The 72,089-nt window shown below is 44.2% G+C and overlaps 2 protein-coding genes across 4 annotated transcripts in view; both read right to left on the reverse strand.

Moving 5' to 3' along the window:
* Positions 1–553, reverse strand: part of MYO5B (myosin VB) — a 356,389-nt gene extending 355,836 nt beyond the window's left edge. For 2 of the 3 annotated variants that reach the window (XM_050944628.1, XM_050944626.1), the window contains exon 1: positions 463–553. In XM_050944628.1, coding sequence (XP_050800585.1) covers positions 463–489 — 27 coding nt within the window. In that variant the 5' untranslated portion in view covers positions 490–553. The remainder of the gene's footprint in view (positions 1–462) is intronic. The other variant, XM_050944629.1, reaches the window with a different exon arrangement.
* Positions 554–18,019: 17,466 nt separating this feature from the next.
* Positions 18,020–49,645, reverse strand: CFAP53 (cilia and flagella associated protein 53). The gene is made up of 8 exons (XM_050944736.1): positions 49,515–49,645; positions 47,833–48,062; positions 42,169–42,342; positions 31,533–31,836; positions 25,923–26,141; positions 22,274–22,490; positions 21,633–21,735; positions 18,020–18,813 (listed from the first exon to the last, which is right to left on the reverse strand). Exons 1-8 carry the CDS (start codon positions 49,578–49,580, stop codon positions 18,585–18,587), a joined length of 1,542 nt encoding a protein of 513 aa, XP_050800693.1. The 5' UTR covers positions 49,581–49,645; the 3' UTR covers positions 18,020–18,584.
* Between the last annotated feature and the right edge of the window lie 22,444 nt (positions 49,646–72,089).

The raw sequence follows: 72,089 nt of genomic DNA on the forward strand, positions 1-72,089 counted from the left end.
AGCCAAGGGGAAGGAGCTGCAGGGCTCCCCGCGCCTCAGGGAACAGGCAGCGAGCGGCAACCCGGGGAGGCCGAGAGGGCCCTGCGGGTGCCCAGCTCACCGCGGCGGGGAGAGGCCGCCAGGTGCGGGACTCCAGGTAAAATCCTGCCGCCGCCCTCCAGTGTCGCGGCAACAGAAGTTCGGATTGGCTCTAAGACACGCAGCGCAGCCCGAGCGGGCAGCCTCCCGGCCAGGTGCAGGGGGGAGCCCGGCTCGGGTGTCCAGAAAACTAACGCAGCCGGTAACAAGGCGGCAGCTCCCGAACCCCCGCTCCAGGGGGCTGCGGAGCGCGGCCCGCAGCGAGCCCGGGGCCTCCCCGAGGCGCGCACGGTGGCGGGCAGGGGTCCCCCGAGGGGAGGCGGTTATAGTCTCCGATTCCAAGGCCGCCGCCGCGGGTCAGCCCGGACTCCCCGCGCCGCTCACCTTGGTGTAGAGCTCGGAGACCGACATGTCCTGGCCGGGACCCCCGGAGGGGCGTGGGGCGCAGCCGGGGATAGAGGGCGCGGTAAGCCGGGGGGGGGGTCCAGCCCAGCCGCGAGGCTTCTAGCGCCGAGGGTCCCGGTTCACACGGCGCCGGGCGACATAGCTACGGGGCTGCAGGGAGCGTCCTCAAATCTCCGCCCCGGGGCTTCTCCCGCTGCGCAGCCGGACGCGACCTGCGACCTTCGCCCCCGCCGCCGCGGCTGAAGTTATTGATCAATCCGAGGAGGAGGCGGGTGGAAGCGGCAGGTCCAGTTCCGCCTCGCGCGCCGCTCCCAGCGCAGGTATGGGGCGGTGCGGGGGAGCCCGGAGCCTGCTGGCCCGGCTCGGCGAGCTGCGAAGAGGGGCGAGCCGCGCGCCCAGCCCGGCTCCACTTCTGCTCCCAGGTGCCGCGGGTGGGACTAGGACCAGCTGCCTCCACCGCTCCCGGGCGCGCTCTCTCCGCACAGGGCAGGCACCTAGGCGAGGGCCGCCACCTGCTGGCCAGATCACAGCCCCCTCCCTCCTCCCGAGGGGTTGGGGAGCCCTAGCCAGGCCTCCCCCGCCGGCCGGCAAAATGGAACAAGTCGGGGAAGTTGCTCGAAATAATGGGGGGGAGGTTCTGTTCTTTGCCACGTGAAAAGTTTTGCAGTATAACCCCGTTTGCCGTTTAACATGTCACGGTCACGTTTGGATCGCTGAGGTTCAGATGGAAGTGGAAGGATGGTCCCTGCCCCTAGGTGCTGGTGCTGGGGGTGCTGCTGCGCTCCCTGCCTTGAAGGGGTTCCCACCATATCCCGGGTTTACAGTTTGGTTCAATGGTTCTCAGCACACCCACTGTACACATTGTTACAGCATCCCCTGGCCCTGCCTCTAGCAGAGACTGTTCCTCCCCAAATCTGCCCGCTGCTAAGCCTGTCCTGTGAAGTCCTACCTGCCCAGACTGTGTTTTGGGAAATTGTTTTTGTTTGTTTCGGGGGTGGATGGTCCAGTAAATGTTATTGGGAAGGGTTTGGGGGAGGGTTGTTTGGTTTTGATTTTTTTTTTTTGGTTGAGGGTTTTGGGGTTTGTTTTGGGTTGTTTTTTTTGTTTTGTTTTTGTTTTGCTTGTTTGACATCTCCCCCCTCCCCATCATGGAACACCATGGTAAATAGCTGGAAATGAACTGATTTTGTGCCTGGTCTAGCAAATCTTGCAAAAGCTGTGCTAAACAATCCCTGCCTAGAGTGGCTTTTACTACTGCTTCCTAAGCATAGTTCAGTAGACAAAAAAGTCTTAACCTGCTCTCTCTTAGAAGTTGTGTAAGCATACCAGGAATCACTCCACTCAAATGAGTGATGTTATATTAGCATAAAGCCATTGTGAGAGATGAATCAGCACCTGCTCTTTAGAAAGCACCAGATTGCATCAAATGGCAAGTTGTTTGTTTTATTTTAAAATCCTGTGTGGGAAGGATGATACCTGTTAGATGCCACCTAAATGATCTTTGTACCCCCACAGCCCACACAAATTATTCAGTTGACTGTTGCTGATGTGTCGGGTTTTTATACTGATAAACAAGGCAGCAATGTGGTAACTAGCCATCTATTTATATTACAGCCTTTATCATGGTAAATTTGTATCTAAAATGAGCAGGGTTCTGTTCCTCTGCTGGGTCTAATAAGGTACATTTGAGAGCTCTGGTATCATTAGCCAGAATGCTCTCGCTCTCTCATTTTCTTCTTCCATCTCATTTTGAATTTTGTTTATTTTCCCCTGATAACCAACCATTCTAAAAGCAGTATAGGCCCACTGAAAACTGCCTCTTGGCTGCTTGATTCTATACTGAGCCAGTACTTTAAGGAAAACTACTTTCCTATCACTCTTCCCTAAAATTACTAAAAAGCAACAGAGTCCTGTGGCACCTTATAGACTAACCAACCTTTTGAGGTATGTTAGTCTACAAGGTGCCACAGGATTCTGTCACTTTTTACAGATCCAGACTAACACAGCTATCCCTCTGATACTTAAAATTGCTAGTAAGTGATAAGCCTTTGCCTTTAAATCTCCTTATCTGAAGATACGCTCTCACAGTTCTCAGTCTTAAGTCTCATGCTCTCTGCACCAGACTGCACAGGATGGTTGAACTCCCCTAACTCTGCCTCACAGGCTTAAAAATCTTCTGTGTTAGTGGTAGGGTGACCAGACAGGAAATGTGAAAAATCGGGACAGGGGATAATAGGAGCGTATATAAGAAAAAGACTGAATAATCGGGATTGTCCCTATAAAATCAGGACATCTGGTCACTCTAGTTTTGTTTTTTTGTTTTGCTTTTTTTTTTGTTTTGGTTTGGTTTTTAGGGAATTGCTGTCAAGTTTAATGGGTAATAACTTTGGATTTTAATTACAGACTAATTTCACTGAAAGTTCGCTGGCACAGGCATGACGCATCATTCAGCTCTGTAAACCCTTCATGGTACGGGAGATACTGTAACAAAATAACTGATTTGACAGAGTGGCAACAGAGGCAAGTCTTTAACGATACCTGAGGTGGGAAAATATCCTCTGAGATTCTGATGGGGATTCCTGAAAATCATCATCATATAAAGAATTCTACCAATCTCAAAGGATCAGACACATCACCCACCAAGTTAATGATACTTCAGTTCTTCCCCAAATACCTGCTGACAGCCAATTCTTGTTAACGAAACTACGATTTACTAAAAGAAGAAAAGACAGTATTGGCTCAAAGGTCATTAGACATAGAAACATGAACAGAGACCTTAGGTCAGTTTCACCACAGAGCTGGTGCGTTAGAATTGAAAAGAGTCCTTTTCAGAATCATTTCATCACATTCTAGTCCAATGTCCAAATGTTCAATGTCAGGGCAGTGCAGAGGGGACTGGAGATCTCAGTCTTACGACTCAAATGCCCCCTGAATAAAGCTTAAGAAGATCGGGGATAAAAGGATCAGGTCTCGAGTTTATACACACATTTTTGCAGCCTCTCGACAGCAGGCAGCCCTTGGGTGAACAATAGGTTTTGGAAGTAACCTTCTATTTCGCAAACACCACAGGTAATAAAACTATACGAATTAACATAAGGTCATTATCCATAAAGCCATTCTGTGGAGTTTTGCCCTCTCTCATACTGGGAGCATGAGACTGAGAACCCTGTGATGGCAATCTCTTTAAAGAAACATTGTAATTCCTCCAATATGGCACTGGAATAGTTCAGCAGGAACGGTGTGGCGCTTCGGCCCACTCTGGTGTTGCTGGGCAGTAGTGGTACTGCTCCAGGGTTGATCTCAAGAGGTTGAAGGATGGGCCTGTGTCTGACTCACAATGGGAGGTGAGACTAAAACTGGGCCTTCCTTGTTCTGGGAGGTGAATGTCAACAGCAATGCTGGGTGTCAGCCTTGCGCTGCCAAGTACAATATGTTTTATGGCCCCACACAGGAGTGACCTGAACTGATTCCATGTGTTTTCATCAGAAGAGCTGAAGTTTTGGTGACAGCACACAGATCTGGGCTCATGGGACAACTGATTCCAACTAATCCTCTTCAGAAACAAAACTAAGATCACTAGCTTGAGGATTATAATATTCAAGGTGCCACATTCATCCGTGGTATAAGCAAGTGCTACCAGTGGCTCCAATGGAGTTATGCCCACTTACTTTAAGATCGTGTGTCGCTCAAAGAGCTGCTAGGTGTGTCACCGTTTTGTCCTGCTGACAATCAGACTGCAGCAGTAGCATCCAGAGTTAAAGTTTACTTTCTCTATTAATCCTAAAGGTAATGGCAAGTACTGTAAAATAGGGGAGAGGCTCGCAATGGCAATGGAAAGATCTTCCAACTGCCTCACTAATAAGAGACCTGTGTAGCATTTCCTTATGGAGGGAGCATGGTCTAGTGGTTAAAGCAGCAGACTAGGAAGGAGAAGACGGGTTTCCAACCCAGCTCTGCTATTGACTCACTATGGGCAGGACCGGCACTAGGGGTTTGAGCACCCTAGGCGCATGGCAATTTCGCCGCCCCGCATGCTGGTCCCGCGGCTCCGGTGGAGCTGCCGCAGTCATGCCTGCAGGAGGTCCACCAGAGCTGCGCGAGCAGCCGACTGTCCACAGGCACCACTGCGGCAGCTTCACTGGAGCCGCCTGCCGCCCCCTCCGGCAAAACGTCGCCCACCAATTATTCTGGCGCCCTAGGCGATTGCCTAAATGGTAGCGCCGGCCCTGACTATGGGACCTTAATAAAAATGATACCTAGCTCTTTTCTAGCACTTCTCATCAGTAGACCTCAAAGCACTTTACAAAAGAAGTCGGTATCATTATTATCGTTTTACAATATAGGGGAAACTGAGGGACAGATAGGGGAATTGATTGCCTTAGGTCATCCAACAAGTCAGTGGCAGTCCCAAGAAGAGAACGCACCTCTCCCAAGTCCCAGTCCTGTGTTCTATCGATGAGGTTACAGACAAGTGACTTAGACTTTCTGTGCCTCAGTTTTCCCACCTGTAAAATACAGACACCTTTGTAAGGTGCTTTGAGCTTCTTGGGTGACAGGCACTAGTTAAATGAAACTATTAGAATGTACTATTATTTCCTCAGGAAAGTAGTATAGACTACTGGGTGAACAACAATACTGTGAGTCAAGAGTTTGCGGTGCTGCTACCAGCTCGTTCACTGACTTGCTGGGTGACGTGGGGCAAGCCACTGAACTTTTCCTTACTTTAATCCCCTCCACTGTAGAATGGGAATAATAAAATGCACCTTGCAGGAGTGTTTAAGGCTTAATTAATGGGTGGAAAATGCTTTGAGATCCTGGGAAGGAAGATGCTATGGAAGTGTAAGGTATTATTAATTTTCATTGCCAAGACTTTACATATGGGGGCAAAGAATGTGCTTATTAGGACTCGTGCTCTGCCACAGTTGTTTACTCCTTCACTAACTGCAGGGAATTTTCTTTAAACCACTGTAGATGATGCGGTTTGCTGCATTGCCTCAGTGTATTGCCTTAATTTAATATATTGACAGTGTCTCACCACAGCAAACATTTGAGTTTACTGTCTTCTCCCTTAACTCTTCATCCCTTGAGGCAATGTCAATTCCTTTCTTTTCCTTAGCAGCAACACCTCATCCTGTTCTTGAATCCCGCCCTTTGCACAATTGCTGCATTGGAGTAGTATGCATTGAGCCTTCGCAGCATATCCTGATGTTTCAGCAAGGCTGGCAGCTGGGAAAAGTTGTGAGCACAGTAAGGCTGCTGTGAATAAAGTAATGCAGGAGCTTCCCATCTCAAACACATTTTATCTGGAGCTTTTGTATGCCCTCTTCTGGGTTGCCTCAGTGTCTGCAGCTCTCTTTATTTGGACCCACGCTTTGAAAGGGATGTGTCAGTGGATGGCACTTTTTGTCCTTCAGCCTTTTCTATTATCCAGCAGGCACCAGCTGCAAGGAGAAGTGGCCCCATACGGAGGCGAAACATGTTTTGAGAATTATGAATTTACATTCCAAAGAAGGGATCACAACATCACACCTCTGGCCAGTCCCTCGCAGAGGTCCAGAGAGCCGGGGCCACTTCCAGCTTGAGGCCCTTAGCCATAATAAAAATAAGAAATGATGACACATGAAAACAAAATAAGGTACTGAAAAAAAAGGAGAGACATAATTTGAATATTTCTCTTATTTGCTCAAATTTGCAGCTCTAAGCTGAGTGTGTGTGTCACTGTTTGGTCTGATGGGGATGTGTATAAAAACAAGTTGCAAAACTAATCAAACACCAAAAAATTAACAAGTGTCTAAATCTGAGGGTCCCTTTGAGGTTGAGGCCCAGGCCAAATAGCCCTCCTGGCCCCCCCTCTGATAGGCCCTGCCTCTGGTTCACAAGGTAGGATTTTAAGACTGAAGGGAACAAATCCAACAATCTAGTGCTCCTGAGGGCAACAGCTAGGGTGACTAGACAGCAAATGTGAAAAATCAGGACTGGGGGTGGAAGGGTAATAGGAACCTATATAAGAAAAAGACCCAAAAATCAGTACTGTCCCTATAAAATCAGGACATCTGGTCACCCTAACTGGAATTGCACCAACTCCACTGTGGGAATTAAATGGGGCAGTATATTTCATTCATACCCTGTATTTTTTTTCTTCTTGTAATGCATTTTGCGATTCCCATGGAAATCCAGATTAATATCCATCATACTATTTGAAACTCTGCCTTAGGTGAATTTGAATAAATTGCAAGTGTACTACCAAATGCCCTCTCTAATGTGAACTCCATTTACTCTTGCTCCTCCATTAAATCAAATATGGAAAAGAAATATGAAATACAAGAATATTTAAGAACAAGAATTAAGATGGAGAGGGAGCAGAGAATGTCCCAGATGCAAAGCACAGCTAGTCACAGGAAATATAGATTAGTGCAATACATAATTTTAAATTGAGTTTATTATTCTTTAAAACTTTAAGTAAAAAAGAAGTCAGAAATTTGTCATAAAGTGCTGACTTACAGGAAATTGTCTTTTCCATCTGGTGTAGGAAAATAAAAATTTCTTTCCACTCTGGAATCAAACCTTTACACTTGTTTTGAGGATGTCTGATGTGAACGTCGAGCTTACCCCTTAAACAGCATCTTGAGAAACCATCTCTTGAACACTCGGGAAGGATAGGGGGTCAGATGTCCCATCTTTAAAAGGAGAGTCCCGAATTTAAGCCCTTCTGCAGGTGTCCCAATTTTTTGTTAAAAATGGGCAAATTGTCCTGTATTTTCTGTCTCCTCCCCCATCAGAACTGGCAGGTCCACCCGCCCACCAGCGGTGTGGGTGTGTGGGGGGAGGGGGTCCAGTGGCCAACGTTGGGGGTGGGTGTGCAAAACTGGTGGCAGGGCAAAGCATCAGCATGCAGGGCCAGCTGCTCCCCCTGCTGGTCCCTCGGCACAACCCCCACTGCATGCTGTCTCTCTCCCAGTAGGACCCTGCCCTGTCCTGTTTCCAGCCAGCACTGGCTGCGCGCTGTGAGGTGCGGCGGACAGTGAGTGCAGGCAGGCGTCAGGCAGCGGGTGGTTACATGTCGCCTTTGCTGCCCACCCGTCAGCCCTTTATGTGCTCCTCCTCTCGCTATCCTCCCCCTGCTTTGCCTCTTCAGCCCCGCTGTTCCTCCGTATCCTCCACTCACCCTTGGCAGAGTGCATCCCGCTCCCAGCGTTGTGCAGAGAACCAGCTCCTGGTCGGCTTAGCTCACCAACAGCCTGGATGGCAGGCCTTCCTTCCCCCACCACCTCTGGCTGGGTCGGTGCCCTGGGAAAACCCAAGACCCTACAGCCTGAGGCACTGGTGAGGAGGAGCTGAGCCCTGTGTGGTCCAAAGCTGTGCACAGCACTGGCACAAGACAGCTTCTCCATCCCTCAGCTAAGCTCTAGAGTGGCAGGGAGGAGAAGCAATTTCCAGCCTGTTCACGCCCCGACACTGCAGACTCCATAGCACCCTCTTCACACACTCCTCCCGGGTCCTGCTCCCAGGGAGCGTGGGGCTGCTTATCCCCTAGGCACCCTACCGTGCTGAGCCACCTCTCTCACCAGGTTCTCTGAAGCTCCTGCCCTGGGCCCTGGTGCACAGTGCATCCATAGGGCTTCACCCCTTCCTGCCCATGCTGTAGCCAGAGGACAGGAGGCAGCTGGGTTATGTCGGTGGCCAGCAGCAGCTTCGAGGTGTTAGCTGCCTTGCAACCAAGATGTTTTGTCTGTAGCATGCTGCTGTCATCTCTAACAAATATCTCTTGTTTAAGAAGGGCTGTGGCTGTCTATGTTATGTGCCCAGGGAATCCACCCCACTCTTTTAGCGTGTTACCATATAGCACAAGGTTTCTTTCCAAAGTTGTCATTAAAATCCTTTAAACTCTGGAAAAAAAAAAAAGTGCAGACAGGAAGGGTGGGGGGAGAGAAGAGGTGAGCTCTGCAAAGACATGGGCCAGGTCATCCCTTCCCCATCTCTTCTTCCCCTGTGGTGGAAGCAACTCCGGTCCCTTCCCTCCCCCAGAGTGTCAAAAGGCTACTGCTGGCCACATTGTAGTGTGAACCCTGGCAGAAATCTGGGGATGGATTGCCTCAGGAAGACATGGTACCAGGGAGCAGGAGAGGCGGGTCCATCCTGAGGCTGAGCCATGCATGGAGGGTGGAGAGCACCAGGCAGGGAGGGTCAAGTCAATTGGTCACCCCCGCCCACCCTGTGTGAGAGAGGTGTATTGGAGAGTGTGTGTGTATGTCACCTCTTTGCATGTGAACCCTAAAGCCTTAAAGATAAGAAGGTAAATAAAAAGAATCCAACTATGGATTATTTCTTTTTAATAGGGGATCAAATTTGTACTGCATAGGTCTGATTGATTGCTGTTGAACTTGCTGGAATACAAGTAATTTTACCAGGCGTCCCATATTCAGCATAGGGAAATATGGTCACCGTAGAGAAGGAAAAAGCTGAGCCATTTTGGGACCATGTGAGGTGATGAGCACCCTCAACTTCAAATGGAGCCAAGTTAGAGGGTGATCAGCGGCTCAGAACATCAGGCCTTTGGTTTGCTGGTGATAGATACGGGGCTCAGATCTTCCCCCTTAGCTCTGTGGAGTCTAAGGGGGGAGAGGGGGAGGTGTCATGCACACATCTATCTCCCCTGCCTATGCAAATGGAGGCTCAGCTGCCTGCCTGACAGCATCCCCTGTCCTTTAAGCACTGCAGGAGCCATATGGTGTGAGCTCCACCAGGGGTTGGGAATGGAAACCAGGCAGGCAAGGAGGAAAGTGGGCCAAGGGAGCAGCTAGAATAAATGTTTTTTCCCCTGCAGCTCCCACACAAGATAAGACAGCCCATTGCTATGTTATCTGTTCCACAGAGCCCTTTCCTAGGGGTACCAGAGACAGCCACGGGGGAGGGCATGCATGATGGGGCCCAACAGGGGGGATTCACTTCTGAATTTGCTTGCATTTCATTTTAGTGGCCCATCTCTCTTTTCCTTCAGACCAGAAGGTTCTATTCAGACCCAGAGTTACAGCAACTGGTCAACAAAACACAAACACTAGCAGGAGGCCCATGTAGCAAAGGAATAAAGCAAGCCTCGCTGTCCCAGAGTACATCCTCACTTTCCCCTTGGTCTTCCGTAATTCCACCCAGCCACCAATGCCTTCCATCAATCAAAACCAATACACGAAATTCAAATACAATTCAAACCAGATGGAAAACACACAGCTAGGTCTTCAGTGATCCGCCAGTGCTGTTGGGGAAAACAGAAAAAAAAAAAATTACCCAACCCAGCTGCACCCTGTTAATGTAGACGCCTGCTGTTTCTCATGCCGAAAATTCTGGTGTTCTGCAGGGAGGTCCACAACAGATGTCAATTGTTACTGACTTGTGTGTGGTCAACAGTGTTGAATGCCGCAGAGAGGTCCAGGACTAAGTTTCCTCTAAGCTGTGCAGTTGCGCAGCAGGATATCAAGGGCCACACAGGCAGGGAAAGGCGCCTCTCTCCCAGGCCCGGAGCTGCTCCAACCAGGGAGAGGTGCCTCTCCCCCGGCCCTGGGCTGCTGTGGCGAGAGAGGGCTGGGGGGAGTTCTCTCTTCCTGCTGCAGCCCTGGGGCACCCTGCACCTCAAACCTCTTATTCCCAGTCCCACCCCTGAGCCCAAATCCCAGCCAGAGCACTCGACCTCCCCACCCCAACCCTCTGCCCCAGCCCTGATCCCCTTCCCACACCCCAAACCCATCATCCTCAGTCCCACCCAGAGCCCTCACCCCCAGCCAAAATAATCCACACCCCTAAGCGACGTAAATTATACTGACCTAAGTACTGGTGTAAGACAGCACTATCTTGGCAGGAGAGCTTCTCCTACTGACAATGCTACTCCCTCTCATGGGAGGTGGAATAATTGAACTGACGAGAGAACTCTGTCCCATCAATTTACAGCATCTCCACCAGAAGTGCTACAGCAGCGCAGCTGCACTGGTACAGCTGCACCACTGCAGCACTTCTTGTGTAGCTGTAGCTATAGAGAGCTCATTAAGAGCATTATGGTCTTGTGATTCAGACACTGGTATGAGACTTAGGAAATCTGAGTTATGTTCCTGGCTCTGCCACAAACTTCCTGTGTGACCTTGGGAAAGTCATTTACCTTCTTTGTGCCTCACTTGCCCATCTGTAAAAAGGATAATAATATTTCCCTACTTCAGAAGAGTGTTGTGATAATCAATTCATTAACATATGTGAGGTGTCCAGCTATTCTGATGATGAAGGAATAGTAAAATGTATATTTAAATGCCTCAGTCCTTATGTACACACGCAACAGGTAAAGACTGCGCAAACAGTCTTCAAACACCTGCATCCTAAACAGTCGGACTTCTTCTTGACTATTGCCAAGTGTGTTCTAAGGACTGGCTATGCAGTAACATGGCTAGATTACAGGTACACTAATTGGTACCAATACTAAATGCTTAGTTTAAAAGAGTCTTCAGTTCAACAGTTTCATGAGGAGAATAATACATAGTTGACTAATGGGGGTGATGCGAGGATTAGTTAGGTTATGATGTCTTTAAGGGGCTTTGGAGTTGTAAATCACTATAAAAAGATTAAGTATTAGCCAATATCATGATGATTAGTATAATCCTAGACCCAGCACATCACTTATACTATAATTTTAACATATAATTGTTATTGTTGTTTAGAACATGAGGTGTGAGCAAACCTTGAACTGCATTCACTTGTCCGGTTCACTGCAGGAACTAGGAAGATCAAAGGAACTAGAAAGGGGTGGAAATCAATAGGACTAAGGAATTGAAATTCTTTAATCTTGACATGAAATGTCACTCACTGCATTGTTCAGCTGGACAGAATTTTTAAGGGGCATTTACATAGTGCTATTACAGCTGTCAGCCTCTACATTCGGATGTTCAGCTGACTGTGGTGGAACATGCCCATCCCAACTGGAATCACTTTAAGTATGCGATCCATGAGGGCACCAGACCCGCTGGTGCTGTTCACAAGACACATGCCTTCTCTCAGAAGATTTTCGTTACATTGCGCTCCTTCCAGTTACCAAGTGGGAATTCAAGTCTTCTGCAGCTGAATCCACTACAATCTGATCCTGGAGTCCTTGGGTAAATTCATGAGTTTTGCCTGCAAGATTAGGACCTAGTAGATCTCTGGGAGTTTTGACCATCACCTTAGACTTGTTTTAACTATATGAATCTTGCTTCTTCTTCTGAACCTATAATTTGCACCGAACCAGTGAACATGGGATTTCTATGTATCCAAGTACTTTGATGGCCCCCCATCACTGTAGTATCTCACAATCTTTAAAGTAGCTTTCTGCACAGCACCTCTGTGAGGTAGAAAAGTTCTATTATTCCCATTTGCCACAGTTGGGGAATTGAGATACAGAGTGACTTGCTCAGGGGCCCATGTGTAGTCTGCAGCAGAGAAGGGAATTGATCACCGTCTCCCAAATCCCAGGCTAACAGCCTAACCACTGAATTATCCTTCCTCTCTCGGTGGTTGCAGAATTCTCAAGTTTATGAACAATCCCTAACCCAGTTACACATGGGAAGCATATTCTTATTGTATGTGTCTACTGAAGTCAAAGCACTGACCAAAACGCAGCATCTACTCTACTTTGTAGTTAGTATTACGGGAGACTAAGCTTGGTGTAGTGTTCTCTCTTCTGTCTGTAGGTTCACACAGAGCTTTTGTGTGTGGAAACAGGGGAGGATAAAATTGAAGAGAGAAGTACCCAGTGCTATAAATTGCCTCAGCAGGACTAAAATTGCAAGGCCAGATTCTGCTCTCATTTATACTAGTATAAACCTGGAGTCACTCAACTAAGGTCAATGAAGTTACTTTAGATTCACACACCTAACTGAGATAAGAATCTATCCATAGAGTTTCCTTGAAAGATAGATAGACTGTTGGTTCAGTGCCCATTGTAATCTGAGAACACAAAACACATACAGAAGCAGTTTATTCTTAACACATCTAAGGCTAGATGATGTTTATACAATCAGCCCTGAGTACAGGGCAGCATGGAGCTGTGCTGCCTCAGAAACACCCTGAAAAACTGCAATGGAAAAGATGCAAACACTGAAAGGGAATAATTAAGTTCAAACTAAATATGGTATTCATTTAGCTTTGATGATAGTTTTATGAAAACGTTTCTGATCAGGGTTTGTTTGGTTTTTTTAAACAAACCTCCATTTTAGCTTTGAAAAGGTTATTTCTCTGTATTTGTATACACACACACATATAATTGTAATAGTGTGGCTGGAACAGTGACCCCTTGTGGTGACCTTCCAGACACCCGAACCCGGCCAAGGGTCTCCTGGGGGAGCGGGGGTCAGGGGGAAGAAGACTATATCTGGAGTCCACTGAGGCAGGCTCTGGTCCACCAGCTAGTCATCCCTTCAGTCTTATCTGTGTCTGATGGTGGGGATATGGGGGGAGCTCAACCCCAAAATGTACAGTAATAAAAAGCAAATGTAACTCAATATTGGGCCAGTCCCCCAGCTTCCAGTACACCCCTACCCTTTCCTTCCAGCTTGGCTCCCAAACCGCTGTTCCTCCCCAGTAGCTGCTCCGGCTAGCAGGACTATCTTTGCAAGTCTGCAAGCAAAGCTCCCTTCAGACAGAGCTCCGTCCTCCCTGCCCAGTCAGGCCTGAACTGAACCAGATTCTCTCCTTTTATTCCTCCTCCAGGCTTGGCACTGGCTGCAGGTAGAGCAAAGCGGGGCTCATAGGCTCTCCTTAACCCCTTCTCTGCTGATACGGGGCCTCTCTGCCCCATCACGCTAATATTATTTTTACTGATTGATTGTTATTTTCTCATCATTGTGAATAGTGACTGATATATTAATTAATAAGTGATCTAATTAATTCTTGGCAACTGGTTTATCTTGCTCTCATTGTCACTCATTTTATGACTTGATGTATGTTTCCTATGGTATGTCTACACTGTGGAGACTATATCAGCCTAATCCTGTACTGTAGATACAGCCTACATGGACGGAAGGCGTTTTTCAGTCAGTGTAGGACCACCTCCCTGAGCAAATGTAGCCATGTGGACGGAGGCATTCCTCCATCAACATAGTTGCGCCTACCAGGGCCCAGCTACAGCCATCAGCCACCCAAGAACAACCTCACTCAACCTGTTGGGTCTGGACTGGGATGGCTAGCCCAAGACGCTGTAACATTCACATTGCTTAGCATGCTCAGTACTGGGTTTACAATGGTGTCAATGGCACTGTGGCACTGGGCCCCTCGCACTCTGCCCCTGAGGCCCTGCCCACCTCTCACTCCTCTGCCCCCTACCCTCCATGTGAGTGGCAGGCGGGACCTCGGGGACAGAGAGAAGCGCGTGGTGAGCAGGGCCTCGGGGCAGGGCAATGGCCTGGGTGCCAGGGCCCACAAAATGTTAATCCAGCCCTGAGCATGCCAGTTTGAGCAGAACTAGCATGTGTCTCTCAGCCTGGGCTGAGAGGCATGCCCCCAGCTGCAGCCTAGACAGACCCTTAGAAGTCTGCTATTCGTGATAAGAATAAGCCAGTATGCAATGGTGATACATTCTATCAGCTCTTCTCTAGTGGTCCAGGGGGTTCTGCACAAGCTAAGCACTTATATTAAAAACAAGAGAGTGAAAGTTTCCAGCCCTTTTGGTTACAAAAAATTATAAATCTAACCCAACACTGCACAAACATCTCTCCCCAAATGAATGGAAGTCTGGACACAGCAGAACTGCTATGGCTTCTCTACATGGAGGAGTGGAAGGGTAGGCTGCAAACAGTAACTTAATATGGTCAAAGGGCTTAAGTGGCCACCATATAGATTCACAGGCCTTACCTTCACCAGTAAGGAATGCACAAGAGACCCAGCTGCTCCTACACCTCATTAACAATGATAGCAGTCATGGCTACAAAGCTATTCCAAACTGGCCTTCCTGGTTGCCAAATGTGGTTGGATGAATTCCTGGAGATTTTGCCACATGACAATCTTTAATTAAAGATTAATCTTTAATTCCTGGAGACTCCAGGACAATCCTGGAGGACTGGCAACCCTAGTGTGGTAGAATTCTCTCAGCCGTTGTCCTCAGGCTGTGTGTGATGGGAAGAAGGCAGCACTTCATTCTAAACCTGGTGCTACCTGCACCAGGCATCTCAATGAGGTTTTAGTGGTGAAGACTGTAATACCTAACTAGTTCACTGTGCCACTTGTTTTAGTAGAAACATCCAGAAACTCATGGACTGTGGATAGACTTAGAGCAGAGAACTACTACTTTCTTACCTGCCCCACAATCTCACCACTGGTTAGGAGCCCAACTTTTAATCCACCTCCTTCTGGCCAAATAGGTCTTCATTCTCTGGTTTCAGCCTCCATTTTGGGGGGCAGAGAAGGGTGTGTGTGTCCAAAGCGTATAAAGTGAATCTTTCCTGCCCAAGTTTTGCTCTTCACATTGATTTCATCCATCATCAGCTATGAGTTGCTCAAAGAGCTCATTGAGCTGAATGGGTCCATATTAGCCTACACTAGGAAATTGAATAGCTTGAGGCTTTTCTATTGGCTGATTACTCCCTCCCTTCCTGGACGTCTCCAGACCATTTGCAGGTTGGAGGATGGATTGTCCAACCTCCTGTTTTATGACTTGAGGCAATGTGCTTCTCTTTTTAGGATAAAGTACCCTGACTTTGGCCTCCCATTTTATCCATTCACGAACTGGATTGCTGCCTTATATATGGGGGCTGTAATAAAACATACCCCTGTATTCACATCCTACATACTATTGTAATAATCATTGTACAAAGCATGCCTTGTATCATTTGAAAACTCAATTTGCTGATTGGTACCATCCTGATAAAATATGTGTGGCAACATTGTATGTAAAGTTATAAGATTCCAGTGCATGGCAGTGTTAACATATATTCCAAACTGTCTCAAACCAAGGAATGTGTGCTCTGCTTAATTTGCATCAAGCAGGAAGGGAACCAAAGGAAGCTCAAACAGATGAAGAAAAAAGCGGCAGGGAACATCCTTCCCTAGAGACTTTTTGTCTCCTGGTACCCAGCTGGAAATGTTTTTCAAAATGGAGACTGAAATTATAAAATGGAAGGACAAACGCCTCAAGGCTCCCCACCTGTACATTGATTCACTGAGCCTGCAGGGACAAAGTAAGAAGCTGTTGGTCTAGAGAAGGAGTCCTGATCTAAGAAGTTCAGTCAGTAAGACTGCTGAGAGCATGTGGTGAGAAAACCTTGCTTTGAATTTAACATAGTTTAAGTTAGACACCAGTTGCATTTTATCTTTAGTTTTCTTGTAACCATTTCTGACTTTTATGCCTTATTACTTGTGCTCACTTAACATCTTTCTCTATGTAGTTAATAAACTTGTTTTATCTAATCCAGTGTGTATAAATTGAAGTGCTTGGAAAACTCCATTTAGGGTGGCAAGATGTGTGCATGTTATTTCTATTACAAAAATAACAGACTTTTATATAAATATGTATTTTCCAGGAGAGGGCTGGGACATATATTTCTGGGGAGGAAATCTAAGACTGGAAGTATGTTGGGGTCACCCTGCTGTATAACCCAGGCTGCAGTTATACAGAAACACTCAGGGTGTGGTTTGCATACTGGAAGGGTGTTTGTGAGTGGCCCATGTGGGAACTCCTTCAGGAAGGCATTGTAAGGCACCCAAGTTTGCAGTGCAAGGGTGGCACAGATGCTCATTAGTCTAGACTGTACCCAGGTATGTCCCTTCCTTTAAGCTAAATACAACAGAAAAACAAAGCATTGTGTGTCTCTCAGTTCATTATTAAAACATAATCAATCATGAAGTAAAACACTAGAGAAAATCCTTTTTTTTTTTTTTTTTTTTTTTTTTTAAGTCCCAGACAGAGGCGTGGATGACAAGGCATTAGCAAAAATATATAGATGTTGGTGCAGGATTTCCCCCTAGGAAAGGACATTTATCCCATGCTTACAACCCTACCAAATTCACAGCCCATTTTGGTCAATTTAACAGTCATAAGATTTTGAAAATCATAAATTTCATGATTTCAGCTATTTAAATCTGAAATTTTACACTGTGGTAAAGGTAGAGATCCCGATTCAAAAAGGAGGAGTTGTTGGTGGGGGTTATGGTACTACTCCCTTTACTTCTGCACTGCTACTGATGGTGGCGCTGCCTTCAGGGCTGGGAAGCCATAGAGCAGTGGCTGCTGGCTGGGATCCCAGCTCTGAAGGCACAGCTGCCACCAGCAGTAGCACAAGTGTAAGGATGGCATGGTATGGTATTACCACTCTTACTTCTGCACTGCTGCCTGCAAAGCTAGGTCCTCAGTCAGCAGCTGTCACTCTTCAGCCACCCCACTCTGAAGGGGAAGCAGGTGTTAATTGGGGAGGACTTGTGGATGGAAACCAAAGACGGAGAAGAGAAGCTTCCCATCAACCCACTGCCAAAACTCTTCTGCGGTGGATATAACCACGTATTGACATTTTTCCAGTTTTTTTGCTTTAAGAATCTTACCATCCTGTTAGTGGTATGTTATGGAGTGTGCCGCTGGCCCTTGCGCTGCCTGTAGATAGGTGTTCTCTGTCTCAGTTTCCCCTAATGTGCCATCAGTAAGTTCAGTGAGGCTTTACATAAGGAACAGAACCCTTTCTGAGAGGTCTAGTTTATGAATCAGTGTCCCAACGAGAATACAAGCACACCTGGTGTCTTAGCTGGGAGTCAGACAGTTTATCTATTCCCACCTGAGTCCACCTCTCCTTCTACCAGGGTTCTTTATCAGCAGAGTTTTCTTGACTCTGCACTCTTCCCTGGAGTCAGGCCTCTTGCTGCTACCTCAGTAGAATCCTTCCCTGGAGCCAGAGTTGGCCGAGATCTATCAATTGAATCCCTTCTCTAGGACAGCACATAGTTCTTGATGGGCTGTGCTTCTCACCACTGTCTGAGATGCTTTTGCAGGGAATAGGCCTTCTTGGAGGGCTGCCAGCTGTAACTCTGCCCTTAGAAATCTCCCCTCTCTAGAAGCACATCTAGAGTCTTTGCTTACATGAGCCTTCCTGATCAGCTGTCCTGGGAGTTCCCTGTCCCCAGGAGCACACCTTCTAGGTTCCCTACTCTTGTGGGCTCTCCTTATCAGCTCTCTTAGGAGCACATTTCCTCAAGAGCTCCCTGTCTCCAGAAACTCCCACCCCAGCACTGGTATCCCTTTATCAGCCTCATTAGCTGCCTGCCTGCCAGACAGACACCCATGTGTGTCTGGGTTGGCTCCTTCTCCCTTACAGGAGCCTGTCACAGGTAGGTTAGGCCCTGACTCCCCTTAAAGGGGTCAACCACCCTGCAACACAGCCTGATCCTCTGTCTCGTGTGCAAGCAAAATAAAGTATTTGTGAACATCTTGGGTATGCAAGAAATGCAGGACTGAACTCTAGACAGGTGGATAATAACACTTTTAGAACGAAATCACGATTTTAGTCATCTTATGCAGTAAATTTCTCCCAGCAATAATTTCACAGATCAGTTTTGGAGATCCTGAAGTTCCACAGATCTTTATTAGCCACTGGGGTCTATGAAGATTTACGTTTACTATCCCTTTGAAAGAGTCTCAGAAATAAAGTGGACACACACTACGTATTTTTCGAAGATACTAAAAATGTGCAGCAAGTGTTTTTTGTTTAAATACATAATTAAAATGACCCTTTAAAAGCTGAACTATTTGTATGGCCCAATTAAAGTTTCCTGAAATTCTTCTACAAATATGCCTTTCTGTAGATTTTTGAGAAACACTTACATACAGTTCATTTCAGAGATGCTATTCATACACCATGTTTTATTTAAAATGTAAAAATTTCTGAATCTAAATGGAGGAAAAGTTATTGTCTCAAAGAAAATCCAAAGGGGAAAAAATAGCCCTTTAAAAAGATGTCTAATTCTTATACATATATGGTCCTTAAAATGATTTGCATACAAATACAGGGATAATGGAACCAGATATATATATTAGTATGAAAAGTAAAAATTCATATATACTGTTTTAAATACAGTCTAAAGGGAGCTGAAGTTGTATACATGACAGTAAGTAAATGCTATACTTGCAGATTAGACATTAGTTTTCTTCTCAAGGGATGGATTTCTGCTAGTTTCATGTAGGGTCTTGATAGAATGTCTTTCATCTTTTCTTGGTACACTCTCTCTGCTGCTAGTCCTGATTCATATTCTCGCTGCTTCTCTTCTTCCTCAGCAATGTGGGCCTGCTGCTGATAGGTAATTTGAGCCTGCAGCTGCTCCCGATATGCCTTTGCCTCCTGCATTTGTCTGCAAATGACATGGCAAATGTCTCATTTAGGCTGTGTCTACACTGCCACTTTCAGCGCTAAACTTCAGTCATTCAGGGGTGTGAAAAAACACCCCTGAGTGACAAAAGTTTTAGCACTGAAAAGCACCAGTATAGACAGCGCTTTATTGCCAGGAGCTACACTCCTGGTGATACAGCTACCACTACTCATTTGGGTTGGTTATTTTTTTATCGCCGGGAGAGCTCTTCCCTATCGATAAAGCATGCAGTGGCAGTGCTGTGACATGGGTAGTGGAGACCTACTCTTAGAAGTTAAAGATAGAGAATTAACAGCTCAGATTTCTTGAGGTATCATTGAACAATCTTCTGTGAAATACTGCTTAAAACTCCTACTTGTTATCATTAACTACTTTCCTAATGAATAACCACCATATTTTAATAAACGGTAAACTCTTTGGGGGCATGTAGCGAGGCGGTGTGGCTCCCTTCCCCCTCAGGGAGGGTTGAGCCCCGTCAGTCATCCATGGGGGCAGGGCCGCTGAGCGGAAGTCCCGCCCCTCAAAGGGTCAGGCGGCGACCCGGAAGAATAAAAGCCGGGCCCCAGCCTTCAATTGCGGCTCAGCCACCGGCAGGAGCAGATGTGCCTGCTGCTGCTCGTGACTGGGAGGCTGCCCGAGCCAGAGGCCGAGACCAGGAGCCGCCAGAGTTGCCTCGCCCCTACTACGACGAGGAGCCGCCAGAGTTGCCTCGCCCCTACTACGACGAGGAGCCGCCAGAACTGCCTCGCCCCTACTATGGCCCCGAGGAGCCCCCACACCAGGCGTGGCCCGACTTCCCCGAAACCCTACCGGACCTGCCGCCCAGCCCGGATTGGGAGGAACCGATGGTCCTGGACGTCTCTGGAACAGAGGCCCCGGACCAGGTAGGAATAGAGGGGGAATTAGGAAGTAGCCCGGGGGCAGCTGACTCCAGTCAGGCTGCAGAGCTACCGTTGCCCATGTCAGTGTGTTGCGGTCAGGACCCCCACTGACCACCAGTAGCGGTGACAACCGCTACCAGGGCCCCGGACTGGAACGCAGAGGAGTGGGTGGGCCTGCGTTCCCCCTGCCACCCGTAACCGGGTGGCAGATTCTCCCTCTTCCCAGTTGGAGAGGCCTGTAGCTGTTTAAACTGTGTTTGGTGCCCTGCCCAAACCAAGGGCTGGGCCCCCTTTGACTTTGCCACTGCTCTGCCCTGCCCCGCCCCAAAGGGACAGAGCCACTTGTAACTGCGTGTTTGGTGCTCTACCCTGCTCCAAAGGGCCAGACCTACTTAGAACTGTGTTGGTGCCCCGCCCAAACCAAGGGCTGGGCCCCCTTTGACTTTGTCACTGCTCTGACCTGCCGAAAGGCCAGAGCAGACTGTAATCGCAGGGAAGACATCGAGGCCAGTGTGGCTACCCTCCCCCTCAGGGAGGGTCGAGCCCCGGCGGAACCCGTCTACAGGGCACAATATGTCTTTACTGTGTCTTATAAATCAGAGTACAATCTCAGTGCTTAACAAACAATGATCAGTGAACAAACAATCATTAATCAAATAACAAGTTGTATGCTTCCCCCCCCCCCCCCCCCAAAATCTCTAACTCTTTATCTGTCTGTTATTGTGGTAAGGAGATGACAGAGGATTATATAGAATATACTTAATTGTTAGGTCTAGGTTTTTATCTGGCTATGTTTCATGCCTGCAGCACCTTAATATCCAATTTTCCATCTCTTGTTTTTAAGATAACTCTATTATGTACTTCAACATAAGAAGGCAGGCCAGAGATTCCTGCCATGGCCTTATGCTAACATTACTCTGAGAAATGGCTTGGGAGAAGAAAGTGAGTTCTATCCCAAGACCTGCACTTAACCTTTGGTATCCTCTGGAGTGCTGTTTGAACAGCCCAACTACCTACCTCGGGTATTTTTAAAGCATCCATCACCATGGTACTTAAGTGTCAACAGTTTCCTCAAAACCAGTGCATTAATGAGGTGCTGTGTGAGCCACGTGGCAAGACTCTGCTTCCTGACACTGACAAAACAGTGATATGGCCAGCACCTCTTCCTCCACAGAGTGTGACTGCCACCAAAGCCTAGAGATGGTCTGAGAACTTTTCTGTTAACCGTAAAGCTGTTGCCAAAACACCATGGAATGAAACAGATATTGGCTCTGGAAGGGGCTACTCCATTATTTTCTTCAAATAAGCATCAGAGTGGGCAACAGTATGGAAAAGGAATCAAGTGGATAAAACATTATGGATAGTAAAATGAAACTGTAAAGGAAGGCCTGTGTACATGACATCTAGAACCACTGTATTTCAGAAAGTGCTAAGTACTAGTACTCTTTCCTCAGGCAAGCATAAGCTAGTGAGTATTTGTTCAGATGGTGTGGTCTTGTGTTTCAATGCCTGAATGCACTGTCAGTCGATATTCTTCAAGGGTGGACTGAATTTTGCAATAAGCCAGAACATTCCAACTCTTATGCTTAAGTAGTTGAATTAATCTCTCAAAACTCAACATATGGGTATGTACTTACTAAAAACAACCAGTAAGCTCAAGACAATTACACTTGGTGGAATACAACTGTGTATGAACAATCAGGTTTGGGTGGTTGTGTAATACCAATTTCAGTATAACATAGGTACTACTGAATAGTCAATAGCAAATTGGCTACACAGTATAGCATCTGCAGAGAAAATTTGTGCAGAATAAAGCCCATTGCTATTACACTGCTACTTCAGAATGAGAATTATTCAACTCTGAAGAGCTTAAGACTCAACTTTATTACAAAACTTACTGATATCAGAAGGAAAACATACCTTAAATATTTTTCTTTTTCTATAGAATTGAGTTCTTTAATGGCTTCAGCTAATAGTTTCTTGTCCTGGGCAAGTTCTTCCTGCTGCTTTGCATTTCTCTCCACTGCAAAAGAAAAAATAAATGCACTGCTAACCTTGGAAGAATGTAAACTTAAACCCAAATAGCTTATTCTAAATGGCAGGCTTGAGTCTTGCTGCTTCTGGAAAGGCACAAAAGCAATAGGAGAGATGTTGTTGGTATTTTTCCACCCACAACTGTCACTTAGAAGAGAAGATTTCACATATACAATTTCAGAATATTCTGAAATAAAGGCTTACTCCTACAGTCTTTATTTGATTAGTCTTTGTTTCACTCATGTCAATGGGATAACTAGCATGAGTAAAGGCTGTAGGATTGGGCCCTAATGCAATAGCACTATCTTATCTGTTGTAATAATATCTATGCAGTATGTGTCCCCAATTCTGTGTGCCCCCCTCTCGACCCCATACCAGGGTCCTCCATTTGTCCCCCACATGCACTTGGGGCCAAATTCTGCTTTCAGGGAAAGCTTGTGCCATCTCAATTGACTATGACAGAACTTGCATTCACTTTACCCTGGGCAGTACTTGACCCACAGACTAATTGTGCTGAAATTTCTTACACTTCTCCTCAATCTGCAGTCGTCTTGTATCCAGGACATCTTTCATTAGCCGTTTCCTAGCTTCCTTTTCCAATCTCATTTGCTCAGCCTTCTTGGTCCAAGACTTCTCCATCTCTTCCTCTAGAAGCCTGTCCATTTCTTTCTCTCGACGCATCTCCTCTTCCAATTGTTGAGCCAGATATTCCCGATACATCTGCTGCTCCTTGAACAGCTCTTGCTACAAAATGTAGACAGTATATAGACTTTCAAAAAGCTAGCTCAAAAAGGCATTTCAAAAGTAATTTTATTAATGGGAAGCAGTGTCTGGTGGTGGACTAGGAAAAAGACTGGGAGCATGTCTATGCTGCATCTGAGAGCAAGACTCCCAGCCTGGGTCCACAGACTTGCGCGAGTGCACTAAAAACAGCTGTGTAGATGTTGTGGCTCAGGCTGGAGCTTGGCTTCTCAAGCCACCCTACACTTCAGACCCCAAGCTCCCAGCCAAAGCGGCACCATCTACACAGCTGTTTTTAGCACACTAGCATGAGCTCTACTAGTAGATGTCAGCTGAGCAGGACTGGGAGGCTTGCTCCCAGATGCAGCACAGACATGCCCTTGGCTTCTTTTCCAAACTGCCACATCTCACTGTCACTTAATCACTTTGTGCTCCAGTTTTACACTGGTCATTCCATTGAGTTCAAAAGGATTTATACTGGATTTACACTGATATGAGAAGAGAATCACGCCCTATCACTGAAAAGTATTCTTACCAGAGAGTTGTGCACTTCATAGTATCTGTAGGATGAGCTCATTGTACACAGCAGGGGCTCTTTGCATCCCTCCACAGCCTGCATAAACTCTGTGTGTGCTACCCTCCCTCTATTTCAGGGACTCCCCCACCTCTCCATCATGCCAGGGGTTCTGTGTTCTCCACACTCCTTCCTTCCCCCATACCAACGTCCCTCATTCCTCTGACATGCGAAGGGCTCTGTTTGCTGCCCCTTTGCCTGGTGGCAGGGGCCCTGTGTCCCTCCCAGGTTTCCCTTTTCCCCATACCATTGCTTTCCCCCCAACATTGGCAGTGGCTGTGTGTATTCCCCTCTGAAGCTGATAGGTCTGCTGATCAGATGCAATGGGCTCTGTGTCTCTCCGGCAGGGTTTTGGTCCTTCAACAGGGCCTCTTGGGGAGGTGACAGAATTGTATGCTCACTCTGTCCAGTCACTCAAGTGGGGTGCTCAATAGCACTCTGAAGGGTATGGCTCAAAGTACACTGGCTCCTTAGCACAAGGAACAGGATACAGGGCCCTTCACCTCAGGGGACTTCTTTTAGACTCTGCTCTCTTCCAGGCCTCTCCCTGGGAGGTGGGAAGCTCAGCACTCTGCTCTCCACCCAGAGCTGCCCAGGAGGTAGTGAGCTTCCCCAGTGTCAAACCCCTTCTCCATTCCTGATAGGACTTGCAGATGTGGCAGGGCAGGCCACAGCAGCCAAGAGCAACTCCTTAACTCCTTCCTGCCTGGTGCAGGGTTTGTACACCCTGTCACAATCCTCTATCCCCCCCTGCCAGTTTTTCCATTTTTAATAGGATTCTGTCCCTTGACACTCACAACACTCCCTGACATTTTGGAATTGGTTGGATGTGGCATTCAAAAGTTATTGCATTACATACAAACAGAGAAATGCCATCAAGGTGAGTTCCTACATTCAAAAGCTTGGCCAATTACTGTAAAAATAAATTAAACCTGAATTTGAAACAAAACTCAGTTCAAATTCATGAAATATTTCCAGCATTATTGCATCTTACCAAGACTGAAAACCTTTCTTTAGCGTCGGAAGCATCATTAGGCTAAAATTTACATTTTTGATGAAATCAAGAAAAAAGTTTCATAAAGCATAATGTAATATTTTGAATTGATGAATCTAGATAGTAAATTTGAACACAGAAGAATAATTTGAGCCAGCATGATCCAACTTAGTTCATTTATAGCACTTTCTTCTGTAGATCTCAAAGCTCTTTACCTTTTTTTTTGTAATCATGATCCCCATTTTGCAGCAGGGGAAACTTAGGCATTGAGAAATGAAGTAACTTGCCCAAAGTAACACAGCAGCTTTGTGGCAAAGCCAGGAATAGAACCCAGACTAGTGACTTTTAGTACAACAACCTATCTTCTAAGGACTCTCTAGCCCTATTTTGAAAGTAAACTGCTGTGCTTTTAAATATGAAAAAACTCCTTAAAATCCTAGGGTAAATCACTTACAGAATACATAGACTCATTCATACAAATACATACATTTTCTAACTACATAGTTCAAAATTATTTTTTCTTTCAATTACGTGCCAGAATCTGAGTTTAGGACTCTGACTTTTTCTTGTAACAGCCATTAACTTTACCAGTCTTGTCTATGCTGAAAGCAAAAACCTCCCACTGTTAAGAACACCAGTTCAGCTCCACTACTGCTAGCAATGCTGGGTACCACCAGTGTTTTAAGCACCAGGTCATCTAACTTTGCTCTGAACAGGTCTGACTGACATGGTGCTTTAAATGCCAGTGGCAGACCTGTACCTTTTCTATACCAGGGTTCCCGCTGTTGCCTAACCCCAGTGGAACGGAACCAATGCTATGAATGCAGGAAATATTTGCAGCATTTCCCTAACATGCACTAGCTTATAAACACCTAAAGCAGAGTAAAGAGTGCACTTCCTTGCTCAACTTTAATGGTAACATGCAAAAGATTTTTTTTGTTTCCAGGCGGTCGTGAATCTACTTGTTTTTAATTTAAGAAATAGCAGGTTTCTTGAACTCAGATGTTTTCAGGAAACAGAGATGTTTATTATGAGCTCTAACACCTTAACTGAAGGGGACAGGTATTGAACTTTAACAGAAACATCCCTTCAATACTAGGAAAGGAAGCTGGAGATAAATAGCAGGATTCCCTTCCCTTTTTTCCTGCAGGCTATCTTTATAAATCATAAAAAAGCAAAAACCCAAAAGCACAATGCAAGACTGAACCTTAAGTGCTAGTGAATTTGTAGTAAAGACAGAGAAGTCTGAATTCAAGTCAGCTTGTGCCATTTAAAGCATTTCAATTGCAAACTTATATCTAGCTAATAATTAAAGATTTTAAACAATTTTGTTAGTATTTAAATACATTTCAGTTCAGTTTAAATAAGATTTATTTTTCTCTGCAGTTACAAATATCCAGTCAACAACATCCATGAAACTGCAGAAAGCTTAGCATTAGACTTTCTAATTTATATTCCCAGCCAGGTTGTGTAAAGCTCCAAAAGAGCCACTGACTTGAACACAGTAGAAGCAGCATGTGGGTCAGACCAGATTAGATTCCATGATCCTCTGGGATTCATCCTTTGCCCCAGACCTCTAATCTGGTCAAGTGCAAATCTAACTAATGCTATTCATTTTAAAATGTTTCCCTCTTTAACATGACAGCAGGCTCCTTTAGAAAAGTACAGCGCAGGCAAGAATCAATGAAATATGCAGTCAAAGACCTTAATAAAATATAAAAAGATTTCAAAAAAAAAATCAATTTATAAACAGAATAGAGCTTGATTCCAATCTCACACCTATGTAACGCCATTGAGGTCAATGGAATTAGTCCAAATCAGGAGATCAGACACAATTTGAAAAAGATCAAATGCCCTTTGCTCTTACTTTTCTTTGATTTTTTCCCTCTGTGTCTTCCTGGGATTCATGGGAAAATCGTTCTAGGATCTTCATGTCTAGAGCAAGTTCCTCTTGTTTTTCCTGATTAAGACGCTTCATCTTTGCCCGAGCTGAACTGATCAACATGTCCCTGTGTTCCTTCTGTTTCTGTAATTTCTCCATCTGAACCCGCTCATTTTCTAGTTTAAACAGCTTCATTTCCTCTTCCTGCAACAATAAAAGAAGAGTAGCTACCTTGCAAGATCACTGTATAACTTAAACTAATCCCATCCATCTTTTTTTTTTTAACTGGAACATATAAATGGGAAGATAAATATTGAAGATTTTGTTTGCTGATGCAAGGGGATTTCAGATTTACTATTGTCATCTAATATGGTTATTAAAGCATTAATATTTTAGCATATTATTCATTAGAATTCAAGATTTTCTAATTATCATGTATGTTTCATTGCCAAATGGGGGGATTGGTGCTCTCTAAATACTTATGATGGGTAATGATTCATACATTGTTGCAAATCAAGAGTAGCATCAATTCATTATTTGTATCTGAACACTTCAAAATTTTCAGACAAAAGAATCTGTGTGCAATAAATATTAACTATAGCCATTTTCTAATAATAGAGCCAATCTTTGCTTCCTGTTACTCTGAATTTTCACTGATGTATCTCCACTGCGCTACACGGTTGACTCATATTTAGCTTGTGGTCCACTATGACTCCCAGATCCCTTTCCAGATACTCCTTCCTACGCAGTCATTTCCCATTTTGTATGTGTGCAACTGATTGTTCCCTCCTTTTGCCTTTGTCCTTATTGAATTTCGTCCTATTTACTTTGAACCATTTCTCCAGTAAGTCAGGACCATTCTAAATGATAACCCTATCCCCCAAAGCACTTGCAACCCCTCACAGCTTGGTAGCATCTGCAAACTTTATAGATGTACTCTCTATGCCATTATCTAAATAACTGAAGATTGTGAACAAAACCGGATCCAGAACTGATCCCTGTGGGACCCCACTCATTATGCCCTACCAGCATGACTGTGAACCACTGATAACTATTCTGTGGGAACGGTTTTCCAACCAGTTTTGCACCAAGCTTATAATATCTCCATCTAGGTTGCATTTCCCTAGTTAGTTTATGAAGTCATGTGAACCAGTATCAACAGCTTTGCAGTAACTCCTCACTTAACGTTGTAGTTATGTTCCTGAAAAATGTGACTTTAAGCGAAACAATGTTAAGTGAATCCAATTTCCCCATAAGATTTAATGTATATGAGGGGGTTAGGTTCCAGGGAAACTTTTTCACGAGACAAAAGACTATACATATACAGCAAGCAGGAGTCTCTGGAAGCAGCTCCAATGCAGAGGGCAGAAGCAGCACATGGCAGTTGTGGGAGGGACAGCTGAAAGCCGGCAATTGCTAGCCTGCTAGGAGTCTGCAGCACAGGGAAACAGGGAACTTACGGGAGCGGGGAGCTAATAGAGGGGCTGCTGGTCCACCCTGGTTTCGAGCCCCCACCAACTAGCTGCAACGGGCTGCTCTTCTTGCAAGCAGTGGACAAAGCAGGTGGCTGCCCAACGACATTAGAAGGGAGCACTGCACAACTTTAAACGAGCATGTTCCCTAATTGATCAGCAACGTAACAACAAACCAACGTTAACCAGGATGACTTTAAGTGAGGAGTTACTGTACTAAAGTCAAGATATACCACATCTACTGCTTCCCCCCATCCACAAGGTTTGTTACTCTGTTAAACAACGCTATCAGGTTGGTTTGACACAATTTGTTTTTGACAAATCCATGCTGACTGTTACTTATCACGTTATTATCTTCTAGATGTTTGCAAATTGATTGCTTAATTATTTGCTCCATTATCTTTCCGGGTACAGAAGTTAAACTGACTGGTCTGTAATTCCCCGGGTTGTCCATATTTCCCTTTTTATAGATTGGCACTATATTTGCCCTTTTCCAGTGTTCTGGAATCTCTCCCATCTTCCATGACTTTTCAAAGATAATCGCTAATGGCTCAGATATCTCCTCGGTCAGCTCCTTGAGTATTCTAGGATGCACTTCATCAGGCCCTGGTGACTTGAAGACATCTAATTTGTCTAAGTAATTTTTAACTTTTTCTTTCCCTATTTTAGCCTCTTCTGATCCTACCTCATTTTCACTTGCGTTCACTATGTTAGATGTCCACTCACCACCAACCTTATTGATGAAAACCAAAACAAAGAAGTCATTAAGCACCTCTGCCACTTCCACATTTTCTTTTGTTATTCCCCCACCATCACCATTGAGTAACAGGACTACCTTATCCTTGGTCTTCCTCTTGCTTCTAATGCATTTGTAGAATGTTTTCTTGTTACCCTTTGTCTCTAGGTAGTTTGATCTTGTTTTGTGCCTTGGCCTTTCTAATTTTGTCCTTACATACTTGTGCTATTTGTTTATATTTATCCTGTGAAATTTGACCTACTTTCCACTTTCTGTAGGATTCCTTTTTGATTTTTAGATCATTGAAGATCTCTTGGTTAAGCCAGAGTGGTCTCTTGCCATACTTCCTATCTTTCCTACACAGTGGAAAAGCTCCCCTTTTTAAGAAAATAACTGGATACCATGCTGGGACATAAACTGTGCACTGAGCCTGCAATTCAGCTTCAAAGTTACTGTTGGCAATGTAAGCGCTCCAGGGCAGAGATGGAGTCTGTTAATCTGAACTGGGAAGAGTCCAGCACATTTTTGAGCACTGTAAAAATAATAAAAATATCAGAAATCACTGTATCTGAGTCACTCCACGTATGATGATGATGTTGAACAGTTAAAGAGAGAAGAATGATACAGAGTAATGGCAAGTTATTGGAGGAGGAGGCAGTTTATACAGGTTTTTGGCCAAATTCTATCTTCAGTGTAATTGCATGAGAATGAGGTCAAATTTGATCCACAGTGTTTATTCTACATATGTTTGTATAGTTGTGGTATTGAAACACTGTAAATATGTTAAAAAACTGACAGTCTTATAGCAAGTGAGGACTGAAGTGCAATGGAAGAGATGTACAGGGAAACTTGTGTAGTGCTTGCCCAACACCTGGTCAGACTAGCATGACCATTGCCACTTCCAGGAGCACTACATTTATCACTAAAATGGGGGAAAAGAAGGCAATGTGGGTAAATAATAAAGACTAATTCAAGAGTGACAAGTGGTTTCTGGCTACCTCAGTTTTTGGGTGCCTAACCTGAGACACCTTAAAGATGCCTTAGCATGTCTCAATCAGGCCCCTTTAAGATGTCTCAAGTTGGGCACCCAAAAACAATCACTATTCACTTTTGAAAATGGAGACGTACATGGGTAAATTCATGTTTACAATACATCTTCAGAGGAGGCTGAAGAAAAAGTTAACAGCATCATGTAACCACTCAGTGGAAAGAGTAGCTGAGCCCTCAGCTTCGGAGAGCAGTAAGTCAAATTCCAAAAAGATTTCACAGGGAACCACTGTCAGGCATCAGAAAAATCAAGAATTAATGAGAGATTCATAGCTTATGTATCGTAAAGCCAGAATGGACCATTGTGATCATCAATGAATGGAGATACAGGATGAAATCATTTGAAAAATAAACGACAACAATGGAATAAAGATCAAGCGTGAGATGGGATGAGGAGTGAATTAGGAAATACATCTCTAGTAACAATTGTAAAATTTGCCAACATATGATAGAGATGCTAATGCCAGAATTATTTACCCCATTCTCCAAGCTTCCTTAACACCAGCAAGCAAATTATCTGTTTAGGCCTTTATCCCAAACTCATCATTGTAGCATCTGAGTGCCTGAGTCCAAAACATAAATGTTTGTTACCGGTATGCAACATCAGCCAAAGCCATACCAATCATCCCACTGACTGATATTCCAGCTGCCAACACCAAATAAGTGTGCTAATGTACAACACTCTTTGTTTAGGGTACCCTCCTCAAAACAGATGCAGGTTGCAAACAGATTAGTTTGCCAGCTCCACTCTCTGACCTCCAAAGAGTAGAGTGATAGTCTAGTATTTGATACATAGCATGCACAACACTCGACTGCCAAACCAGGCCCATGAGATAGAACAGGGCTGTATAATAGTAATAATGCAGCTACTACCCAGGCTATTTAACCTCCCTGCTCTCAACCGACTTCTCCAGCTAGAAGCAGTCTGATATCTATGAATGGCAAAAAAATGAGCAGTAGCAGCTGTGACAAAGGACTGATCTGCATCCATGTTGGATAATGTCTGCAGTGCACTGCATCCACTGTACGATGGTGTGGCATCATGTGATGGCAGCACAAAACTCCCACAGTGTTCATCCTCTGGAGGATATGGACATTCCAGAAAGGCTGAAGCCTGTTTCTGCAAAACACACCTCTGCACCATGCATGTAAATCATATTAACTTAGCAATCATTTTCTAAGAGCTACAGCTAGCACAGGTTAGTGCTGTAAGATGGACAGGGTCCAAGACAGCAAAGATAGTATTATTTTTCTCCCTAAATAATCCATTTCCATTGCAATGGCTAGTAGAAATTGGCTATGCTGTGCCTATTTATCAATGCTGCCAAAGCATTTCTGAACATTAGACGAGTTTAATAGAAGGAGCAAAATTGTCTTCAAAGCAATAAAATGCTATGATATTATTGTGTAGAGAGAAAACAGCTTTCAAATAATTTGTGCTAGGCCCTAACATAAACATGTTGATAAAACAAGGTCACGCAGACATACTTTGCTGTCCATTGCCTGTGCTCAACCTAAATGAAACCTCAAAGTAGTAGTAGAGGCAGACACAACATTGAAAAAATGATGTTACCAACTTCCACCTCTTCTTTCACGGAAATGACTTTTAGAGCAGACTGCAAAGCCTATCTGTTTTAATATTTTTTTCCCCAAAGGAGTACGTTGAAAGACAGGTGCTTTTAGTTTTGGCGAGGTGTGCCCTGAAAGTTGCCCTGGAGCAAACAGAAATTTTCCTATGTGTGGTTTGAAATGGTGTATGGACTATTTACTGCTACATGGCAGAGATTTTCAAAGAGACCAAAGGGATTTGGATGCTTAATTCCCATTACTTTAAATGAAAGACAGCTTTAAGTACCCTTAAGTACCCCGTGATTTATAATAAGCATCTATTATTATCGAGTGCTCCGTATTATTTCTATTACAGAGTGCTTTAGGCCACACCAGGTTCACTGTGCTAGATGCTGTAGAAATATAGGCTATTTTCAAAGCAACCTGATGGAGCTGGATGCCCAATTTCCATTTTCTCTTTGAAAATCACCGCCAAATACTAGTAGACAGTCCCTTCCCCAAAGCTAGGCTCTGAGCATTTCAGTCATTGAAAACCACACATAAGAAGATTCTATTCACTCCAGGTCAATTTTCAACCACTCCCAGCCCAGTCAGACTAAAAACATTTATCCTTCAACCTGTTCCTTCAGAAAAATTTTATTAACACAGGTGAGCTTTGTAGCCTGCCGTGAAAAATCAGCAGCAGATCCAAGTCAGGTGCACACTAATTTAAATATCCATGGAAGTTAAAACTTTAATTATGACCCTGCATTGAAAACAATATCAAATTACCACTAATTGAGCCTCTTCTTCTTTCAGTCGCTTTGCCTCCTCTTTTTGAGCATCCAGTGCAGCTACCTGGGCATTAAGCACATTCAGCAATTCTTGATTCTGTTCGGATTTTTTCTGGAAGTCCTCTATCCCTCGTTTTTCCTTGGCTAATCGGTCCTCTTCCCAAAGCTCTGCAAATATCTGTTCCTCCCTCTTCTCTTGCTTCTTCAATTCTTCCTTAAGGGCCAGTTGGGCCAGTCGGTCTGAACACACCTCCCTCTGATGTCTCTGACTCCATTGTAAACGAACCTCTTCACACTGTTCTCTGAACATATATATAATGACAAAAAAAGTCGTAAGATAATAGGCAGCTAGTTTGGTGACTTTTGATGGAAACAGAGTCAGGGTCCAATGATCTGAGCACAGGACACAGAGCCAGAAGTTGCTGAATTCTAAAACTGATTCTAACACCAACTCTTGCTAAGGCCTGGGAAAGTCACTAAGCACCTCATCTTGCACCAGTGAAGTCAATAGGAATTTTTCCATTGACATTAATGGGAGCGGGAGCAAGTCTTTAAGCTACATGCCTCAGTTTACCCATCTGTAAAATAGAGACAATATATAATTATACACATTCCAACTTTCTGTCTTAGCATTTGCTAATAACTCTGAAGCTGAATCACATTCCGAAACTGATCACCAGTGCTGGAATCTCTGTTACACTGTTCAGTAAGAACATACCAGATTTTAGTAACATTTGATTAAATAAATTCAGACATTTTCCAGGATCATTTAAGAAAATGGCAGGAACAACCATGAATAGATGTTAGGCATCATTCAACAAACAAGCAACACACCTGTTTAATGATATAACATCAATAACACAATTTTAGCTTTCATTTATTCACTGCACCTGCATTAAAGAAAATGAATATTTTACCTTCAATTTAAGGTAAAAAAAATTGATATTTCAAGAGCACTTCTGCTTTAATTTTTATAAGTGAACTCCAATTAATATCAACATATGCTATCAGTATATATTTAGTGTGAACAATTTTCAAGCATTTTAATTCACTCTATAAACAGGTTGTGTAGTTTCATTGTTCAGCATCAACATAAAGTAAAAACAAAAAGAAAGGTAACAGATAATGGTGAATATTTATCAGCATGAAGAATTACCATCCTGAAGAGCATATATGCATTTATTAACTAAAAATATCCCACATTATTTAATGCTCATAGAAAACCATCTTCAACAGTTTATTGCAGTGCTCACTTAGGAATTCATTGTGATCATCAATATAGAATGATCATTTACTGTATTTTATGAACTACCGTGTGACAACTGGTAGTTTATTTGTATAATGTGCAATTTATTATTTTATACATGGACTATTTAGTCTGATAATTTTGTATAGCAAAAATTATTAAATATTCATCAAACTATCCTCTAGTATTGCAGTTATCAGGGTGGAATATATAAGTGTCATAACTGTAATAATGGAACAAATACCAAAGAAATCCCATTATTTAGGATTTTTTCTCACCTAAAAAGATACTTTCATGGCTGACAAACAAAATTTTAATTGTAACAGATTTGGATGTTGCTACTGAGGACCTGTCCATAATGAACATTGCCCCTTCTGGCTCTATTATCATCTGCTAAGCACTGACAGCGAGTCCGGTGCTGTATAAGATACAAAGAAAAACACTTCCTTTGCTCCAATGAAATTACAGTCTAAATAAACAGAACTGTACAAATCAGACACAAAATGCTCCAGGCGCCTCAGAAGATGGTTATGCCTTAGGTCCCATGCCTACAATGGGATTCAAATGCACAGCCCCTTACTCTCACACTAATTCTCATTAACTTCAGTAGAACTCTGCATGCACATCCCTCTCTAAGCTCAGGCAGTAGAAGCCTGTGCATTTAGCTCCAGAGGTCCCAGGGTCAATCCGTCCACTGATGACCTGGGTCTGTGTCAGCATTACAAGTAGGGGCTCGTCTGGGATAGCAACTGGGAAGTCTCGGAAGTTCAGGACATGCTTCCTCAGCTATGGGTAGTATGTAACTCATGCCTGCTTGGTGTGGCACTCTGTCCCCCTCTAGTAGCACCAAGCACAGCTAGAGATTGATGAGTCTGCTACAGCCTTAGCTAAAAGCCAACTGGCTTTTAGCTCATGCAGTACAGACTCATATACTGAGGACAGGGCTACACTAGAAGCATTACATTGGCACAGCTGCGCTGCTGGAGTGCGTCTGAGGAAGACACTCTATGCTGATGGAAGACTCTTCTCCTGCTGGCATAATTACTCCACCTCCGCGACAGACAGAAGCTATGTCTGCAGGAGAGCATCTCTTACTGACATAGCACCGGTGTTGACAGCGCTTAGGTCAGTTTTGCTTGGGTGGAGGGGGATCTTTTTCTTACATAAGTTAATTGATTTAAGCAGTAGTGTAGACCTACCCTAAGCTTCAGAGGTCCCAGGTTTGATCCTGCCCGCTGATGACTGGCGTCTGTCAGCATTACACCTGTCCATGGAGGACAGGAGTTCATATAATCGTAGGACTAGAAAGGACTGCGAGAAGTCATCTAGTCCAGTCCCCTGCACTAGTGGCAGAACTAAGTATTATCTAGACCATCCCATCCCTGTTTTTTCAATTTTCCCTCATAGGTCATGTTTTCTAGACCTTTAATCATTTGTGTTGGTTTTCTCTGGACTTTCTCCAATTTGTCCACATCTTCCTGAAATGTGGCACCCAGAACTGGCCACAATACTTCAGTTGAGACCTAATCAGGGCAGAGTAGAGCAGAAGAATTACTTCTCAGGTCTTGCTTACAATACTCCTGCTAATACATCCCAGAATGATTGCTTTTTTTTTTTTTTTTTTTTTTTTTTTTTGCAACATTACACAGTTGACTCATATTTAGCTTATAATCCACTAAGACCCCACAGATCCCTTTCCACAGTACTCCTTCCCTAGGCAGTCATTTCCCATTTTGTATGTGTGCAACTGATTGTTCCTTCTTAAGTGAAATACTTTGCATTTGTCCTTATTGAATTTCATCCTTTTTACTTCAAACCATTTCTCCAGTTTGTCCAGATCATTTTGAATTTTAATCCTATCCTTCAAAGCACTTGCAACCTCTCCCAGTCTAGTATAATTTGAAAACTTTGTAAATGTACTCTCTATGCCATTATCTAAATCATTGATGAAGATATTGAACAGAACTGGACCCAGAACTGATCACTGTGGGACCACACTCGCTGTGCCCTTCCCGCTTGACTGTGAACCACTGATAACTACTCTTTGGGAAGAGTTTTTCAACCAGTTATGCACCCACCATATAGTAGCTCCATCTAGGTTGTATTTCCCTAGTTTGTTTGTGAGACAGTAACAAAAGTCTTACTAAAGTCAAAATTTACCACATCTACCACTTCCCCCATCCACCAGGCTTGTTACCCTGTCAAAAAAAGCGATTACATTTGTTTGACACAATTTGTTCTTGACAAATCCATGCTGTTATTTACCACATTATCTTCTAGGTGGTTGCAAATTGATTGCTTAATTATTTGCTCCATTATTATAGCCCCACTGTACAGAGGTATGGCTCTTTAGCTCAACCTGCCGTAGCTCATGCCATTTAGCTCTGGAGGTCCTGGGTTCAATCCCTTGTGTGTCAGCCAAGATGACAGCTGTCACACAAGAAACTAATCATACATGCTTCTGAGGATCACTGCTTTACATTGTAGGGTTTTTCCTTAACTGAACTGGTTGGTGGCAACATTTTTAGTTAGCAGGGTTAGCACTGATGGCCTTGAAGGGAGACATGAGTTTTAAAGAGGGATCTATGTGAACAGAAGGTGGAACACCTGGTGCACAGATATAGGGACTGAAGGGAGACAGCATGGAAGAAGGCATGAAGGGGTGGGGGAAGAAGAATCTGGAAGGAGTGGTGGGGCATCTAAGCTAGTAGGGAGAACTGATAACCTCTCACCTAAGCCAACAAAATTGGGAAACTATATATGTATTCTGGGCATTCCAGAAGCTATAGATAACCATGGCCTTGATATCACATATGATAAATGAAAGGCATAGACATTTGAGGCCTTGCAGTAGCATGAATTCAGTTTAAAAGCTTGGACAAACAAAGCTTTTAGACATTGCAAGCCTGGCTGCCCACACTGATGTTGCTTTGTGTTGGCACTTCAAGTTAGCAACAGTGCTCAGCACCTTTCCAGCCTGTTGGATGCTTTGGTTAACATGCTTTAGAACAACATTTTAGTTCCAGTTGCCTTTTCTCACAACAGTCATTTTTTTTGCTTTTCATAGAGCTCAGCACGACTTGTAGGTCAGGTGAGAGGAGACTGAAAAAGATGCAAATTCTGTGATAATACAGAGATTCTGAGTGTTGCATAAAGAAGTACTTGCTGGTAGATCATTTTCTAGGATTTCACTTTTGATTGTGGGCTACATTTGAGTAGCTGGTATAATATCCAGTTTCATGCAATAGAATCACATCTCCTTTTCTAACAAAAATATTGGGTTTTAGACATTTAAATTGTGACTTAAAAAGGAACCTACAGAAGAACCAAAACTATATATTTTATATCCTCACTTTTTTTTATTTTTATAAAAGTCCACAGATGCCTTGGACTGTGTCGTGTTATTTCTAGCACTTTAATTGATGCCCTGCCTTAATACAGCTAACATGCCATTATATGCTACTACCACACCTAAAGAGCCAGCATGAGGGAGTGGTTAGGACATTGGACACCTTCTCAAATTTGTTTATTTCTTCCTTTGTAACAAAAGGATTGATAATACTTCCCCTTTTCATACGCTGTCCTGAGGATGAGTTCAGTTCTATAAAACGCTCTGAAGATAAGAAATGCGAGGTAAGTGCTAAGAATTACAAATTAGGCTCACCGGGATCTTGCTGCATGTATGGAGTGTTAAACAACTATAAAATGCTGTTTCCAATTTAGTTATAGTTAATCTGCATTTTAACTTTTGGGTAGAATTTGGTGACTGGACAACAAAATAATCAATATTAATGAGAAAATGTACCGTTTCCATAGCGTTCCAGAGGAAATGTATAGTTCTTCAGATCTGAAAGATATTACCCTAAGGAAAACTATATTCCCTTAATACAAGGGGTTCAAAGTTCTCTCAGCCATGAAGGGATTAAAATTTTTGTTATTTTATTTCATGCAATCTGAATGTAGTAGTTTCAAGTCGTTTATTAGTTTCATGCAACCTGAATTTAGTAGAATTCTCAAGGGAAAAAGTTTGCCATGGTTAGAATTTTAATAGAAAATAACTATAATTGCTTGATTCCATCAAAGTAATTCCTTCAAAGCAATTTTTACAGCAACATGTGAACATCTGCTCCCCCAGATGGCTGTTTTACCTCTTGACTTTGCTGTCCTAAGCCTCTTAACATTAAAAATGCACACTATATATAGTAATTTCCAGAAGACAGAAGCCAAATTTACTTCTCTCACAGTGATTTATCCATTTAATGGATCTGAGACAAAACTGCTGTGATAACAGCCTTCTCTGTGAGATGCTTGCAGTGTTATCACAAGAAAGAGGGGACATCTTTTTATGCAAATTCTGGCATTGTAATTTTCTCTAAAATATATACATAAGGAAAGTTCTCTTTGGCTGCAACTAATAGGCTGGGGAAGAAGAGAAAATGGAATGACTCAAAAATTAAAAAAAGAACAGGAGTACTTGTGGCACCTTAGAGACTAACAAATTTATTTGAGAATAAGCTTTCGTGGGCTAAAACCCACTTCATCGGATGCATGCATTGGAAAATACAGTAGGAATATATATATATACACACACACACACACAAAGAGAACATGAAACAATGGGTGTTACCATACACTCCATAACGAGAGTGATCTGTTAAGGTGAGCTATTACCAGCAGGAGAGAAAAAAAACTTTGTAGTGGTAATCAAAATGGCCCATTTCCAGCAGCTGACAAGAAGGTGTGAGGAGCAGTAGGAGGGAAAAATAAACATGGGAAATAGTTTTACTTTGTGTAATGACCCATCCACTCCCAGTCTTTATTCAAGCACAAAGTAAAACTAACATGGCTGCTACTCTGAAACCTGTCAAAAATTAAAGTTGCCAGTGATTTAATAAAAAAAAGCTATAAAACCATATTTTAATAAATAATCAGGCCCAAAGCAGCAGAGATTAGCACCACCCTCTAAATTACAAGAATCTTCCAAAATGTTTCTACAAAAGTCATCCCCATCTTTCCTAGGTTTAACTTCAGCAAGATGTCCTTCATCCAGGTTCCAATCTCGTTTAGGCATCAAGATAGCTAGGATAAAATGCTTCCAGGGATAGATGGGATAGAAATAGAACCTGTTTTCCACACTGTTAGTTGAGTTCATAACTCACATTTGAGTTCATAACTTCTCACCATCACCCCCTGTGGTTTCATGAACTAGGTGAGAGAGAATATGAAGCTTTGCAGAACTACACCCAGGAAAATGATTATGGCTGAGGTACAACTGGCTATTACAAGCTTCTGAGAGAAGCCCAAATAAAACAGGTGCCATCTCTACCCTGGCCATTGCACCGGCTCCTCAGAGAATCCAGGATTAAACTCAAGGCCTTGTTCTTCCTCTTCAAAGTTTTCAAATATCTGAGTCCAAAATATCTCAAGAATAACCTCTCTCCCACGACCAGGCTGTAACACAACCACCAAGATAATCTGAAGCAATGGAAATATTGCTTGTGAGTACAGGGGACAAAGCTTTAATTCATGGTGATAGAGTACCCTACCACAATTAGAATGACATCAGCTTTTGGAGACTTTAGGAGGAAGAGACCCTTTCTTCCCATATACCATGACACTAACCATCTCCACTCATTGGGGAAAAAGGGATTAAAAAATACTAAGCAAACGCATGAAACTGGAAGAAAGAAGGATAATACCTATCTTAAGAAGGAGATCAAAAGATAATTCAATCTGTGGACAGTTTGTGCTGGCTGTACTGCAATTTTTTAAGGCTCTCATATAAAGGTGACAGTTGAGAGAGATGGGAATTCACTGCTGAGCTGTACTTCCTTTGTGCCAGCAAAACCAGTGCAAAGGGTTACATGCAGTCAGGGGAGGAGGTTTCTGTGTGCAAAAGGTCCTCTTCCCCCAGGAGATCCAGCACAGAGGACGAGATAGGAGGAAGGAAATGGCCAGAATGTTCCTATTTCTAGGGCCGGATTTAAGGGCAGATGTCAAATTGGACAACATCTGTCACATTTTGCAACACATGAAGCACTTGCTACTCCAAGTTCTCCTATTCATTCATGATGCAGAGCTGAAGGACACTTTTCCTAATGTGTGGATAGTTTTGAGAATTCTGCTCATGCTGCCTGGTCATAGTTGCGAGTGGTGAGCACAGCTTTTCAAAGTTCAGGCTCATTAAAACCTATCTTTGGACGAGGGTGGCCAATAAGAGACTGACATTGCTTGCTAGTTCATCACTTGAAAAATGCCATTGACCAGTCTTTGGATCTCTCTGAAGCTGTTCCTCAGTTTGCAAGAGCAAAGTGGAGAAAAGCAAACTTTTGAACTAAAGGACTAGAGTTTACATTCTAAGGCTGTCACCTACTGTAACATTATTTAATACTGGTCCACAGCTCAATTTCTTGCTGTTTGTCCATTTCAATTATTCTTAAAATTAAAAAGTTTCTTTAAGCTTATAGGAAATTAATATTTTTATTTGAAAATATGACATGAATAAATACAGATTTACAGATTCTAGCGTGCAAATTTATCATCTTATATGACATGGATACATTATGCATGCAAATCATGCATCAAAGTTGTGAAATGGAATACAAATGCAATAAGATATTCAAAAGTTTAACAAATGGGGGGGCGCCGAAGATGCCCCTTACCTGGGGCATCATTCGGTGTAGGGCTGGCCCTGCTTATGTCCCAGTGATTCTGTATCATTATAATAATCCATGTGGCCACTGCAACAGAGATGCAAATTTGGATAGCCCTGTGGGCTCCTTGAGTTCATACTGGGAGCCACACTGGCCCCAGGTAGTTCAAGAACAAGGAGGGGGCAAGCTGCCTCTCTCAGTGCTAATGCAAGGATCAAATCTACAGAAAACGACAATGGTTAGGCTGTCGATGTGCAGAGACCACTGCCTATCATGCTCACCAATACTGTCTGATTGTTTATTTGTACTCCCACGTCTGCTGTCTTGTCTTATGTTTAGGCAGGGGCAGAAGCGATCTTTCTGTTTCTTGTTTTTACAGTGCCTAGCACAATGGGGTCCAGGTCCATGACTAGGGTGCCTAGTGTTACAGTAACACTAATAATATGGGACAGAGACTGGAACTCTTGTCCTGGGAGGTTGATACTTAAAAGTTAAAAAGTAGCTACTGCTTCCTGTTAATTCTATGAGGACTTGCAACAAATAGGCACTTTAACCAGAGAAACTCTAAGAAAGTTTATATGTGGGCATCTATAGGACAGGAATTATCCCAAGATAAAAGGCCATAGAGCAAAAGGAAAAGAAAAAGGGAACATCAAAACAGAGAAGTACCAAGAGTAGGATGGGAGGGAGAAAGAGGTAACTAAGTCCTATGAAAGACTGAGTGGGAGGCAGAATCACCACCAGAGCAGGTACAGGAAAAAAAATAAGTGATAGTACAATTCCCTGTCCTACCACCTCAGGTCCCAGGTGCCATCAGAATCCTCTCCATCACATTACATCTTCGTACGTTACACTTACCTTTTCATTATCCTATAAATAAGCTTAGTAAATTCTGAGAAACAGTTCAAATATATGAACACAATATGATTACTGCAAACCATGAAGTGACTAATGAAAATGCTCATACCCAGCACTGCAAGAGCTGTGGTACAAACAACAAAAATGCTCAAATCCCATGTAGCATAACTATTTAGGAATAAATCATTATCTGTGTTAAGAAATGTTTATTATCCAATAAAAAAATCAATTTTTCATCTAAATATTTTGTCTCTCAAGTGAAAAGGGATGATATGAGGGATGACAACCTTCTCTGATCACACACAGCTGTAATTGATACAATCATCACTCATGGGCAAAGCCGATTCTTTCAGTTCACTATGGTAGCATTTTGCATTCCATTTTTCAAGAACTAGCCCAACTCCTATTCTCTTAGCTTTATGTTACTATCTCCAATGCTCCAATGGCAACTTTGTAAACCTAATTTTCAAAGGCCTTCCAAAAAACTGTGCACCCACTTCTGACACACGCAATTTGAACAGTTCACCATGCAATTGCTTAACTGGGGTGTGAAAATGGTTGCATGTGCAAACTACTGAGGCAGTCAGGAAATGTGACCTTGGAACAATTTTAAGACCAAAGTGAGTTTTAACAGCTTAAATTAGGAACAGACAGAGAGAAGAGATATAGTATAAATTGCAAGGGCCACATTTTTGAGTCGGCATCTGAATTTGCACCTGCATATGTTTCATGAGCACCTATCCCAGCACACAAGATCAATATCTGAGAGAGTAATAAAACGTTTGTTTGAATTGGGTACCTTGGAGTTTAAGGAGAGGGTACGCTCAAGTCTTCCATCCTTGATTTTCCTCTCCAGCTTCTATATGTTGGAGAGTAGGAGCTAAGGATTCCCAAACACTGATGCTTGAGAGAGACCCTTCAGAAAGAATTATAATTCACCTACATTTGAGTTAGTTCCATCTCTTCCCCAGAAAACTAAAGATTCAAAGAACTGAGTTAGTTAGATTTATTGTGCCAACTCCTGAGGGGTGATGAGCACCTACAACACCCACTGAGTTCAAAGGAAGGTGCAGAGCTCAGCACCCATGAAGATTTAGCCCAGAATGTCAGATCGCACTGCATGAGAAGGAAAAAAAGTTAGATCCTTAGCTCAAAATGGACAGTTATATCACTTCTAAAGAGTTGTGCAATGAATTTAAAACCTGACTTTTTGGATAGTTACAACTTTTTCTCATCGAAACTCATGAAAGAATATATTCAGCTGAGCTACACAAACCTATTTTTAGGCCACATTCACTTCTGGGCATCTACATGCTATGTGTACCAAACTAATATATAACTTTATATCCTGTTGAGGAACTACAAAAGTGATTGATTTTGCAGGGTAAAGTGCTGAGACGTTCACATGTGAAATGATTTTTAGTCTTTATCAATGAAAGAAACTTTCATTTTTTCTGAATGTTTGAATCAAGGGATGGTCAAAGTGTAGCTCAATGTGGTCTGCTGCCATGTTCCTTTAGAATAAAAAGCGTAGTTTACACACAATGGGGAGTATTGCTTGCTAGGACCTATCTTAATCTGGGCCAGCATTGCAAGCTTGGACCCCTTGTCCTCACAGGCTGCACTTCTTCACTGAAATGAGGACTACAATCTGCTCCACTGTATTCAAGTTAGGTGAATCCCTTCAACTCTTGGCAAGTAGTCAGCATGGACATCAACTGGACAAAGTTTGGACACCTCTGCCATAAACCGTGTTGAAACTTAAATATGCATCAATTCAGTTATATTTATCTTTCCCTCCTTAATTTACAGTCTCCAATCCTGTTAGATTATGTACTTACCACTTTCACTCTCAGAAGATTTTTTCACTGAGTTACCTGAACTGTTGCTCTCGCTTCAGAGCAACCAATTTTTGTCTTTCTTCCTCTCTCTTCTCTCTCAGCACCTTTGCTCGCTCTCTCATTTTTGCTTCTCTTTCCAGCATGGTTTCTTCCATTGACTCCATCTCAGTGAAATAGCTCTTTTCTTCTGCTTCCAGAAGTGCCCGAAGCCTAAAAGGAAGAAAATATTTCAACAAAAGCTAAATAACCCTGTCTGTTGAATGCTGCAGCTTTAGTATATTTACTATGAGATTATCAGATTGAAAGTTTTTAGTTAATCTTGTCCAACAGAATCTATGCTCAGAAATGCATGTGTGTGTCTAATCTATTATACACAATCCATGAGAGACAAGTAACTGGTTCAATCATTTTCTTATCTGATGGCATGTCAGTTTAGCACACTGACAAAGCAATAGATAAATCTCTATGGTCATTTGGGGCGCACTCAAGCATTGGTATGAAAGGTAGTTACATCACTGAAATTCCGATAATCACCCAAAAATGGACGGACCTTTGTGCATCTCTGCCAGGTCTGTTTCTCTAAAAGATGAAGCAGTTAAAATACGCTGCCACTTTCAAACCAAAAAAAGAGTCAGGGCACTGTTCAGAGATCAAATCCTTGGAAACCTGCCTAGGCAATGATTCTTGGAATTTAATTTATTTTTAAACATTATACTGTGTGAAAAGCATATGGTTAAATGACATTTAGGCCAAAATATGACATACTTCAGAAGTGTTATAATTCACTCTGGAATTAATGGATCTTAAAGAAGTGCGGAGCAAGTCTACTGCCATCTTGTGGAAGCCAACAGTACAAAAAAAAAATCAATGCTAAAGTAGACAAAAAACAAAATTGGAGCTCAAGTTCTCATTGTAAAAAGTGAAAAACAAATACAACCCAAATGAGTTGTTCTCCAAGGGAGTCCCTTTCAGAGCTGGCATCACAAACCCTAGCTCTGGGGTCGGCTCAAAGTGCTGCACCTCAATATCGAAGGAAGTTCAGTGGCCAAGAGGAATGTCTTCCTCCAGTTGGCTGCAGAACACAAAGCACTCATCACCTTGCTTCTGGAAACATCCTCCATCACTGATTCTCAACTTGTGCCATTATGTCTCACCTCCATCATAGGCAATATGGGATAGCATTCTACATCAGGGAAGGTATTCCAGCAACTCCAGTCTAATCATCAGGTCCAAATGATGTCACTGAATGGTAGGCTATAAAAGTGAAGGACCTGACTTTTATCTATGTATACAAACCTCCATCTGCCAACTGGCAAACTCCTATGTTACCCATCTTTTAAGGATCTTCTGTCAATTGTGGTGCTTTTAATTCATGTCATTCCCACTTGGGATACACAGATGAGGATATAGATGCTGTGAGGCTAGAATGGGAATCAACGGTCGATATGCAGCTTTTATATGATCCTAAGCTGTCACCCACTTTCCATAGCAAACAATGAACCTCAGTTACTTTCCTGACCTCACTTTAAAAAAACAAACGAACAAACAACAGCTGGTCAGTACTTCTCCGGTGGCCACACAGCATAAAGTGCTTGATATGCTTCCTTCAACCCAGCATCAGCCTAATCACAACACAAATTCCAACAACAAATGGCCTTTGGAAACCTCAGTGGAATTTCCAGAAAGCAGCACGGGATCTGTTCCAATCTGAGTTCAAGCTCTCTGAGTCTTTACCCACACATCCAATAATTGGAAAAACATCAGTGCAATCTCCCAAGTTTCTGTGATAAAATTCTTGCCACTGCAAAGAAATATATATCCCTCCACTCCCACTAGGATTTTGTCAACAACTCGTTCCTGGATGGTAGTCTGATGCAACCAGACTATATCAGGAATTTAAATCCAGTAAGAAGGAACAGGTTTGTGACAAAAAGCAGAGACTTTCTTTACCTTCTAGCTCAAACAAGGCAAAAGCAATGGAAAGAAACTATCTCCAAACTGAACTTCACACTTTCCAGTTGCAAAGTCTAGCAAACTATTAAGAGATTGAATGGAGATTCTAGGCTGGTCAAGAAGGAATACTCAGCCACAGCAAACTCCACCACATCCCAGCTGGTAGTCAATTGCAGAGCTCCTAATCAAGACAAAGCTTTCAGTCACACAGTTAAAATGATGGTTCCTGAGAAATGGCAGGTTCAGGGAGTGGATATGAACCCAATGACACCTTTTACTCATCAAAAGCTCAATCTGGCTATACATCAACTGCGGCCAAATAAGGCTCCTAGACTAGATACCATTCATATTGAATGTTTCTCAATTTTGGTCAATCAGCAAAAACTGGCTGCTTCGAATTCTGAACTGTACTGAGAATTGCAGTATTCCAAAAACTTGGTGCAGAGCACAGGTTGTAGCTGTTCCCAAGCCAGGAAAACCATTGACAGACCCAGAGAGCTACTGACCGATTTCTCTGCTGTGCATTAACTACAAGCCAATGAAGAGATTAATCCTGATGTGGATCAATGAGGTAGTCAATTCTCAGCTGCCTCGCCTTCAGGCTAGATTCAGGAGGGGACGATTCATCCAAGATCAGGAACTTTGTCTGACTCAAAATATAGAAAAAGCATGAGTGTGGAAAAAAAAGTTTGTGCAGTCCCTATTGATCTGACAGTAGCCTATGACACTGTGTGGCATGTTAACTTGCAGCATCTTAGCAGTCAGCCTATTTCTTGTAGGCTAATGATGCAGTTTATCTGAGAAATGGTTCACAGCTGAAACTTCTTCCTGTAAATTGGGGAGAAAAATCAGTCACCTTAAAATGTCTCCATAATTGTATTCCACAAAAGTCAGTTTTGGCTCTCATGTTGTCCAAGATATACCCATTCAACCTCCCTGAAACACAGGCCGAGACGTATATGTATGGTGAGAACATCTGTATTGCTGACACTGGAAATTATTTCCACAGGATGAAAGGGAATCTCAGCCAACGCAGATATTCTGACAATTTAATTCCAGCAAAGAAGACTAATCCTAGTGAAAATAAAACAGTGGCAATTACTTTCCATCTAAACAATCATCTTGCCAATTGACCGATCTCAATCTGTGTCCACGGATGACTGCTGACATTCCATCCAGTTGTCACATACTTGGGAGTAAAACTTGACCATAGCCTGACATACCAGTCCCACTTGGAACATCTGCAAATGAAGATTTTTTTCCCATACCGCCTTGATATGAAAACTATCAGGAGCCTCCTGGAGAGGAGACCCTTCAGTCCTTCATTCATCTGTATTGGCCTTTGTGCTTGCTCCAGCTGAATGCTGCTCTGCAGTTTTGGGGCACAGGTGTCACACTCAACTTGTTGACACTGAACTGAATTCAACCACTCATATTATTAGCAGCTGTTTGAATTATAGACCAATTTCCACACATAGCTCTGCCTGATCTTTGATGAGTTGCCCTTTCCATTAAATCTACCTACCTGGACATCTGTGACAAATTAAACCAACCCATTACATCTCCAGTTGACTGATGCCCCATTCTCAGACAGGAAAAACACAGCACGAACTCAAAGGTCTGCTTGTATTCTGGGAAGAAATACTGCTGTGTGACACCACAGCTGATCACTACTCCCCTTACCTATGACAGCACATGCATTCTTGAATAAGAGTGCTGCTGGCCCTTTACCATGCTTGAATGATCAGCACTGCCAGAGAGCTGAAAACTACATCCTTACAGAGTAGAAGCATCAGTGGGAAAGAGAGTCTAAAACTGTAAATAAATGTATGAATCCATCGCTGCACCTGCCTCCTTGTCTACTTGATCTTAGATCCTAGACCAGCTCAACAGGGTACTCTGTGGATTGTTCAGAGTTGCTGCAACTATGCTCTGGCTTAGCCTGGTTTCTTCCCCATGTTGTGACTGGGAAAGCATTGCAGTCAATAACTCATGTAGTGAAGGGTACTCAACCCAACACGGGGAGGGCAGTTTACAACACTTAGCCTCTCCTGATCTAGCGGGCATCCTCTGGTTACAGAACTTGGACACTGAGTTCTGATGTCTTCATATGAGAGAAAGAGAAGTGGCCAATTTCAAACGAATTGTAAATGCAGTGTTACACATTTGTAGGTCTGTTAAAGTATAAGTGGCTCCATACTAGACCATTTTATGTTTTGTGCAGATGTTTTACTAGGAAAAGCAACAATAGGGTATAAGAAGTAAGAGAAGTGTCTACTTTATTTGAGACATTCTAACAAGCACCTGTTACTTGCTTTTCCTGGTACAATACCTTTTTGCCCCCTGAACACACAAATTACATGTACCACTTGTAATATGCATTATAATTTACCTCTGTATTTGGCCCAAAAAGCAGTAAGAGAACATGGGACTGAGAGCCGGGAACTCAAATTCTAATCCTGGTTCTCACAATTACATCTTTTGTGACCCTGGGCAAGTCACTTTTTTCCACCTGTAAAATAGGGATGACACTACCAAGACTAAATGGGCCATCCAACACAAGGGCTCATTTAATGGCCTTCTTACACCCACAAAGGTGCGACATGCCAGAAAGCACATCCTATCAGTTTGAATTCTGGAACAGATAGCTGACATGAAGATTTTTCATCTCATTGCTGTTTGGTCTCTTTCAAAAATGGAACTAAGAAACAAAACAGACCCCATGGTCAACCGGGGTTAGCCCTAAAAAGACAGTGCTTTTAGAACTCTAGACCGAACTCATGAGCATAAATATGCCACCTGCTTTAATTTGTAAATAACTCCCTTGTTTCTTCTTCCAAGTTAATAAATCCTTAAATAGTTTATTATAGGATTAGCTACCAGCTTTGTGTCTGGTGTGAGATCTAAGGTACAAACTGATCTGGGTAAGTGACTGGTCTCTTGGGACTGGGAGCAACCTGAATATTTTGTGATTCTCAGTGTAAGAAACCATTTATCACTAAGTCCAGGTTGCCTGAGTGGCAAGACTGGAGTGCCCAAGAGGACTGTCTGTGACTCCATGGTAAGACTGTTACAGTGATCCAGGAGTTGACATTTGTTACTGGGTTGGTGAAATTTAATTACATAATATACCATCACTTTGGGGTCTCTGCCCTGCTTTTTGACAGTCTGCCATGAGGTTGGCACTCATGGTCATGATCCACTTCCAAGAGTATGACAGCTCTACAGTTGGAAGTTTTAATAACTGTGTTGATACATGAGCCAGACTGCAGTTCACTCTCTCTTACCCCTAAAGAACCAAAAAAGCTAACTGGAGTGAGGAGGGCTGAAAAAATATTTTTGTCAGCGAATTCAGCAGATATGACCCTAACACACTGATTTAGTGTGTGTGACCATGTCTGTCTCTAACGTTTGACCCAGTAACTGTACAGACTGCTATTTAACTGACACCTAAATTAGTTCTCTTTTAGCGCAAGCAATCTATGCTTCTGCCCTGGGGTCACGGATAAAATAGCATCGCTATATGCATGGACCCAGTTCATTACACACATGGAGAGGAAATCCGTTGAGTGATTTTGTTTTGGCAGTCACTATACTGAACATACTTTAAGGTTTAAGTTATTAGGGCATGTTTCTTTTGTTCCCGATATTATTCTAAATCAATTTGCTTGCTTTTAAGCATGGAAACGAGGATGAGAAGATCCTTAAATCCATTTATCAGTTGGCTCCAGCTTTTTGATTTGTTACCTCTCTCTTCTATCCTCAGTTCCTGCCAGGTACTCCTGCATTGTCTGATCGACCTTCTTCTGTACAATATTGTGAAGCCTTCTGCGTTCATTGTGATTCTCCCACTGACAGACCTGCAGACCTCTGTTGTGAACCTTTGTGAAAGCCAAGTATTCAAGACGTTCTTTTTCTTTACGTCTGCATTCCAAGATGAAACATTCAGACTTATCAGGTTTAGGAAACTTGGCCCTCTGTAAAAGAAAACATGTCTTTAACAATGGAAACAAGATCAATGGCTTTCTTTTAATTTATCATCTCAAGCAGGTAATGACCAATCACATAGTGGGTATTAATAGGAGTTCAAAGTAATGTTAAATGTAAAATTAAAAAACTACACTTTTCAGTAAATGCAAGCCACCATTCTAGGAAGGACTAGATAGCTAAGGGTTAGGCAATGGGATTAGGACCCATTCACCTCTAGGTCACAGAGACCATGGTTTACTTTGCTGATTAATACTAACTCACTACTTGGGCTCTGTCCACATTACAGCCTATGTCCGCATAATTTATGGTGCTCAGGGCTGTAAATAAACCACCCCGTGAGCAACATAAATTACACCAAAATAAGTGCTTGTATGCACGGTGCTACCACTTCTCTTACTGACGTAGCTTCTGCTACTCACAGATGTGGATTTTTTATGCCGATGGAAGAGCTCTTCCCCATCAGCATAGAGCGTCTTCACCAGATGTGCTGCCCCACTGCAGTGCTGTATCTATAAACAGGGCCTTAGTTGTACTCTAGACTTTTCTGTCTGCATCCATTTGTGTCTCTTGCCATATACTCAGACTGTAAGCTCCTCGGAGCAGTGACCTTCCTTTATCAATAAGTGCTGAGGTCCTGGTCCAGGAGTAGGGTTCCTTATTGCTACGGTAATACAAATGAATAATGATAACGATAACAAGTTGCTCTTATCTGACAACGTGGTTGTGGCTAGTTACCCACAGCACCATAAACACTGCACAGCCCTGCGGGCAGCCCTGATATTTCCAATCAGAGTCCCACTGCCCTTTGCTGTAATGCAGGGGAGAGGCTGAGTTGCCCCTATCCCACACCAACCTGGCGACTGCATTGCCGTGTCCCCGGCTCCGGGAGCCCCCCACCCTGCAGCGGAAACACCACATGCTCTGGGGTCCTGCCCTGGGGTCTTGCCACTCCGCCACGCACCATACTGTGGTGCCTGCACCCACTGCCAGGGGCTCTGGAACAATGTGTACAGTGGGGGACCTGAGAGCCATTGAACCAAACTGTAAACCCTGGATATGATGGGAACCACTTCAAGGCCGAGGGTGCAGCAGCACCCCTTCATTCCAGCACCTGTGGCCCCTCCCCCACGCCCAACACCGTACCTCTGCGCCTGCGCCCACTCCCGCCCACCTCCCACCGAACCGCAGCGCCTGCGCCCGCTCCCGCCAGCCAACCCACCTCCCACGGAACCGCAACCCCTGCGCCCGCTCCCGCCCGCCAACCCACCTCCCACCGAACCGCAGCGCCTGCGCCCGCTCCCGCCAGCCAACCCACCTCCCACGGAACCGCAACCCCTGCGCCCGCTCCCGCCCGCCAACCCACCTCCCACCGAACCGCAGCGCCTGCGCCCGCTCCCGTCCCCCGGCCCTTCGTCTGCGCCTCAGCCCAAGCGTCTCACCAGCGCCACTGAGTGCGGGGTGGGGCCTGTCACCTCCCGCGGGCGCCGACTCCACTGGCCCAGCATCACTTCCCCGGCGGCCGCTGGAACCGCGGGGAGACTGCCCGGACTCCGCCGACATTTCCGGGACGCGCGACCCGTTGCTATGACAATTGGCGGAGAACAGCGGAAGTGACCTCAGGAGAGAGCGCTTTGCGAGCCGGCCCCTGAGGACGACGCGACAGTGAGCAGGCAGCGCATGCGCACGAATGGGCGGCGCGAAGGATAGGTATGTGGGGGAACACCAATGCAGCAGTGAGCATGCGCATTCCGCCTCACGACGTTGTGATTCGAGGTGGAAGCCCAGGCGTGGTGTGGTTGCTAGGTGCCCACAGTCAGTGCTGAGGGAAGCAGGGGGCGGGGCTACCACTGTCAGAGCAAGGCCTGGTGCAGGGAGGGCAGCCTGAGTTTCCTGCCACAGGGAAAAGCTTCAGGCCAGGCTGCCACCGTATGTCAGAGGGGTCTGCTCCGCACACTGCAGCAGCCTGCTTCACTCCCCCGTCTGTCGGGGCACTGAGCCCTGGCTCCTATCACACCCAGCATGGTCCCCTTGGACGCGGGGCCCTGCAAACCCTCCGCCCCTCACCAGCGCGCACTGCACTGCACTGCACCGCACCGCACCACCTTATATGGATGCACTGACCACAACCATTCACCCACCAGCCAACACACCACACCTACCATGTATGAGGTTGTGGAGTCCAGGGTGGTGGTATTACCATACTCACACCAGCACACACTGCCACGGCTCATGGGGCCAGAGCACAGGGCTGTGTGCCACCACTATGCTCCCACCAGCACACTTGCACATACTGACAACATGAGGCCACGAGGCCTGGAACCTTGTCACCACCAGTGGTTTCCCCAGGAACTGAAATTAGGGGGAGGTGTTTGAATTTAAGGGGGGGGGGGTGTCAGGACCAATGAGATATATAAAAGAGATAGAAAGCAAATGTTTTGTGAGGATAATGCAAACTTAACATAAGAATATGCAAGTTACACCAAAACACATAATAGGTCTAGATTTCTAAAAAAAATTAAATTAAAAAAAAATATTTAATTTAAATTGACTTTTGAAAAGTAAGCCATCATGTGATAAGAGCCAAGTCCCCTCATGGATCAGTAACTGGTTAAAAGATGGGAAACAAAGGGTAGGAATAAATTATCAGTTTTCAGAATGGAGAGAGAGAAATAGTGTATGCCTGAGGGGTCAGTACTGGGACCATTACTGTTCAACATACTCATAAATGATCTGAAAAAATGGGTAAACAGTGAGGTGGCAAAATTTGCAGATGATACAAAACTATTCAAGATAGTTAAGTCCCAGGCAGACTGTGAAGAATTACAAAGGAATCTCACAAAACTGGGTTACTGGGCAACAAAAATGGCAGATGAAATTCAATGCTGATAAATGCAAAGTAATGCACATTGGAAAACAATCTCAACTATACATACAAAATGAAAGAGTCTGAATTAGCTGTTAACACTCAAGAAAGAGATCTTGCAGTCATTGTGGATAGTTCTCTGAAAACATCCACTCAGTGTGCAGCAGCAGTCAATGATTCCCAACATTCTGTTTGCTTTTTTAAAAAGAACAGGAGTACTTATGGCACCTTAGAGACTAACAAATTTATTTGAGCATAAGCTTTTGTGGGCTACAGTCCACTTCATCGGATGTAGCCCATGAAAGCTTATGCTCAAATAAATGTGTTAGTCCCTAAGGTGCTACAAGTACTCCTGTTCTTTTTGCAGACACAGACTAACACGGCTGCTACTCTGAAACCTTTGCTTTTTTAAGAAAGGGATAGATAATAAGACAGAAAATATCACATTGCATCTATATAAATCCATGGTGCGTGTAACCATTGAATACTGTGTGCAGATCTGGTCACCCCATCCCAAAAAAGATATGGAAATGGAAAAGGTACAGAGATGGGCAACTAAAATGATTAGGGGTATGAAACAGGAGGAGAAATTAAAATGACTGGGAATTTTCAGCTTAGAAAAGAGACGACTAAGGGGGGATATGATAGAGGTCTATAAAATCTTGACTGATGTGAAGAATGCGAATAAGAAAATGTTATTTAATCCTTCACATAACTCAAGAACTAGCAGTCAGCCAATTAAATTAATAGGCAGCAGGTTTTTTTTTTTAAAAAGAAAGTACTTCTTCACACAACATAAAGTCAACTCTTGGAACTCTTTGCCAGGGGATGCTGTGAAGACCAAAACTATAACAGGATTAAAAAAAGAACTAGATAAATTCCTGGAGAATAGGTCCATCAGTGCTATTAGCCAGTATGGGGAGGGATGCAACACCGTGCTCTGAGTGTCCCTACCCTGTTGCCAAAAGCTGGGAATGGGCAACAGGAGATGGATCACTTGATGATTCCTTGTTCTTTTCATTCCCTCTGAAGCACCTGGCCTTCACCACTGTCGGAAGACAGGATACTGGACTATATGCACCATTGGTCTGACCCAGTATGACCATTCTTATGTAAAATTAATTATAATAATAAAAATGTTTAGTACAGAAACTCCTCAACATAATGACTTCTCAAGATAGCAACAATGTGAGATAACAACCTTGGCAAATAATGCATTTTAAAAAGCCTGGCCTACTAGGAAACATATTTATGTAAGTTTCCATTCCCAGTCACAAATCTAGCATTCTGGAGCAAAGTCACTAAAATATAGTCCAACAAATAAATGTTTATTTAACATGCCCCTCACTTTTCCCTCCACCGCACCCCATTCACTGGTGTTGTCTTTGGTCAGTGGAGACTCAGAGTTCAGAGGTGCTTTCATGTGAGTACACCTCCCAGGTTGGGGGCAAGAAGGCATCTTGCTGGTTCCTCCAGCTGCTCACTGTTTGCTCTGGCCACGTCTGTTCGTTGTACCACTGTTCACTCCACCACTCTGTTGCCAATGGCCCTGCGCAGTCATTTTCTGCTGCCACTGCCACTGTGATCTCTGTGAGTTAGTCTCTTGAGGTTCCACCCAACTCTCAATGATTTCAGCTGAGCTCTCAGTGGGGGAACCTCGCTGCTAGTGCAGTCTGGGCTGTATTTTACACAAAAACACTGTACCCACAGGAACACTGTCCCCACAGCAGGACTAAGCACTTAGACCTGATTATCAGTGATTTCAGCTGCAGTGGTCACTTAACAGAACAAAAGACTATCTATGAAGCCTAATCAGCTCTGTCTTTAAACAGTGGAGAAGGACAAGCCCCCACCCTCTCTCTTGATGCCATCAATCAGCACAGGCTAAGTACAGTTCTACTGCCCTTTACTCACACAATAAGAACAACAACATTTCATTCCCCCCCCCACCACCACCAGCATTCAAGTGATTTGTAACCCAACCCCAGCCAAAATCTATCACTTGGGCAACACAGCTCTGTTTGCTGGATATCTAGGTGGATTAGGTGTGAATGTAAATACAATCTGGTCCTGAAGCCTTTCCCTCCACCTCATTATTAGCTGTCAGGGAGAGCTCATTTAGACTTTGCTTATAAATCATCATTTGAAATTATTAGATTGGCCAACATCACTGAAATGAATGCACTGACGTTGTCATTAGAAACAACAGCTGTATAAGGAACCTAGTCTATGTTCATGCTTTCCAAATCTATTACACTTTTTCAGATACATTTATTTTATCATACACTGTATACGCTTTTAAAGTGTGTATTAATGTTTCAATTTCAATTCAAATTTCCAAACAGTCACTAAATTGGCATGTTTCAGAGTAGCAACTGTGTTAGTCTGTATCCGCAAAAAGAACAGAAGTACTTGTGTCATCCTAGAGACTAACAATTGTATTTGAGCATAAGCTTTCGTGGGCCCACTTCATTGGATGGGTAGAATGGAACTTATAGTGAGAAGATATATATACATATAGAGAACATGAAAAGGTGGGAGTTGCCCAACCAACTCTAAGAGGCTAATTAATTAAGATGCGCTATTGTCAGCAGGAGAAAAAAAAGTTTTGTAGTGATAATCAAGATAACCCATTTAAGACAGTTTGACAAGAAGGTGTGAGGATACTTAACATGGGGAAATAGATTCAATGGGCTTGTCTACATCACAAAGTTGCAGCGCTGGTGAGGGGGTTACAGCGCTGCAACTTAGGAGGTGTACACATCTGCAGGGCATCACCAGCGCTGCAACTCCCTGTTTGCAGTGCTGGCCGTACTCCCGTTTTGTCTCGGGTGTAGAGGATCCAGCGCTGATGATCCAGCGCTGGTAATCAAGTGTAGACACTTACCAGCGTTTTTCTTGACCTCCGTGGAATAAGCAGGTATCCCAGCATACCTGAGGAAGCATCTGGTAATCAAGCAGGTCTCCTTCCCCGGTTTGCTCTCGCGTTCCCCGAACCCCCGTGCAAGCAGGTCTCCTTCCCTGCGGTTTGCAGGGGGGTTCGGGGAACGCGAGAGCAAACCGCGGCGAAGCTGGTCTCCTTCCCCGGTTTGCTCTTGCGTTCCCCGAACCCCCGAGCAAGCAGGTCTCCTTCCCTGCGGTTTGCAGGGTGGTTCAGGGAACGCGAGAGCAAACCGCGGCGAAGCTGGTCTCCTTCCCCGGTTTGCTCTCGCGTTCCCCGAACCCCCATGCAAGCAGGTCTCCTTCCCTGCGGTTTGCAGGGGGGTTCGGGGAACGCGAGAGCAAACCGCGGCGAAGCTGGTCTCCTTCCCCGGTTTGCTCTCACGTTCCCCGAACCCCCGAGCAAGCAGGTCTCCTTCCCTGCGGTTTGCAGGGTGGTTCGGGGAACGCGAGAGCAAACCGTGGCGAAGCTGGTCTCCTTCCCCGGTTTGCTCTCGCGTTCCCCGAACCCCCGTGCAAGCAGGTCTCCTTCCCTGCGGTTTGCTCTCGCGTTCCCCGAATCCCCGAGCAAGCAGGTCTCCTTCCCTGCGGTTTGCTCTCGCGTTCCCCGAACCCCGAGCAAGCAGGTCTCCTTCCCTGCGGTTTGCAGGGGGGTTCGGGGAACGCGAGAGCAAACGCGGGGAAGCTGGTCTCCTTCCCCGGTTTGCTCTCGCGTTCCCCGAACCCCCCTTGAAGCCGCCCAACAGCGCTGCAGTGTGGCCACATCTAACACCACTTGCAGCGCTGGTTGCTGTAAGTGTGGCCACTCTGCAGCGCTGGCCCTGTACAGCTGTACTAATACAGCTGTAACAACCAGCGCTGCAAAATTGTAGATGTAGACATACCCAATGTGCGTAATAGCTCAGCCATTCCCAGTCTCTATTTAAGCCTAAATTGATTGTATCTAGTTTGCATATTAATTCAAATTCAGCAGTTTCTAGTTGGAGTCTGTTTTTTAAGCTTTTCTGTTGCAAAATTGCCATCTTTAAATCTGTTACTGAATGGCCAGAGAGGTTGAAGTGTTCTCCTACTGGTTTTTGAATGTCATGATTCCTGATGTCAGATTTGTGTCCATTTATTCTTTTGTGTAGAGATTGACTGGTCTGGCCAATGTACATGGCAGAAGAGCATTGCTGGCACATTATGGCATATATCACATTGGTAGATGTTCAGGTGAATGAGCCCCTGATGGCGGGGCTGATGTGATTGGATCCTATTATGGTGTCACTTGAATAGATATGTGGACAGAGTTGGCATCGGGCTTTGTTGTAAAGATCGGTTCCTGGGTTAATGTTTTTGTTCTGTGGTGTGTGGTTGCTGGTGAGTACGTGCTTCAGGTTGAAAGGCTGTCTGTAAGCGAGGATAGTTGTCTCCCAAGGTCTGGGAGAGTGAGGGATCATCTTTCAGGATAGGTTGTAGACCTTTGATGATGCACTGGAGAGGTTTTAGTTGGGGGCTGAAGGTGATGGCTAGTGGCATTCTGTTACTTTCTTTGTTGGGCCTGTCCTGTAGTAGGTGACTTCTGGGTACTCTTCTGGCTCTGTCAATCTGTTTCTTCATTTCCCCAGGTGGGTACTGTAGTTGTAAGAATGCTTGATAGAGATCTTGTAGGTGCTTGTCTGTGTCTGAGGGATTGGAACAAATGCGGTTGTATCTTAGAGCTTGACTGTAGACAATGGATCGTGTGGTGTGTCCTGGATGGAAGCTGGAGGCATGCAGGTAAGTATAGCAGTCAGTAGGTTTTCGGTATAGGGTGGTGTTTATGTGACCATCACTTATTAGCGCAGTAGTGTCTAGGAAATGGACTGCTTGTGAGGATTGGTCTAGGCTGAGGTTGATGGTGGGATGGAAATTGTTGAAATCATGGTGGAATTCCTCAAGGGTTTCTTTTCCATGGGTCCAGATGATGAAGATGTCATCAATGTAGTGCAAGTAGAGTAGGGGCGTAGGAGATGAGAGCTGAGGAAGTGTTGTTCTAAGTCAGCCATAAAAAAGTTAGCATACTGTGGGGCCATGTGGGTACCTATAGCAGTGCCGCTGACTTGAAGGTATATATTGTCCCCAAATGTGAAATAGTTGTGGGTGAGGACAAAGTTGCAAAGTTCAGCCACCAGGTTTGGCATGTAACTACTTCAAAAAACTGGGGGGGTGTTGGGAAAATTTAAGGGGGGTGTACACCCCTTCTGGGGGGGTATAGGGAAATCACTGGTCACCACCATGCTCCCAATCAGCACATATACTGCCACAACATGATTTAGTTGGGTATTAGGTCTTGCTTTGAGGGGGTTGAACTAGATGACCTCCAGAGGTCCCTTCCAACTCTATGATTCTATGAACATATGTAGCCATTGCTGCTAATACTGTGCTGTCACAGACCCATGTGTTACCACTGTGTATGGAGTTAGCACCCCTAGGGCACCACCACTGCTACCCTCACTATGAAAATGTACATTTATGTGACTTGCCTAGAGTCACACAGTGAGTAGCAGAGTTGGGAATAGAACCTTTATGTTCGCTTATGGAATCTGTTTTACAAGGAATGTAATTTTAAAAATACTGTAGCTATGATCATCTACTTTGAATACATACATACATACATATATATATAGATATAGATATAGATATATTTGAGAGCTAATATCTAGGTGCACTTTATGTTTAGAATACTGCTTTTAGTTTAGATCCTTTTTCTCTGTAGATAATTCAGAATCTGGGCTCTTGTGTCAGTTCATGCTTAAACCAAGGTCCTATGTACAGCATAGTGCTTGCTGTTTTCATTTCAATTAAATTCCTTCTATGATGCATTAGTGACATCTGGTGGCCATTGGATTCATTGTAGTTGTTCAGTCTGGAAATGCACAGGATGATACAGTATTTGAGGCAGTATCATGGCACAGGAGTGTAGAAATTACATGTAAGCAGAGTCAGGATGAGCGCTACCCTAACATCTGGTGGTGAATTGTAGAGAGTGTGGAAAGAATTTCAAGAATTGCATTGGCATCCACCCCCTACTTAGCATAACCCCACGGCAGCTTGGGATGGTGATTTTAACAGCTCTGGGATCCCCAATTTCTTTGTTATTGGGGCAGAAAAAAAAAGTTTGTCACCCTGATTGTGTGAATGGGGAGCTGTGGGTCTGCTTTGTGACAGAAATGACTCAACCTCAGTTGGGTGGTACTTGCTAAACATGGGACATGGGTTCCAAAACCCTGTGAAGGGAGAGAGATGGTATAGGCCCCTTTTGAGGGCCTGGAACACCGATTGCACATCCTCCTCTCTCCAATGTTAAAGAGTAAAGCGAATTTTTGATTCTATTAGGAGTCCATCTAGAGACTGCTGAGCTGAATTCATGTTGGGCCAATGGTGCACCAGCACCAGGGCTTCCCTACTAAGAGCTGAAATCACTGAAAGAGCTGAATTGAGATCATGGAGTGCTGTGTTAACTAGTGGGGGAGCCTGAAGAGCTATTGTTAAGCGGCTGGCAGAGCAGAGCAATTTGCAGCGTGTTGGAGCAGCCCATGGAACAGTGAGCGGAGTGAAGCGGTTTGTAGGGACAGCTGGAGAAGGGGCACAGCTGGTGGAGCTGGTCATGGTGAAGGCTGCAGCAGAACTCCATGGAGAAGCAGAGCAGTTGGCCTTGGCCCACGTAAGGTGCCCCTTAACACCCTGTGTGGACTTCCCCCTCTTTCCTCCCAGGCTGGAGAGGGGAAACACTCTGCAGATAAACTCTCGAATTCTAGGTGGCACTGACTAGAGACTTTTGGGTTGTTGGACTTTGGGGTGATTGGACTTAAGACCCTAAGGGGAAAAGGACATTGCCAAACATACCTGGGGTTGGGTTTTTTTTGTTTGTTTATGGTTTGTGTTATAATCCTGTTTGTGGTGTTTCTCCAGTGGGATGCCGCATTGTTTTCTTCCTTTATTAAAAAGATTTTGCTACATTCAGACTCCGTGCTTGCAAGAGGGGAAGTATTGCCTCCTAGAGGCGCCCAGGGGGGTGTGGTATGTAAGTGTCCCAGGTCACTGGGTGGGGGCTCGAGCCGGTTATGCATTGTGTTATTGAAACGGAACCCCTGGATACTGAACCCGGCCCTTGTTGCTGCCAATTCGGAGGGGCAGAAGGGTTACATACAAGATTAACAAAACAACAAACAACACCCTATTAACTTTACTATCTTGTTGACAGGGCAATATATAGTCTCCCTAATAGAGAATGTCTCAGATATTAAACTGATACACTGCACCTGATCTTAGCTGAAGAGAAGCAAACATCTACTTCTCCGAAATGCTTCTATATATAAAAGCGTTTGTACATTTTGTCAATATTCAGTTGTTTGTCTTCATGTGTTGTATTTAAATGGGTCTTTTATGTTTGACTGTTCCTCACTAGCTCTTACCTGTACTTATCATCTTCTTTCATATCCTCTTTACTAGGAGATAGAATTCTCCCTTTAATAAATTCTTCCCTATAGATGTCTCGGCCTAAACTGTGTGCTCCTTTGCAAAGACCCCCAGCCCTTGGCTTAAAAAAAAATCTCCATAACCTTTTTAATTTTACATGCTAGCAATCCGGTTCTGCGTTCATTTAGATGGAGCCCATTCTTCCTGTATAGGCTCCTCATTTCCCAAAAGGTTCCCTGGTTCCTAATTGTTGATTAATATATGCTAGGTAGCATACATATATACTATGTTGATAATATTATCCGAAATATATATTCCAAGCATTTAAGTATACTTATTATTAAGCATTATATAGCCCCAATTGGCCTGTACCTTTATTATAATCCTGTTCACTTATGCTATGTATCCCATAACACCTTGCAGTAGCTGAAATAAGTTTTGGCTTAAGAAGATCAGTAAACTATCAGTATCAGGACATACAATTGTTTCCTTATACCAACAGAAAGTGAGTTACCCTCACAAACCTATTTATCCTGATACAGGCCTAGGAGGTGTCTTCACTCCCCTCAGTACCTAAAATGAATGTGCTCAGAACAAAGACTAGGTTTCATCGTGCCTTGGAATTAATGGGTTCAGAACAAAAGATAAAGGGGTACACCATGGTACCAGAAACTAGGTAAAATGCTGGTTACTTTAATCCAATTTCGGGTCATATATACAGCACTATTTACGGATAAACAGAGTATAAAAAGATGGCTTTAGGGATGTAACTTTAAGGGTCATACCTTCCGCATAAGTAATATATACATTAAGATATGTGAACTAGATGTCTGGCATTATATGAGGATATTGATTTAATAAGCTTCGTGGAAACTTGATGGAATGAAGATAATCCTTGGGACATGGTAATGCCATGGAACAAAATATATAAGAATGACAGAGTAGGTTGAGCTGGAGAGGCACTATATGTGGAAAAAAAAGGCATTGAGTCAAATATAGTAAAAATCATAAATGAACCAAACTGTACAATAGAATCCCTATGGACAGAAATTCCACACTTGAATAAGAGTATAGCAGTAGGAACAGGATGGCGACTGAGGTGTCAGTAGAGGAGGTTTTGGAACAAACTGTTAAAACAAATAGTAGTAAATCAACAGGACGAGATGATATTCACCCAGGAGTTCTGAAGGAACTCCAATATGAAATTGCAGAAAAACTACCTGTGGTATGTAACTTATCACTTAAATCAACCTCTGTACCAAATGACTGGAGGGTAGCTAATGCAATGCCTCTTTTTAAAAAAGATTCCAGAGGTAATCCTGGCAATTAGAGGCCAGTAAGCCTAACGGCAGTACTATGTAAAGTGGTTGAAACTAAGAACAGAATTATCAGACACAGATAAACATGATATTTTGGAAAGAGTTAACATGATTTTTGTAAAGGGAAATCATGCCTCACCAATCTATTCAAATTCTTTGAGGAGTCAACAAGCATGTGGACAAGGGGTTACAGTCAATATAGTGAACTTGCACTTTCATAAGCCTTTGACAAGGTCCCTCATCAAAGCCTCTTAAGAAAACTAAGTGGTGATGAGATAAGATAGAAGGTCCTCTCATGGATCAGTAACTGTTTAAAAGCTAGGAAACAAGGGGTAAGAATAAATGCTCAGTTTTCACAGTGGACAGAGGTAAATAGTTCTTTTCAGCCCATCCTCATCCATCAACTGGGCACAACTCTTTTTACTGAGGTCTGCTCTAGAGTAATTAATTGGAGTTTCAATAACCACAAAGCTGGCTCAGCTGCTGTTCCCCAGTTCACTATCACAGGGTGCCTTGTGACTTAGTGGCTAGCTGATGGGAGATCAGACAGATGATGAGAAAGATTAAGGTTTTTGATTTTGTCAAGGAGTACTCTGTCTTATTTTGAAGGAAGCCTTTGTCCCTATTCCACATGCTCAAGCAGGATCTTCCTGTGGTTCTTCCATACCAGAGGAAAAGGAGCTTTCCAGCCCACCCACACCTTGGAGCTCAAATCTAGGGCCCAGGAACAGAGTAGTAGTTTGATTTTTCCTTTCAAGTGTTCCAGCTCTGCCTTTACCCATCATGTTCCCTAAGAGAGACCCCAGAGTACAGTATCAGAGGGGTAGCCGTGTTAGTCTGGATCTGTAAAAGCAGCAAAGAATCCTGTGGCACCTTATAGACTAACAGACGTTTTGGAGCATGAGCTTTCATGGGTGAATACCCACTTCGTCAGATGCACGTCTGAAAAGCTTACCTGTACCCAGAGTACAGGTAAGCTTTCAGCAGATTGGAACAATCCCTGTTCCTTGATTCTACCCCCTTATGAAAGGCACTAAAGCCTTCACCAGATGGAAATTAACTTTGCTTTCTGGATCCTCTCACTTCAAGGAGGAATCAAAGACCTTCACAAGCAACAGCTACATGGCTCCTTTTTGCTTCAGAGGAGAATCCAGAACCAGGGCCAGATTCCTCACTGCTCTGCACCTTGTATAGTTATTTACAGCTAGTTACAAAATCAAAATAATAGGATTTTATACTTTTTTTCCACAAGTGTAAATAAGTAAACAAAGATTAAAGCAATAGACTTTGGCAGAACAAATCAGTTTCCTAGTTTTTACCCCCCTCTCTAAAGCCCTTTCTAGCCAGAAAAGAAAAACCAAACAAGGTCTGTAGGTTCTCCCTGCTCCAGGAGGAAGTAGACAAAGCCAATTCCCTAGTTGGCGTAATCAATGAAGTCAATGGAGTTACACTGATATACACCAACTGAGGATTGGGCCAACAGTCTTTCTATTCAGTCTATAACTCCTTTCTTGCTGCAGAAAGGAGCTTTCACTTCTTCTTCTGGAAGAGAAATGTCTTTTAAATTAGAACTAACCTTCTCCTCTGCCAAAAACACACCTGTTGTTGGCGCTCCATCTCCTTGATGTGATAGCATGGCTGTTAATCCAATCCCAGCAGCTCTAACATCTGATTTTCTCCTTCCTCATGAGGGTTCCAGGCTGAGTATCTCCACCAAGGCGAGTTTGAGCTCCCCTGTGGCTTTTTCACCCACTCACATTTCTAATGGTCTCAGGCCTCTGACAGATAATATATCCCATCATGTTCTCATAAGCCCTCAGTAACAGTGGCCGCAGGCAATATTTACACTTGAGGAAATCATGCCTCCTGGATTCTTATGTCTATCATCAGAGTTTTGTGTGTGTATGATTGGTAGAGTTCCTCCCTGCTGTGTGATCAGATCCACATGACTGGCTGAAATGCCAGAGTGAGTCAGAAATCTTCATAAGCATCTATCTATAGACATATACTATGTGTGTAATAGTGATTTCAACTTTTAATATCTCATATTGTTTGGTCATAAGAAGAAAAGGCTTGGCTTCCACTCATTTGGTACAGTTAATGCTTGCAGACCAGGAATATGCCATTTTGGGTCTCAGCTGAAGTGCAAAAGGCCATACACAAAGGCACAAGTCTATCCATGGAAGGGCGTGCTATTTCCAATGATTAAGTCCATGCTCCAGGCTTGAGTCTACTCTCATGGAGTTATGTTAAATTTACACTCTTGTAAGTAAGGCGCTGATATGCATTTGAAGAATTAATGATAGTGGTGTGTCACTGCTTCTGGAAGTAGCATCGAGTATCGGGTTATCTTTAATAAAGCAGTTACTTCTGTTGGAATCATCTGTGTCTTTCTGTGCTCAGTCCTTGGTGGCCCCACAACAGAACAAGTGAGAGGCAAATCAAGTCTTGAGTGTTTAGACACCAGCAGGATAGTGTAGTAGAGAATGTGGGGATAACTAGTTCTCCATGTTTAATCAACTCACTGCTCACAAGAAGCTTCAAGGAGCTGCTGTGAGAAGCAGCAGCTATCCCAAAGTTGGCTGAGCCTCAAATGTTAATTGCAGAGGTAGTTTTGGGGATCTGTGAAATTGCTGACTTGGAAGAAATTGTTGATTGGGTGAGATGTGGGGCAATTAGTGGGAAAGTTCTAAATTTAACAAGGGGTAATAGGGTCTGCTAGTCTGAGTGCACTGATTGACACTCTGGTATTTTGTGCCTAGTTTAGGGCAGCACAAGATTAATTTGCTTTGCTGGCATGCTCTGGGAAAAGACCTGTCAGTCAGGCTTTCTCTCTTACCCTGACCATCACATGGGGATGAGGAAGATCAGCTGCTTTTCTCTCTCCCCCCACTGGCAGATGGAAGAGTTCTCTCTCAAGCATGGGGGGCAAAGGTTAACTAGAGGAAAGGGAATGAAAAGGAAAGGAGGGAGGAATGAATAATCCTAGCAAATTAAAGCTGATATGTATTAAATCATAAATAAAATATTATGTGTCCTAATATACATCAGAGCCAAATGTGTTTGGAAGGTATCGTGACACAGTATGGCTTAGCTCAGAGGTGGGCAAACTACGGCCCGTGGGCCACATCCGGCCCGCGGGGCAGTCCTGCCTGGCCCATGAGCTCCCAGCCGGCCCCGGCCCCTCCCCTGCTGTCCCCCCTCTCCCTCAGCCTCAGCTTGCCATGCTGGCATCATGGTGGCGTGGCTGGCTCCGGCCGGGCAGCCTGGCTCAGGGGCAGATTTACAAGAGAACACAGGGTGCCCTGGCATGGGCCCCCCAACAACAGAGGGACCCAGGATTGGGCACTCAGGCAGCTCAGCACAGGGGCTGCACTGTGGGAGCAGGGGAGGAGGCGGGCGGTGCAGGTGGCGGGAGCACGGGGAACGTAGGTGGAGAGCTCAGGAAGAGCACTGTTGGCCATGTGGCCCACCGGAGACAAGCGGCACTTTGAAGGGGAAGCTGCTGCTTCTGTCTCGCTGTGTGGCTGCCCCTGCTCCTCCTGAGTCCTCCGCCCATGTTCGCAGGGCCACATTCTGAAAGGGGCTGGGGGGATGCATGGGGGGCTTCCAGGGGAGTGGTTAGGGGCAGGGGGTCCCTGCAGGGGGCAGTCAGGGGACAGGGAGGGGGGATTGAATAAGGGGTGGGGTTCCAGGGGGCAGTTAGGGGCAGAGGGTCCTGGGAGGGGGTGGTCAGGGCACAGGGAGAAGCAGGGTTGGATTGGGGATGAGGTCCTGGGGGGCGATTAGGGGTGGAGATCCGGGGAGGGGGCAGTCAAGGGACAATGAGCAGGGGGGGGTTGGATGGGTTGGGGGTTCTGAGAAGGGCAGTCAGAGGGCTGAAAGTGGGAGGGGGCGGATGCGAGCGGTGGGCAGGTTTTTGGGGGGCATAGCCTTCCCTACCCGGCCCTTCATACCGTTTTGCAACCCTGATGAGGCCCTTGGGCCAAAAAGTTTGCCCACCCCGGCTTAGCTGGTAGTAATCTTGCTGCTTGGCTAGTGACATTCAAGTCTCACATTAGGATGTGGACTCCTATCCAATGCTTTTATTTCAGTGCGTACTATGAGGATGCGGTAAATTAGAAAAGCTGGGTCCTTCTTGCTCATCCTTGGTTGCATCTCTGTGGAGATTACAGATGTCACTTTTAGGAACAATTAAGATTTGTGCCATGGCCAGAATTCCCTCTCACAATGAATCAGGGTTGAATGGCCAAAGCTGTGTGTGAGCTGTTGCAGAAAGCATCACTATAGTTGCTATTGGGTTTGTCTGCTCATGCATTAATAGAATCTAGTGGCTCTGTACAAATTAGGATGTTAGGCTGTGAAAGGTGCTACAGGAAACCAAATTCTATTTTTAGTGATGTGATGACTTTTGAAATGCAAGCGAGCGTACATGAATGCACTGATGAATGCAACTGCTGTCATGTTATAGTTTAATCTTTTATAAAGACTTCATACTTGTCAGTATGCAGAGTCCTTGGTTTATTACTTAAAAACAGTATTGCAATAATTTGCCTATTTTAGAAATGAGAATAAAGAAAAATTGCTGAGAAAATACTTATATTTTCACTACTGGGACTTAAGATGATGAAACCTGTGAAACCAGATGGGAAACTTAAACAGGAACTGAAAGATATCTGTTAGAAACACTTCTGTATTTGAGCTTTTCAGTTGTCATTTACAGAGGAACACGTGCTAAGTCAATGTCCAATAGGCAATCACCGTCACAAGAGATCACTTTAGAGTACTGGCCAATGTTTCCAAGTACAGTTTTGTTTGTAGTTGAAATGCCACTTATATGTATTGTCCATAACTCTAGGCTGTGAAATAAGATTATTATAGTATTTCTGACAATGATACAATATTTATGGAGTCTTGGCAGCATGCTCAGCCATATACAAAACACAAGAGACAAATATTCTGGCTGGTTTGCTTACACTTTAATAGACAATACAGAGACACATAGGGGCAGATCTTACCTCTTTCTCCATTAAGTACAGAGGTCCTTCTAGGAGCAGAAGGATTTGATATGGAAAGATTTGAATGAACAGAGAGGGTAGTAACTATACAAGAAGACTGAAACTATTTTCAAGTTGCTTGCAGTCATTAAAACAGGGATAGGCAAACATTTTGGCCTGAGAGCCACATCTGAGTATGGAAATTGCATGGATGCCATGAATGCTCATGCAATTGAGCGTTGGGGTGCAGGAGGGTGCTCCGGGCTCGGACTGAGGAGTTTGGAGGGTGGGAGGGGGATCAGGGCTGGGGAAGGGGATTGGGGTACAGGAGGACGTCAGAGTGCAGGCTCCAGGTGGCACTTACCTCAAGCAGCTCCCGGAAGCAGCGGCATGTCCCCTCTCTGTCTCCTACACAGAGGCGTGGCCAGATGGCTCTGCGTGCTGTTCTGTCCGCAGGCTCCGCCCCTGCAGCTCCCATTGGCTGCAGTTCCTGGCCAATGGGAGCTGCAGAGCCAGCACTTGGGGCAGGGACAGAATGCAGAGCCCCCTGGCTGCCCCTACATGTAGGAGCCAGAAGTGGGACATGCTGCTGCTTCCAGGAGTCGCATGGAGCAGGGCAAGCCTCCAACTCTACTCCACAGCTGGAGCACTGGAGTGGGTCAAGTCCCCAACCCCAGTCCCCAGTGGGAGTTTGAGAGCAGATTAAAAGGTCTGATGGCCGGATGTGGCCCACGGGCCGTAGTTTGCCCATCCCTGCATTAAAATGATCATGGGTAGATTTTATCTGGGCATTATTTGTAACTGTGTATTTTCTAATATTGTAATACTAGCATCTAGGTTCCAGGAGAGGGACATTATACAAATAATAATAAATGTAATCAATACATAAATAGCTACTTATCTACTTTCTGATTTTAAAGTGAATTTACTACTAGGGAAAGCTGCTGGCCTGACAGCCCCAGGCATATACTGCAGACCACAAATAAAGTGCAAGTGACACCACTCCATCAATTTGCCTTGACCTCAAGACTCATCTACAGGGACCACATCTACAAGGTTCTTTAGGTCCCATGCCTATTCAGTCCTTAGCTTCTCTACTGCCACTGCCATCCATGAGCTAATGAGTCCCAGTTGTGATGATGGGTTTGGGGATGCGTACCCTTGTTCATTGGGAACTGGTCTGAGGCTAAAAGGGACTTTTCAGATGGTGACTCGGTGACTCCCATGTGAGGCCAGATGTCCTAAACGGAAGTCTCTATAACAGAGGTAGGCAACCTGTGGCACGGGAGCCGAAGGCGGCAGGCGAGCTGATTTTCAGTGCACTCACACTGCCCAGGTCCTGGCCACTGGTCCGGGGGGCTCTGCATTTTAATTTAGTTTTAAATGAAGCTACTTAAACATTTTAAAAACCTTATTTACTTTACATACAACAATAGTTTAGTTATATATTATAGACTTATAGAAAGAGACCTTCTAAAAATGTTAAAATGTATTACTGGCACGCAAAACCTTAAATTAGAGTGAATAAATGAAGACTCGACACACAACTTCTGAAAGGTTGCCAACCCTTGCTCTATAACCAAGGAGACTAATGATCAAGTATAAATTGGCATAGCCTTGCAAAGTCAATGGAGCTACACCAGTTTGTATCAGCTGAGCATTTGGCCCAGGGAGTAGAGGAAAAGTACTTTTTAAAAATTGCTTTTCCCCCTTGCTGAGCTGCTCAGTTCCTAATAGGCAGCCCTTACTGAGTCATGTCTTCCCTTTCCCTAAACAGGAAAACAATTTATTCCAGTTCCATTTGCTGGACAGCACATAGGTTTTCTGAGTCACCAAACAGTTTTCCTTTTTTGCCTTGAATTTTGAGAAAACCTGACCCTGAAGCTTTCACAGAGCATTCCTGGCTTGATCCTGAGCTCAGATATTCAGACATAAAGTACCAGGAAGCTTGTAAAGTGAATGTATTTTTTTTTATTTTATTTCATTTTATTTTATTTACAAACAAAATAGTCCAAAGCATCAATTAATACTAGGAATTGAAGGCAAGATTTTTTTATTTACTTTAAATATAAGAAACTTCTTTTGAGCTAGCAGAGTTTAAAACAATTTGACTTTTACTAATATTAAGATTTCCCCCCTTCATACTGCATTGTGATAGCTGTTACTGTCAGATCAATTAGCCTTTGTCTGCTTTTAGCTCCTTCCATGGCACCTCTCTAATGCAAAGATCTCAGTTTTCTATATGACAGAAAGTACATGAGTGTCATTTACAACCATGTTTTCTGCCTTTTTGTAGAATGTTGAGATTTTATATATAAAGAACGAAGAGATTTTCAGTCGGAATGACTTTCAGTTTAGGTTAAGATAAAGAAAGAAAAGTAAAGTCTCTGGGAGAGAGCACTGTGTGGGTTCATTTGTACAATTTGAACATAACATGGCTGACAGTGTCGTAGACACCTTTTGGAGAATTAAAGGTGCAGGTAACACAGAACCTTAACGATGACATAGCTATGTCCATCTCCAGAATTTGATCTTCAAATATTTCACAAAAGTAAACTTAAGTCTTAATTGTCATTTACCCTGCTCCCTTCCAAATTGGGCTACTAGATGCCAAAAAGCCATCATCAAGAAAGCTATGCTGGTTAAAAAGAGGAGAAATGAAAGCAGTTGTAAAAAATAAAATATAACCAGTAGAAGTAAGGGGAAGTTGATATTAATGAATATAAATCAGAAGTTGAAAATTGATAAAGGAAGCCAAGTGACTCAGGGAGAAATTGATGGCTATTGGAGTTAAGGACCACACAAAGGAGTTTTTAAAATATATTAGGAACAAAAAGAATCCTGACAATCATACTGGTCTGCTACTAGATGGATATGATAGAATTATCATTAATAGTGTAGGAAAGATAGAAGTTCAATAAATATTTCTATTCCGTATTTGGGGAAAAAACAGATGGTACAGTCTCATAATATTGTGATAACATTCTTTCCATTCCACTAGTATCTCTGGAGGATATTAAACAATAGCTACTAAAATTAGACATTTTAAATCCTCAGATCAGATAAGTTTTGTCCAAGAGTTTTAAAAGAGCTGGCTGAGGATCTTGCTGGACCATTAATGTTAATTTTCAATAATACTGGGGAAGTTCCGGAAGACTGAAAGAAAGTTTATGTGCCAAGTATCAGAGGGTAGCCGTGTTAGTCTGGATCTGTAAAAGCAGCAAAGAATCCTGTGGCACCTTATAGACTAACAGACGTTTTGGAGCATGAGCTTTCGTGGGTGAATACCCACTTCCTCAGATGCATGTAATGGAAATATCCAGGGGCAGGTATATATATGTGTGCTAGCAAGCAAGCTAGAGATAACGAGGTCAGTTCAATCAGGGAGGATGAGGCCCTGTTCTAGCAGTTGAGGTGTGAAAACCTAGAGAGGAGAAACTGGTTCTGTAATTGGCAAGCCATTCACAGTCTTTGTTCAATCCTGAGCTGATGGTGTCAAATTTGCAGATGAACTGAAGCTCAGCAGTTTCTCTTTGAAGTCTGGTCCTGAAGTTTTTTTGCTGCAGGATGGCCACCTTAAGGTCTGCTATAGTGTGGCCAGGGAGGTTGAAGTGCTCTCCTACAGGTTTTTGTATATTGCCATTCCTAATGTCTGATTTGTGTCCATTTATCCTTTTCCGTAGAGACTGTCCAGTTTGGCCGATGTACATACCAGAGGGGCATTGCTGGCATATGATGGCGTATATTACATTGGTGGATGTGCAGGTGAATGAACCAGTGATGGTGTGGCTGATCTGGTTAGGTCCTGTGATGGTGTCGCTGGTGTAGATATGTGGGCAGAGTTGGCATCGAGGTTTGTTGCATGGATTGGGGCCAGGATTTAAAGGGCTTGGGGCTCCCCTCAGCGGCAGGAGCTCTGGGCCCTTTAAATCCCTGCCCCAGACCTGCAAAGCTCGGGGTTCCCCCCGGTGGCCGGAGCCCTGGACCCTTTAATTTGCCCCTGAGCCCAGGAGGGCTCCCAGCCACCTCTTCAGCTGGGAGTCCCTGGTTGATTTAAAGGCCCTGGGTCTCCCAGCCACAGCTGGTGCCCCAGGGCCTTTAAATCTTTAAATCTTGAGAGGCCACGCCTCTTCCAGATGAGGCCACGCTCCCCTCAGGACTCCGGCAATACCGTTAAGTCCTGTAAGTTACTTTCACCCCTGTGTAGAGATAAAGTTTCTAGACACTATTAATGACTGCTTCTTGGAGCAGCTAGTCCTGGAACCCACAAGGAGAACTGGTTGCCAGGGGATGTTGTGAAGGCCAAAAGTATAATTGAATACTTAAAAAAATAAGTTCCTGGATGATAAGTCTATGAATGGCTATTAGTCAGGTCATGTCCCTAAACATTTTGCTGCCAGATGCTGGGACTGGATGACAAGGAGTAGGTCACTTGCTGATAGCCCTGTTCTCTTCATTCCCTCCGAAGTATCGGGCATTGACTACTGTCAGAAGACAGGAAACGGGGCTAGATGGACTATTGGTCTGGCCCAGTGTGGCCATTCTTATCTTCTAAATTACAGGTTGTTCTTTCAAAGTTTCCACCTCAGAAAGGATATAGGGCAGGAGTGGCCAACTTGAGCCTGAGAAGCAGTCAGAATTTACCAATGTACATTGCCAAAGAGCCATAGTAATACGTTAGAAGCCCCCCATCAGCTCCCCCACCCCACTCACAGCGCCTCCCACCCACTGGCAGCCCCACCAATCAGTGCCTCCCTTTCCCTCCTCACACCTCCCAATCAGCTGTTTCGTGGTGTGCAGGAGGCTCTGAGGAGAAGGGGAGAGAAGCGAGGGCATGGCAGACTCAGGGGAGGGGGCAGGAAGGGGTGGAGTGGGGCCAGGGCCTGTGGCAGAGCCAGGGGTTGAGCAGTGAGCACCCTGGCAGATTGGAGAGTTGGCGCCTGTAGCTCTAGCCCCGGAGTCAGTGCCTATACAAGGAGCCACATTAACTTCTGAAGAGCCGCATGTGGCTCCGGAGTCCCAGGTTGGCCACCCCCGATATAAAGCATTATTTACTTCAGTGAAGGTGCAGCAGGAATCCATTTGGCCCAGTACATTTGGGCTGTGGCTTGTATGTTAAGTTTCAGCCTGAGAATGAATTATAAATCTCTGTTGTATTAAGCTCCCTCCCAATTTTCAAGTTTGTGCCCAAAACTGCTGACTCACTAGAGCTATTAAAATAAAAGGTTGGAAACATTTTTTTTAAATAATGGCAAAAGTGTATCTCTCCCGCACACACATACACCTTTCCTCAAAACAGCTGAACTCTTCAAACTTAAAACACAAGCACACTTTAAGGCCGAGAGCAGACCTGAAAAAATTCAGTCTAATAGGTGACTTCTTTTGACTGCCGCTGCACATTGAATGGATGATTTCAGAGAACTATCTGCAGTGACTCCAACATCTCTTTCTTGAGTAGTAACAGGTAATTTAGATGCCATCATTGTATATGTATAATAGAATTATGTTTTCCAACGTGCATTACTTTCCATTTATCAACATTAAATTTCATCTGCCATTTTGTCAGTCACCCAGTTTTGTGAGATTCTTTCGTAGTTCTTCGCACTCTTCCTGGGACTTAACTATCTTGAGTAGTTTTGTATCATCTGCAAATTTTGCCTTCTCACTGTTTACCTCTTTTTCCAGATCGTTTATGAATATGTTAAATAGGACTGGGCCCAATACAGATCCCTGGGGGACACGACTATTTTCCTTTCTCCATTCTGAAAACTGACCATTTATTCCTACCCTTTGTTTCCTATCTTTTAACCAGTTACCAATCCATGAAAGAACTTTCTTATCCCATGGCTGCTTATTTTACTTAAGAGCCCTTGGTGAGGGACCTTGTCAAAGGCTTTCTGAAAATCTAAATACACTATATCCACTGTATCTCCTTTGTCTGCATGCTTGTCAACCCCCTCAAAGAATTCTAGTAGATTGGTGAGGCATGATTTCTCTTTACACAAACCATGTTTCCCAACAATTTATGTTCATCTATGTGTCTGACAATTTTGTTCTTTATGATAGTTTCAACCAATTTGCCCGGTACTGCAGTGAGGCTTCAGGAGAAGAATTTTTGTATTTCTGTTCTTGTTGGGGCTGCCCATCTGAGTGGCAGAGTGCTGTACTCAGGTGTGTATGCCAGAGCATCATGCCTTAGGGTTGTGGGAGGGTTTAACATACTTGCACATAAGGGTGAGCTGCTAGCTGGCACCCTCTCATCTGGATCTTACTTCCACCCACAACGCTGCAGGGAAGAAGGAAATAAAACCACAGAGTTACCATCTACCTGTCATCGGAGGTCCACTTCTCACCCTGTTGAGTCATCTGGTCAGTTCCGGACCCGATTCACTCTGTGAGGTCTGGAGGCTCCAGACAAGCTGCCAGAAACTGTAGAGACCTTTTAAGTTCTCCATACCCTATACCTGGGACCCATCTTGGGGAGGGAGTAAACCCTTTTGGTTACAGTCAGTGTACTTATAATATGACCTTTACCTGTTTGCTTTACCTACTGTGTTGAGAGTTCTTTATAGTATACCCAGTTTACTTACCTTGTTGAACTGTTGTTAGTTTAATAAACAAACCTGAGTTTTACTCTGCACTTCCTTGTTACTTTTTATTTTGAGCAGTCTTAAACCCCAATGATAGAGGTGGGTAGAGAGATGACTCTCTCGATTGGTCTCCAGCCATTTTAAATCCAGTCAACAGTAAAGGAGGGCTGGAAAGAAGGTAGGCTTTGGGATTAATGTTAAGAATCAATTCAGTAGCCCTAGCACTCCATGTAAACGGTGCAGGGGTGCTGTGGCTGGTTGCTATTTCAGCCATAAACCTTTATATGAATGACTTGAATATCACCTGATCTGATTTAAATATAGGGTTGCCAACTTTCTAATCGCAGAAAACTGAACACCTTTGCCCCGCCCTCTGTCCTACCCCTTCTCCGAGCCCCTGCCCCCCACTCACTCCATCCCCCCTCCCTCCATCACTTGCTCTTCCCCACACACACTTTCTCATTTTCACCAGGCTGGTGCAGGGGGTTGGGGTGGGGGTGAGGGCTCCAGCTGGCGGGGCAGACTCCGAGGTGGGGTTAGAAATCGGTGGTTCAGAGTGCGGGAGGGGGCTCTGGCTGGGGGTACGGGCTTAGGGATGGGGATGGGGATGAGGGATTTGGGTTGCAGGAGGGGGCCAAGGGGTTTGGAGTGTGGGAGGGCTTCTGGGCTGGGGTAGGAGTGTGGGCTCTGGGGTGGCACCAGGGATGAGGAGTTTGGGATGTAGGAGGGGGCTCTGGGCTGGGGCCAAAGGGTTTGGAGTGAAGGGTAGGGGGCGAGGGCTCTGGCTGGGGGTGCGGGCTCTGGGGTGGGGCCAGGGTTCGGAGTGCAGGAGGGGGTTTAGGGCTGGGGCAGAGGTACGTGAGGG

This window comes from Gopherus flavomarginatus, chromosome 3 (genome assembly GCF_025201925.1).
Source record: "Gopherus flavomarginatus isolate rGopFla2 chromosome 3, rGopFla2.mat.asm, whole genome shotgun sequence".
In the NCBI taxonomy this organism is placed as follows: domain Eukaryota; kingdom Metazoa; phylum Chordata; order Testudines; family Testudinidae; genus Gopherus; species Gopherus flavomarginatus.

Coding starts and splice junctions, on each gene's coding strand:
- CFAP53 (XM_050944736.1), bottom strand. CDS start 49,580: ATGCTGGGCCAGTGGAGTCGGCGCCCGCGGGAGGTGACAGGCCCCACC. Junction 22,491..25,922: donor AGGGAAAAAATCAAAGAAAA/GTAAGAGCAAAG, acceptor TACATTTTGTAG/CAAGAGCTGTTCAAGGAGCA. Junction 18,814..21,632: donor GAAAAAGAAAAATATTTAAG/GTATGTTTTCCT, acceptor TGTCATTTGCAG/ACAAATGCAGGAGGCAAAGG.